The 72,089-nt window shown below is 41.4% G+C and overlaps 1 protein-coding gene across 1 annotated transcript; it reads left to right on the forward strand.

The window, feature by feature from the left end:
* Nucleotides 1-10,218: 10,218 nt before the first annotated feature.
* CNRIP1 (cannabinoid receptor interacting protein 1) lies at nucleotides 10,219-34,715 on the forward strand. Its single transcript, XM_047781904.1, has 3 exons — nucleotides 10,219-10,941; nucleotides 13,776-13,926; nucleotides 33,750-34,715. The coding sequence occupies exons 1-3, from the start codon at nucleotides 10,763-10,765 to the stop codon at nucleotides 33,912-33,914; spliced, it is 495 nt and encodes a 164-aa protein (XP_047637860.1). The 5' UTR covers nucleotides 10,219-10,762; the 3' UTR covers nucleotides 33,915-34,715.
* The last annotated feature ends 37,374 nt before the right edge of the window (nucleotides 34,716-72,089 follow it).

A 72,089-nucleotide genomic window follows, 5' to 3' on the forward strand; every position in this document is an offset into this window, starting at 1 on the left:
GCCTGGGAACTTCCATATGCTGTAGGTGCGGCAGCTATTAAAAAAAAAAAATTATTACTCTGAGTTAGGAATCTGGTGGTGTTATCACTGCAGGGGCCTGGGTTGCTGACCTGGTATGGGTTGGACCCCTGACCTGGGAACTTGCATGGGCTGCAGGCACAGCCAAAAAAAAGAAATTATTTGTATATGATGTGAGTCTGTTCTATACCCTTAACCACGAGATGGAAAAGGCAATATCCTCAGATGTGTATCTAACTCAGTATTTCTCAATACTTATGGGAACATTCATTTATAGAATACCAGAGCCCTCGATGATATTAATATTAATTTGGGGGAAAGAGTTTTGGCAGTCAAACTACTTTGGGGAAACATTGCATACTATCTTATATTTTTGAATATGCAAAATGCACTGTATCAAACTAGAAACTCTAGGAAATTCTACAACTTCTTTGCTCACTCTCTCTAATATATAAATATATACACTAAAATATATGGTGATTATATTCCATGAGGTAAGTGGAACTTTAGACATTTTTCCTTTGTCCTGCTTTTCCTTATATTCTGCTTTTGATATTATCTTCCAATATAGATATTATCTTCTGATTAGGTATTGTCTATCACTGCTAAATATAATCTATAAATATTATATTTCTAAAAATATATATTTAAAAAGTTAGCAATGTATGCAAAATAGATTATAATTCAGATTAAATATATGTTAAATACAGCAAAGAAAATTCATTCTTGTCAAAGACCAAAATTGTTTGATAATGTCTTCCATTATCTACTTAATTACACCATATGTCCATTAAATATCTGAATTGGACACATGCCAAAGAAACATAGCAATGTCAGAATGTCTATAAGATTGAACATAATAGTCCTGTATCATTAAACAAATATTAACCCCTAAGACATACATTATTATCCATTTTAAAAGTTCTTCAGGATGGATCTGGCATTGTCACTTCAGGGGCTGTGTCACTGCTGAAGTGCAGGTTCAATTCCTGGCCCAGAAATTTTGCATACCGCAGGCACAGCCAAAAAAAAATCTTCGTGTTCTTTTACCATTATGAATCAGAAGAATATTACCTTAATTGTACCTTTTTTTTTTTTTTCCCCGCTTCTTTAGGGCCACATTTGAGGCATATGGAAGTTCCCAGGGTAGGGGTTGAATCAGAACCGCAGCTGCCAGCCTACACCATAGACACAGCAATGCCAGACCAAGCCGTGTCTGTGACCTACACCACAGCTCACAGCAATGCCGGGTCCTTTACCCACTGAGTGAGGCCATGGATCAAACCCACATCCTCTTGGACATTAATCAGGCCCATTACTGCTGAGCCACAATGGGAACTTCCTTAAATGTACTTCTAATCCGGGGGTTGATGAGATTTTTATTTAAAGAGTCAGAGAGTAAAACTTTTAGCATTTGCAAGCCACACAGTATTGGTCATGACTACGCCAACTCTGCTATTTCAGTGTGAGAGCAGTGGTAGACAATACCTAAACAGATGAGCATGGCTGCACGCCAATAAGTCTATTTATGGGCAGTAAAATTTGAATCATGTCATTTTCACATCATTAAACAGAATAATTCTCAGAGTTCCAGTTGTAGATCAGTGGTTAACGAATCCGACTAGGAACCATGAGGTTGCGGGTTTGATCCCTGGCCTTGCTCAGTGGGTTAAGGATCCGGCGTTGCCGTGAACTGTGCTGTAGATTGCAGATGCGGCTCGGATCCCGAGTTGCTGTGGCTGTGGCATAGGCCAGCAGCCACAGCTCTGATTCGATCCCTAGCCTGGGAGCCTCCACATGCCACAGGATCGGCCCTAGAAAAGGCAAAAAGACCAAAAAGAAAAAAAAGAAAAGTAAAGAAAAAATGGAATAATCCTCTTCATTTTTTTTCCCAACCATTTAAAAGCGTAAATTTCTTCCCAGCTTATGGGCTAGTACCTGGGTCCTCCCACTTCACAAATAGGATATGGGAGAAGGGATGTTATATCATTCCTAGGGTGAGGTTAGAAACACTGCACCCTCTGTGTTGGAGGCATTCTCTCTCTCTCTCTCTCTCTCTCTCTCTCTCTCTCTCTCTCTCTCTCTCTCTCTCTCTCTCCCTGCCCCCACTCTCTCAGATCTCTACCATGTTGTGTGGTGGGGCCCACATGACAAGGAACTGAAGCCTCCAGCCAACAGTCAGAGAGGAAGCTCGGCCTCCTGACAACACTGTGGGAGTCAGCTTGAAAGCAGACCCTCCACGCCCATTTGAGCCTTCAGATGACCCCAGCCTCAGCTAAGAGCTCACTTGCAACCTCATGGGAAACGCTGCAAACATATTCACCCTCTACTCTCCTAGGCACCTAACCCCAGAGAAACCGTAAAACAATCAGTGTGTATGTTTTTAGCTGCTAAGTTTGAGGGTACTTTTTTACACACACACAGATAATTAATACAGCACCCATGTTAGCTCAAGGCTCCCAACACCAACCACTCACATATTGTACCCTTTAAACCCCTCTGCCCCGACGTAAAACTCAACTCCTTATGCGGGTGCCAGTCTGGACCCTGCTGGATTCAGACACTCCCTGAAACCGAGACCTAACTCCAGTCTTGGGAATGTCTGTGTGTCACATATGGAACTAGTAAAAGAAGAGGGGGAAATTTTCCCTGCACTTTATTTTCCATAAAACACTGGTCAGGTTTCCCAAATCTTACAGTTTAGGAGCATCTTTTCCTCTCAAGAAAAAAAAAAAGTTTATTCACTGTTTCTAATCTGCTCTCCTCAATCATCCTTTTCAGTATCTTTCCAGATAGGATGCCTTCAGTGGCAATTTTGTCAGTGAGAATTGTGCTTTGTTTTTCAATCAGTCATCTGATTTTCCTTCATAACACACAATCTATTCCACTGTTTATTGCTTCAGTATGAAAAGTCCTGTGAGTGTCCAAGATGACATTTTGTAAAACATAAGGCTGGAAAAGCATGAAAATAATAGTCTTTCTGCCAAGCCAATCACATGATCCTCACAGAAGCTTGGACCTAGGCCAGTCATCGTTAGCAGGAAATCATCATTTCATTGGATTTTGTGATGTTAAGGCATTGGAATTTTTTTTTCTTGTTTCTTTCTTTTTTTTCTTTCTTTCTTTTTTTTTTTTTTTTTTTTTGGTCTTTTTAGGGCCATACCCAAGGCACATGGAGGTTCCTGGGGTTGAATCAGAGCTGTAGCTGCTGACCTAGTCACAGCCACAGCAATGCCAGATCCAAGCCACGTCTGTGACCTACACCACAGCTCACAGCAACGCCAGATCCTTAACTCACTGAGTGAGGCTGGGGAGTGTCGAACCTGTGTTCCCATGGATCCTAGTCAGATTTGTTTCTGCTGAGACATGATGGGAACTCCAAGCATTGGGACTTCTTAATGTTAAAAACACCTTCTAGGAGTTCCCATCATGTCTCAGTGGTTAACGAATCCAACTAGGAACCATGAGGTTGTGGGTTTGATATCCCTGGCCTCACTCAGTGGGTTAAGGATCCAGCGTTGCTGTGAGCTGCTGTGGTGTAGGTCACAGTTGAGGCTCAGATCTGGCATTGCTGTGGCTCTGGCATAGGCCAGCAGCTGCAGCTCCAATTAAACCCCTAGCCTGGGAACCTCCATATGCCATGGGCGCAGCCCTAGAAAAGACTAACTAACTAAATAAATAAAAACACCTTCTAGGGATTTCCCATTGTGGTGTAGTGGAAATGAATCCAACTAGTATCCATGAGGACGTGGGTTCAATCCCTGGCCTCACTCAGTGGGTTAAGGATCCATGTTGCCATGAGCTGTGGTATTGGTCATAGACACGGTTCAGATCCCACATTGCTGTGGTGTAGGCTACAGCTGCAGCTCCAATTCAGCCTCTAGCTGGGAACTTCCATATGGCTCGGGTGAAGCCCTAAAAAGCAAAAAACAAAAAAACAAAACAAACAAAAAAACCCACCTTCCATACCTGCAGAGAATGATGGGGACTGTGCTTCTGTCTCCATGGGAAGGGGTTTCAGGCACCTGAGCATGTGGGTATGTGCCCATGAGGAAAAAAGAAGTGGGAGGTGAGAAGTGGAAAATACCCTTATTCATCTTGTTTCTCAATTCATCAGAAATCTAAATGCAAAATAAACTTCAAGAGGTCATTAAAAAATCCCATCGGGTCTTTGAACTCCATAACTATGTTTTCTACAAAGTTAGGGTCAAAGGAGCTGAATTTGACTAACTCACCAAGGGCTAATAGTGATCAACGGGGTTGCCATGTGTTGTGCTCCGAGTTCAGGCACTGGACTTGGACCATTTCAGCTCAAATACCCTCCATCATTTATTTTTGTTCTGAATTTTTCTTTTGCCTGCCCAGCATCTTCACTGGTCCTTCTTTGGGAAACAGCATTATTTATTTAGGGGAAATTATTCTCTCTCTCCAAGCATTTGTTTCTCAGAATTCTAGTTCCAGTAATTCCTGAGGTCCAGCTGAGCCTTTCCTTCTGCTGTGTATTGTTTCATCCACTCTTCCTTGTGTTACCTAGTATACCCAGATAGTCTTTCCCCTAAATTGGCTAGAATTGAGTTACTTTACTTGCAACCATTTACAAATGAATCCCAACAAATTCACCTGTGCTGGGTGTTGTGGAGTAAATAAGAGAATAGGAAGGAGCACAGGGAACTATGCTCAATATCTTGTAATAACCTATAATGGAAAAGGATCTGAAAAAGAATGTGTATATGTATATGCACAACTCATCACTTTGCTGTACACCGGAAACTAACACTGTAAAGCAACTATATTACAATAATTTCTCTAAATAATAGGCATGTGAAAAAGAAAAAAAGTAGATAATTAGGGGAGTTCCTTGATGGCCTAGAGATGAAGGATTCAGCGTCATCACTGCTATGGCACTGGTTCCATCCCTGGCCTGTAAACTTCTGCATGACAAAAAAAAAAAAAAAGCAGACAATTATGTAAGAGTATACAGATACAGTTTTTATAGTAATCAATTATCCAGTACTGCATTATATGGTTTTCAGCTAAAGTGTGTTTAAAGAACAATATTGCATTTGTGGAAAAAGTTACTAAAATTGCCACAACACCTGCATGTTAAAAGACATCTATTAGTTATTACTGTACACCTAGCATTAGACACATCACCTATCAGATCCAACCTGTAGGACTGGTTTACAGCCAGACATTCTGCCACTGTTCCGTGCATTCACAGAAAGTTTGAACTGGGGAAGATAGAAGTATTCCGGAGATGGATGTTGGTGATGGTTTCATGACAATGAACACACTTAATGCCACAGAGTCATTTTCTCCAAAACAGTTAAAATGGTTGATGTGATGTCATGCATATTTTAGCCACAGTTTTAAAAAATTTTTATTTAATGAAAGTATCAGAAAAGGTAGAAAGCCCATTTCTAAGGAATCTAGTTTTAATGGAATATTTATTTATATTCGTAGGGGAAAAGTGACTACTCTTGGCCTGGTTGTTCACACATAACATCCATAGCAGGAAATGGCAAGAGTTGGGTGGGTTTTTTTTTCATTTTTTAAAAATTTTATGGCCACACTCAAGGCCAGGGGTTGAATCCTACGCATTGTGCCACAGCAGGAACTCCTAGGAGTTTATTTGGATGTAAATCTCAGTGCTAAATTGGTCTAGAACAAATGCCAGCAAGAAGTGGAGTGAGGATTGCCACTACTGAGCCAGAGTCTGGACTGTGACTATGTGAGGAGTAACCACACTCCCCCTAGAGACTTGCAGACAAACAGGTTTATGGCTCATCACCAAGGCTACAAAATCCTTTGGGCGAAACGAACGTAGGACCTGGATTCTTCAGAAGTGGTCTGGGAAGATGGCTTTGCCTTCAAGCCCAGCAAATGAAGCTAGGAGAGGAAGTCAATATAAGTTAATAGAGGTCTCTGATGCTAAGGCATCCTGAGGCAGGAGAAGGGCAGGAGTCTGGCACATTGAAACTAGTTTTTAAAAAAAAGAAAGAAAGAGGCGTTCCTGCTGTGGCTCAGCAGGTTAAGGACCCAACATAATATACGTGAGGATGCAGGTTCAATCCCTGGTCTCACACAGAGCTATGTCCAGTGCCATAATGCTGATTGTTTCGAAGTGTACAATATGAATTCAGCACAGGGACTGGGACAGTGAGCATGAACTGTTGTTGTTAGCCCAAGTCCTCTGCCAAACCCACCATTTACTTGGGCTTAATTTACCAGTTTCTGAAAGAATGGTAATTTTAGTTGCTCTGTTGATAGACAATGTTTAAGGTAAGTTGGAGGTAATATTGCTATACATCTTAAAAGTATAGTAATGTATTTTCAGATAAACAAAAATAGCTACAAGAAATGGAGTGTCTACATGGGACTTACAGTCTTGTGTGTTTAATATAATCTCTTTTGATTCTACGAACATCATATTATGTTACCATTATCATTGAACAAATGAAAAAACTAGGGCTCTGAGAGGCCAAGTAGATTGGTTTGTTCAAGGGTAGCCAGCTTGTAATCAGCAGAACTGGGATACGAACACATCCTTCAGATTCCATGTCCGTATTCTTTGCACATTTCTATGGATGATGAGAAATTTTTCAGTTGCTTTGACATTTATTGATTCCATTTTAAGACGTTGCAGTTGCATTTTATCTTCTGAAAATGTTATTCCCAATGCAAGTTGCCCAGCACTTATAACACCTCATATTTGAAAAGTAATTTATTTTTGCAAATGCCTTCCATTTTCTCATGTAATTCTCACAACATTGGGAAGAGAGTGTCTTCATTCCAATTTTACAAATAATGAAAATAATAATGAAATGCCAAGATGTAATTGCCTTGAATAACGAAACCAATTAGTAGCTGGGTGAGGATTCAAACTGAGATCACCTTACTCCACGTCCAACCTGCTCTTGAATACACCAGTGGCAGTCAGCTAGAGACTGTGGGATTGTCAAACAAAAAGTTGAGAAAAAGAAGTTAAATTTCCAAAAAGACTTTATTTTTACTATTATTTTCTCACTTTTTAATGTTTTATTGAAATATAATTGGTTTACAATGTTGTGACAGTTCCAGCTGTACAACAAAGTGATTCAGTTGTATGTATACACACATCCATCCTTCTTCAGATTCTTTTCCCATATAGATTGTTCCAAAAGAGTATCATCTTATTTCCACCCACCAGCCACCAGAGTAATTATTAAGTTTGCCGTATACTCTCTAATTCTTTTAAAAGTGCTAATAAAAGCATATGTAGGGAGTTCCCATTGTGACTCAGCAGGCTACAAACCTGACTAGCATCCATGAGGATGTGGGTTTGATCCCTGGCCTCATTCAGGGGCTTAAGGATCTGGTGTTTCCCTGAGCTGTAGTGTAGTTCAAAAGCATGGCTTGAATCCCACCTTCGCTGTGGCCGTAGTGTGGGCCTGCATCTGTAGCTCCGATTTGACTCCTAGCCCATGGCTTCCATGTGTCACAGGTGTGGCTCTAAAAACAAACAAACAAAAAAAACCAGGGACCTAAAAAAGCATATATAAATGTATTTGGTTTTAAATTTTTAATGTTTTAAGGTACAATCATACTACAGATATTATTTGTAATTAGATTTTTTAATCTTTAGATTTATTTCATAGAAATCACATGGATCTAATTACTTTCCAAGACCTGGGGAACAACCACATAAAAACATGTTTACAAGAAGGACAGAAATTCATTTCAACAAATATTTATGGAGCACTTACTGTGTGCGATACACTGGTCTGCAGCAATGAAAGACACAGGCAAAAATGCCTGCCCTCAGGCTTCCATGCTTTGCCACAGTGTAACCATCCCACTTTCACTAAGAGCAGTTTTAAACATGTTTACCAATATAGCATATAACTTACTATTTTAATAGTGACTTAAATTCTGTGGTATGAGTATATTAGAATTTTTTTCAATCTTTTTGTATTGGTTAACATTCAATTTATGCTTGGTTTTGATTTTTCATTATCAATGCTGAAGTAACACCCATATTACAATTATATATATCCCATTATATACAATGTAATGATGCTTTTATTTCTTCCAAAGGATGGTGTCCTAAAAGTAGGACTTATGTCTCAATATATAGATATATGATTTAATTTAATTTTAATAAATTCATCAGGTAACTCCTAACAACACTGATTTCCTTACATCTTTACCAACACCGAATTTTTTTTTTTTTTTTCCAGGCCAGAGGCATGCAGAAGTTCCAAGTTCCCAGGCCAGGGATCAAACCTGAGCCACAACAATGACAATGATGAGTTCTTTTTTTTTGGTCTTTTTGCTATTTCTTGGGCCGCACCCGTGGCATATGGAGGTTCCCAGGCTAGGGGTCGAATCAGAGCTGTAGCCACCAGCCTACGCCAGAGCCACAGCAACACAGGATCCGAGCCGCGTCTGCAACCTACACCCCAGCTCACGGCAACGCCGGATCGTTAACCCACTGAGCAAGGGCAGGGACCGAACCGGCAACCTCATGGTTCCTAGTCGGATTCGTTAACCACTGCGCCACCACAGGAACTCCAATGATGAGTTCTTAACCACTAGGGCAGCAGGGAACTCCATCACTGAATTTTAAGTCTTAAAAATTTTTCCATGCTAATAGGCCAAATAATTTTATATACAGATTTAATTTGCATTCCTCTCTGGCTCTTCCACTAGAGATGGTGAGCATCCTTACATGTGCTTATTAACCATTTGCATTTCCACCTAATAATAATTGCTAATATTAGAGTCAGGTACTAGGACATGCATCATCTCATTAGATCCTCACAATAACCCTATGAAAGAGATAACATCCAATCCCCCACCCACCCATGTTATAGATAAGAAAACCATTTCCAAGAGGTTATGCAACTTATCCAAGTTTACACAACTGGCAAAGTGGTAGGGTGGGGATTTTAACCTGTCTGATTGTAGAGCTTCTAGGCTTACTCACTGCACAAACTGCTTCTGCTACCAGCAACATTTGTCATTTTCTCCAGCCTTACTCCCGCCCTTCTAGTGAAGTCTAAACAACTTGATTAAATTAGCAGAAACCTGAAGACTCCCTTTGCATAAGACACTATGGTGGACATTGTTGGGTGATCTGAAGAAATAAAGCTCCTGCCCCAAAATCTCAGGGGATTAAAATATATTATATGTAAGCAATATATGTATAATACACAATATTTTATATATATTCAGTATTTTATATGTATTCAATATGATATACATCAGTATTTTTAGGAATACAATTTAATGTTAGTAACTATGATGTGGTGGGCAAATCTATCTAATGTTAGAGAAGCAAATGACCATATACAATTCTGCAGCCTTGCAGAATTTAGTACCCTTCAAAGAGTAATGTAGGTAAAATCACAAATAACTGAAATGAGAGTTAAAGCTGATTTATTTTTGTAGAATGTAGGAAACAAATCACGTTCGAGATGATGCTATTTCTCAAGAAAAGCAAAAACCACCAAATAGATCCATCCCTACCCATTTGTCCTCACCAACCTGGTTCTCTACTTCCCAGGTGTGCTCACCGGCCCTGGTACTATCCACCGAGGTGGTGCTGAAGCAGGTGCTCACTCTCCGCTATCTGAAGCCATTCCCAGGGGAACCATAACACCCTTGGTCTCCCCCTGCCTCTAAAACCGCGAGGTGTTAGCTGACTTCTGCCATAAAGACTTTCTAGTCACCCTTAATTTGCAAATCCAAGCTCTGCGGTGTCGCATCGGGTGCCCTGTCAATCATCTTTTGACCAATCCCCCCCTCTTGGCCACTGTCACCACCTATGCCTTAGACAGACCCATGCCGGTTGCCTTTTACAGGGTTAATAGCTCATCCTACAAGATCTGTGTAAATATATGTGATTCATTACACGGTGTCACTCTTGAGAGAATATCCATAATGGAAATACACACACACACACACACGAAGATATAGCATCTTAATATATATATGCTATTTTTCTTTTTCTTGAGCACATTCCTAATCCAGTACGGTTTGCAGTCCACATTCGATGGAACTGCCCCTTCCTTCAGCCATTTCCCCTAAGCTTTGGAAAGTCTTAGATTAAATCACTGGCTAACGGTTTCCTGCCCGGCTTCCCGGTTTCCGGGCTTTCTGTCTCCCCTTTGCCTCTCAGCCTCCTCCTGCCTGGCTGGGGCTCGATCCGAGAGCAAGGGTGTCCGCAGCCCTTAGCTGACCCAGGCAGCGTCCAGATTCGGAGGTCTCGCTCTGGGTGTAAGGCCGCTTAAACCCAGGACCTACCCCTGCCTCCCAATCCACTCCCTGCCCTCCCCGCGGCTCTAGGAGGAGCCTAAATGCCCTCTTCCCTAGCTGAAGGGGATTGTGGTGCGTAAACAGGATTAACTCTCTCGCCGCCAGCCGCGCTGATCTGCGGCCTGCGGGAGGGAGCGAGCCCGCTGGTGCGCAGAGGGCGCGGCACGGGAAGCGGGGGATGGGGAAGCTGGGGACCTCCGGTGCTGTCCCTGGGGCGCGCTTCCTCTCTCCAAGAGGGGCGGGGGACCGCAGCCTCCGGAGCTGCTCCTCGGAAGCCTCGGCTGACCGCCGCGACGGCACGGACTCCTAGCGGCAGCCTCCGCTCTACCACCTCCCTCTCCCTCCCCGCGCTTCCTCTCCGCCCACCGCGCTCCAGCCGCCCGGTCGTACCCCGCGCTGTCCTCCGCCCCCCGGAGCCGCCGCGCCTGCCCGCCCGCGCCCAGCCATGGGGGACCTGCCGGGCCTCGTGCGCCTCTCCATCGCGCTGCGCATCCAACCCAACGACGGCCCTGTCTTCTACAAGGTAGACGGGCAGCGCTTCGGCCAAAATCGCACCATCAAGCTGCTCACCGGCTCCTCCTACAAGGTGGAAGTGAAGATCAAGCCTACCACGCTGCAGGTCGAGTGAGTGCGGGCGCGCGCCGCGGCTGACTGGCCCGGCTAGGGGTACGCGGGGTGGACCGAGGTCCCCGGGACAGCCGGAGCCTCTCCCGGGCACCTCTTGTCTAGCGCCGCGCCTTGCGGGCCCAAGGGGAGGAGGGGGGAAATAAGGTCAGCCCCCTGCTCCTCTACCTATGCCTCTCTCTTCTCCCCACCAAGCGCGAGGTGGGCTGTTCAAAACAGCAACAGGAAGCCGGGGGCTGAGGGCTTTTTCTTTTCTTTATAAATTTCTTGGCCCCTATGTCCAGCCATCGGCGGGGACCCCCAAGTAGCGGGGGCGCGGCTGAGGGGAGAAGCTGGCCACCGGGTTCAGGTACCGCAATCCTGGTGATTCACTGCCGGGTTCTGCGAGGGAGAAAGGCTGAGGAATGAAGTGTAAAGATGGGGGTGGGGTGACTCTTGGGACTGCCTGAGGGATGCTCCCCACTCATCCGCACCCTCTTGTGAGACTGGAACCCTGGAGCTGAAAGAACGAGACTGAGGGCAGTCTACTCTGCCTAGGCCTAGTTCCCCGGTTTTCCTTGCCTGATGTTTTTCTCCTGAGTTCTCTGTTCTCTGATGGTTTTCTTTTCGTTTTTAATTAGTTGCAGGGATTAGCTCTTCTCTGCTGCCACTGACGCACCCCAGTAGACCTCTGGCTGGACAGTCAGTGTGGGAGGGTGCGGTAGGTAGCTTATGGGGAAGTGAAGTCCTTTATCTTTTATATACAAATATATAAATATTCCTTTATATATTGTACCTACTATTTGCTGAACTTGGAAAGTGAGGTGGAGAGGGCTTTGACCCAGCAGATATTTTCATGGCTTAAATGTCTGCCAGTAGTCATTCATTCAATACTTCATTCAGTCATTCAGTCATTCATTCAACCAACCTGGTTGGTTCTGGTGCTCCTGGTCCATTTACTTGTCGACATGATGACAGCTCCATGTGCCCAGTACCGTCATATTTTCCAGTGTTCTGTGCATCTGGATATTATCTAGACTTTTCCTTTCCCTTCTTTCCTGGCAACCCCCTCTTCCCGAATTATCTGCTCTATTTTCTACAGGATAGTTCTCTATTTTTCAAGCTAATCTGGGGCGGGGGGCGATGGGGGAAGAGGTGGTTTTTTCCATGCCTGTGACATTTAGAAGTTCCTGGGCCAACTCAAGCCACAGCAATGAGAAATGCTGAATCTTTAAACCCTGGGCCACTAGGGAACTCCCTTAAGCTAATCTAAAAACAAATTTGTGTTAATGATAAAACTATTTTTTCTTGTATTTTATCGAGGTTTTTCAATGCCCTAACCCAGTTGTTCTTAAACTTGAGTGTACATCTGGGAGTTCCTGTTGTGGTGCGGTAGGAACGAATCTGACTAGTATCCTTGAGGATGCGGGTTTGATCCCTGGCCTCGCTCAGTGGGTTAAGGATCTGGTGTTGCCTTGAGCTGTGCTGTAGGCCGCAGATCCTGCTTGGATCCCATGTTGCTGTGGCTGTGGTATAGGCCTGCAGCTGGAGCTCTGATTAGACCCCTAGCCTGGGAACTTTCATATGCCACTTCCATAGGCCCTAAAAAGCAAACAAACAAACAAACAAACAAAAAACCTACTTGAGTGTACATCAGAATCATCTAGAGGGTTCCTTAAAACACAAATGGCTGGGAGTTCCCATTGTGGCTCAGCGGTAATGAACCCAACTAGGATCCATGAGGATTTGGGTTCAACCCCAGGCCTCGCTCTGTGGGTTGAGGATCTGGCGTTGCCATTGCTGTGAACTGTGGTGTAGGTCACAGGTGTGGCTTGGATCCTGCGTTGCTGTGGCTGTGGCATAGGCCCGCAGCTGTAGCTCTAATTCAGCCCCTAGCGTGCAAATTTCCATATGCCACAGGGGAAGCCCTAAAAAGCAAAAAGCCAAAAGCCAAAAAAAAAAAAAGCCGCAAGTGGCTGAGTCCCATCCTTGAGTTTTAGCTTACTGTCTAGAGTGTAGCATAAGAACTTGCTTTCTAATAGGTTGGCAAGAGATATTAATACTGCTGGTCCAGTGATGACACTTTGAGAACAATTACCCTAACACAAAGAAATGATGCCAGTGAGAATTTTTGATGTGTGGCTGGCTTGAGGAAGAGTACCCCAAATCATGGGATCCCTGATTGTCAGAAATGAAAAAATCATTAAAGAACTAGTTCAGTGGTTCTCAGGCCTGCTGGAATCACCAATTAACCTTAAAACAAATTTACTAGTGCCCAAACCATACCCTAGACAATTGAGTCCTGATCTCTGGGGTTCGAGATGGGTTGGGAATGAGTAGGTTTTGTTTTTTGTTTTCTTTTTTAGCTTCCCCAAGGCATATGGAGTTCCTGGGTCAGGGATCAGATCCAAGCTGCAGTCACAACCTACCCCTACCCCACAGCTGCAGCAACACCAGATCCTTTAACCCAGTGTGCCAGGCCAGGGTCTGAACCTACACCCTGGCGCTGCAGAGAAGCCACTGATCCCATTACACCACAGCAGGAATTTAATACCGCCACAGAGGAGAAACTGAGGAAGACCACTGACAGTGTCTGACTCGGCCTTGTACTAGGACTCTGAATGAGAATACTGATGTCAGCTCAGAGAGACTGAAGTTGGTCTAGGGTCACATAACTGGTTAGTTGGGGAAGTCAAGCCCTCTAAACTTTTCAAACTCTCTTCCATACCAAAACGTCTCCATTAACCACACCCTGTATTGTTTCTGCCTAAGGTTGTTGTCCAGATAAGGACAGGGTGCCTAAGCTAATTCCTACTATATATGGTCAAGTCCCACTATATATGGTTCCATTGCAGGAACATTTCCATTGGTGGTGTGGTGGTCCCACTGGAGCTGAAGTCTAAAGAGCCTGATGGGGACAGAATCGTATATACGGGCACATATGACACAGAAGGTGTGGCCCCAACCAAGAGTGGCGAACGGCAACCCATCCAGATCACCATGCCGGTAAGGCCTACTTGGGAGTGTTGGGGTGTGGTGCCAAGGTAAATGGAAAATATGGAAAAGAAAATAATCGCTATCTCCCCTAAAAAAGGTATGGAATGAAATATTATGAAATTATGAAACATTATTTCAATTCATGGTTTTATGTTAGAATATATTTCTTCACAGTGCCCCAATATAATGAATTAAATAATCCATGCTTCTCTGTGCTTCTTTCCATTTCATAGTAAATCCAGGCTTCTTTCAGTTTCACAGTAAATTCTTTTTCTTTTTTTTTTTAGGGGTGCACATGTGGCATATGAAAGTTCCTGGGCCAGAGGTTGAATTGGAGCTGCAGCCAGCTTACGCCACAGCCAGATGCTTAACTCACTGAATGAGGCCAGGGGTCAAACCTGCTTCCTCTTGGATTCTAGTCAGCTTCTTGACCCGCTGAGCCACAAAGAGAATTCTAGTTTCATAGTAAATTCTTACATGGCAAAAATTTAAGTCTCTCCCTACACTTTTGTAATGTATTTCATTGATCTGTTTATTTTTATGCCATCCTATATTGTCTTAAATAGATTGCTTTTACAATATGTGTTCATGTATTTTGTAATTGGCCACCTTACAGAACTTGCTTACTAAAATTTTTCTTCCAATGATCTTGAGTTTTTAAGATAGACAGTCATAATCTGCATATAATTGTGCTATTTTCTGATTTTTTTTTTCTGTCCTTATTGCCTTGGCTAATGTTTCTAGAATAATGTTGCCTACTAATAGTTGTAATCCTTGTCTCCAGTGTTTCACTGTTAGGTACAATATTTCAAATATTTACCAGGTTAAAGCATCCTTTTTCTAACTCACTAAGAGGTACTTTTTAATTGGGAGATGTGTTGGATTTCATTTAATTCCTTTTCCCGTATATGGAGGTAATTTACCTCCTTTGATATGGAATAACCATATAATATACTTTGAAATACTAAATTTCCCTTTATTTCTTAAAATAAACCCTACTTAATGCCATTTTATTATTTTTTAATATTCAGTATGCTACATTCAACATGCTAATATTTTATTTAGGGTTTTTTTTTTTTTTTGCGTTTTGGGGTCGCATCCAGGGCATATGGAGGTTCCCAGGCTCGGGGTCTAATCAGAGCTACAGCTGCTGGCCTACACCACAGCCACAGCAACACCAGATCCGAGCCGCATCTCCGACCTACACTACAGCTCACGGCAACGCCGGATCCTTAACCCACTGAGCGAGGCCAGGGATCGAACCCGAAACCTCATGGTTCCTAGTCTGATTCATTTCCACTGTGCCACAATGGGAACTCCTCGTTCGGGGTTTTTAACTTTTAATTTTATTACTTTCTTATTTGCTTGATTTATCAGCAAATATAGAAAGATTTCCTGTATATCAGGCACTAAGAGAAGAGTGGTGAACAAAATAAAGATCCCTGGGGCTTCATGGGGCTCTCAATCTAGAGGAGGAAAACAGACTTTATGCATGATTATCAATAATAAAGTAAATAGTAATTATTATACAAAAATGTACTGAAAAAGTAGTGGTGCCCTTGGGGCATATACAGAGTTCTTAGTCTAGTCTAAGATTTAGGGGATGGCTTTCTTGAGAAAGAACTAAAGAATAAATAAGAGTTGAGGGGCGAGGGACCACTGGAGGAAAGAGAGCTACAAAGGTCAAAAGTGGAGGGTGAGCATAATGTGTTTCAAAGAATGACTGAAGCCCAGTATGGCTGGAGCAGAAAATGAAGCAGAGACTGGCTGAAGGTTAAGCTAGAGAGGTAAGTAGGGACTAGAGCTTACAGGACCTTCTTTCCTTATTGAATTTATCCCAGTGCCCATAGGAATTCATTGAAGGTTTATGAATCAACTGTGATTTTCCATTTGCATACAAATTGTATGTAAATACATAAATGCACCACTTTAAAGTATACGGGTGCACAGGTTGTGACCACTTTATAATCACCACCCCAATGACAATACAGACATTTCTGTTACCTTGAAAAATTCTCTCATGCCCATTTCTAATTGGTGCCCCCAGAACTAGCTCAGTCTGAACTTTCTGTCCAATAACTTAGCTTTAACTGTTCCAGAATTTCCTGTAAATAGAATCCTACCATTGTGCCTGACTTCTTTCACTTAGCATAATAGTCTTGTATAATGTTGCAGCACAATGCTCTTGTGTAAGTAGTTGGTTCCTTTTATCACTGAGTAATACCCCATTGTAGGAAATCCTGCAGTTCATTTATCCTTTCATCAATAAATGAACACCCAGGCTGTTTTCAGCTTTTGATGTTATGAATAAAGTTGCTATGAATATTTGAGTATGAGTCAGTGTCAACATGTTTTCATTTCTCTTGAGTAATACCTAAGAGGAGATCTGACAAGTCACATGGTAAGTATATGTTTAACCATATAAGAAATATCTAGACTGTTGTACCATTTCCTAATTCTACCAGCAGTGTGTGAGAATTCTAGTTACTTCATACTATAATTATATATCAATCTTTTAAATTTGGTAGAGCCAAAACCATTTTGTTTCATTATCTATAGTTTAGCCTTTAAGTCAGAGAGCCTCAATCTTCCAGTTTTGTTTATTCAAAGTTATTTTGGCTATTCTAGGCCTGTTGAATTGGTTTATAGGTTTTAGAATGAGCTTATCAGTTTTTCCAAAAATTGGGATATTAATTGTTTTTGCATTAAATCTATAGGTCAGTTTGGAACGATTAGACATTTTAATATTGAACCTTCTGATACATGAATATGATATATCTCCCTATTTAGGTCTTCTTTAATTTCTCTCTATATTACAGTGTTCCTTCTATAGACATATTTCATTAAATTTACCACTGAGCATTTAATATTTGACTCCATAAATGGTAGTTATTGCTAGTATATGGAAATAAAATTGATTTTTTTCTATATTTGTCTTGAATTCTGAGGCCTTGTAATCTCACTTATCAGTCCTAATGGGTTTTTTGGTAGAATCCCTGAGATTTTCTATGGTTGACACATTGTCATCTACAAATAAAATGTTATTCTTCTTCCTTTCCAACCCACATTCCTTTTATTTCTGTCCTGATGGCAGTGGCTAGGACCTCCAGTTTGATGCTAAATAGAAGTGATGAAAGCAAGACTCAGACTCAGCAAGAAAACATCCAGTTTTTCGACACTAAGTATGATGTTAGCTGTATGGTTTTTTGGTAAATGCCTTTCATCAGGTCAAGGGAGTTCTCTTCTATCACTAGTTTACTGAGTTTACTGAGAGTTCTTAAAAAATATAAATGTTTTCAAGTATTTTTTCTTTATCTACTGAGATGATCATGTGATGTCTTCTTTATTCTTTTCTATAGTAGATTGTTTATTCAATGTTAAAACGACCTTAAATTATTGGGATAAATACCAGTTGGTCATCATATATTTCTCTAAATATACATATATGTCTATATTTGATTCATTGACATTTTATTGAGGATTTTACATCTATCTTCCTGAGGAATATTGGTCTGTGGTTTTTCTTTTCTTGTATTGTCTTGTCTAGTTTGGATATCACAGCAATAATACTGACAGCTGTGTAAAATGATTTGGAAAGTTCTTCACTTTTTCTGGAGGAGTCTGTACAGAATTACTATTATTCTCATTTAATTTTGGATAGAATTCACCCATAAAGGCAGGCATTTTACTTTGCTTAAAGGTTTTTAGTTACAGATTCAATTTCCTTAATTGATATTGGGTTGTGCAGGTTTTATTTCTAGAATTAATTTTTATTATAATTTGACTGATATCATTCATTTATTTTAATTAGATTGTCAAATTTGTTGGCACAAAGTTGTTGGTAATAATCCTCCACAATCCTTTGATGTCTTTGGGTCTCTAATGAGGCCCACCCTTTTGTTCTTGATATTCATAATTTGCCTCCCCCTTCCCAGCCAATCTAACTAGAGATTTGTCAATTTTATTGGCTTTTTCAAAAACCCAGCTTTGTTTTCACAACGCTTCGCTGATCTCTTTTTCTGTTTCATTGATTTCTGGTCCTATCTTAATTCTTTCCTTCTTTGGTTTGCATTAGGATATTTTAATTGAAGTTATATACATACACACAGAGTAAAATGATCCTTTTGCACATTGTACACTTTGTCTGTGTGCACCTAAGTGTGCATTTCTTTGAATCGTTTCTGCTTGGAGCTCATTGAATTTCTTGAATCTATAAGTGAATGTTCTACCAATTTTGCGTTATTTTTAACCATTATTTTGTTTCAAATTTCACTTCAACTTTATTCTCTCCTCTTCTTGTAGTACTTCTATTACATATACGTTGGACGGCTTGGTGTTATCCCACAGTCTTTAAGGTCCTGTTCAGTTTTCTTTTATGTTTCTTCAAATTAGATAATTTCTTTTTTTTTTTGTCTTTTTGTTGTTGTTGTTGTTGTTGTTGTTATTGTTGTTGTTGTTGTTGTTGCTATTTCTTGGGCCGCTCCCGCGGCATATGGAGGTTCCTAGGCTAGGGGTTGAATCGGAGCTGTAGCCACCAGCCTACGCCAGAGCCACAGCAACGCGGGATCTGAGCCACGTCTGCAACCTACACCACAGCTCACGGCAACGCCAGATCGTTAACCCACTGAGCAAGGGCAGGGACCGAACCCGCAACCTCATGGTTCCTAGTCGGATTCGTTAACCACTGCGCCACGACGGGAACTCCCAGATAATTTCTTTTGATGTTTATTCAAGTTCTTGATTTTTTTTTCTTCTCAGTTTTCAGTTTACCCTCACATTTATACTCTATGATTATATTTTTCAGCTCAAGAATTTTTATTTATATTTTCTATAGGTTCCCATTCCTCAAGATTCTCTGTTTCCTCACTGAGACCATGTGCCCCTTTATTTCTTTGTGCATATTTATAATTGCTGGTTTGAAATATTTGTTTGGCTAATCCAATATCTGGCCCCATTTCACTTTTTTCCTGAATGTGGTCATGCTTTCCCATTTTGTTACATGTTTGATAATATATGATTAGAAACCAAATATCACAGATAATGTATTCTTGATTCAAGTTTCTTTTATTCTCCTGAGGATTATTCTCTTTTTATTTTATTTATTTATTTATTTATTTTTTGTCTTTTTAGGGAGGCACCCCTGGCATATGGAGGTTCCCAGGCTCGGGGTCCAATCCGAGCTATAGCTGCTGGTCTACACCACAGCCACAGCAATGTGGGATCCGAGCTGCATCTGTGACCTATGCCACAACTCATGGCAACACCGGATCCTTAACCCACTGAGAGAGGCCAGGGATCAAACCTGCCACCTCATGGTTCCTAGTCGGATTCATTTCCACTGCGCCATGACGGGAACTCCGATTGTTCTCTTTTTATTGTCTTTTTGCTATTTCTTGGACCGCTCCCTCGGCATATGGAGGTTCCCAGGCTAGGGGTTGAATCGGAGCTGTAGCCACCGGCCTACACCAAAGCCACAGCAACGCGGGATCCGAGCCGCGTCTGCAACCTACACCACAGCTCACGGCAACGCCGGATCGTTAACCCACTGAGCAAGGGCAGGGACTGAACCCGCAACCTCATGGTTCCCAGTCGGATTCGTCAACCACTGCACCACGACGGGAACTCCTGTTCTCTTTTTAAATTCTAGCATGTATTAACATTCCTGGACTCAGACTACAAATTCTGTCTTCTCAGCAGTGGAGCAGCTGATATCTCTGCTTAATTTTTTTTTTCAACTCCCAGTTGCTGCTTTTCTATCCTGGTCACCTTGTTCCAGTGGAATGCAGCAGTCAGCCAAGAAATTGGACAGTTTATACTAAGATTTTGGGAGCCATCCTCCTTGAGGTTCCTCTAAATTTCCAGCTGTTCTGCCAGTCCTGAGCCCTTTTCTTTGACACTTCAAGCCAGTAAGGCTCCAACTTCTCAAATTTGGAAATGCATTCAATTAAATAATAGTAATAATGAAAACACAGTCAACTTACAAATCTTACTCAGCCTAATTCTTTCTTTCTTTCTTTCCCTCTTTCTTTGATTTCTTTCCTTCTTTTATCTTTTCTCTTTCTTTCTTTCTTGAATAGAGTCTTTACTGGTTTGTCTGCCTTTTCAAGCAAAAAAAGTCCCCTCCCACCAGCCCATACATGCAGTTAGCCAAGACCTATGGCAGAGTTATAGTCAAAGTTTGAGTCTCACCTCTTCTGCGGTTCTCTTACTTCCAGGAGTCTCTCCCTAAATTTCCAGCTGCTCTGCTAGACAGACTTGAACATTGTCTTCTGCCACTTCTAGCAGATAAAGCTGCCGTTTTCTTCTGCCAGAACTGTCAGTAGTTGAGGTCGTTCCAGTGTAACTCTTGGGTTTCTGTTCTGCTTTTAGTTGCATTTTAAAAGTTTTAAGTTGGGAGTTCCCATTGTGGCTCAGTGGTTAATGAATCCAACTAGGAACCATGAAGTTGCGGTCTGATCCCTGGCCTCACTCAGCGTTGAGTGAGGTTAAGGATCCAGCATTGCCATGAGCTGTGGTGTAGGTCACAGATGAGGCTCAGATCCCACGTTGCTGTGGCTGTGGCGCAGGCTGACGGCTTACAGCTCCGATTGGACCCCTAGCCTGGGAACCTCTATGTGCTGCAGGTGTGGCCCTAAAAAGACACACCAAAATAAAATAAAATAAAAGTTTCAAATAGTTTTTTGTTTATATTTTGTTAGAATTTATAATTCTCTATGTAAGATTCACCCAACAATTCTATTCCACCATTACCCGCCCCCCACCTTTTTAAAAACATTTCAGTGAAGTACTTCCAGTTCCTGGTAATGTGATAAGATTTGTTGTTAAAATCAGTCTAACAGTGGAGTTTATCACAGCTCAGCAATAGTGATCCCTGGCCTCACCCAATGGGTTAAGGATCCATTATTGCTGTGGGCTGTGTTGTAGGTTGCAGACACAGCTTGGACCCTGCATTGCTGTGGCTGTGGAGTGAGCCAGCAGCTGCAGCTCCAACTTGACCCCTAGCCTGGGTGGGTGTGGCCCTCAAAAGACAAAAAATAGAAGACAAAAATATAAATAAAATAAAATCAGTCTAGTAGCAATGTGTAGCTTGGAAAGGGAGATGGGCAAAGGGCAATTAGAAGGTCTTCAGAGTCTAAGATGCAGTGTTAGGGTTAATAGCTTTGTATAATAAATTGGGCCCATTTTCATAGTTTATGCTCTGAAACAATTTACATAGCTAGGACCTAGCTGCTACTTGACAGTCTGACAGAACCTCCCCATAAAAGTCAGCATCCAAAATAAAGACGTTTGGAGGGACTATCTCTTAACTTTCAAATTCATCCATAATGTTAGCCCTGGGAAATTCTGAAGATTTTATTGAGTCCATTCTATTTGTTTTTCTGAGGAAACCAGCCATGTGTACAGAAACATTTTAAAATGTATTTTTAGACATCTAGGGAAAAAGCAGAAGATCACATATCAACAAAGGGCTGATTGATCAAAATAAATCTTTTCTATCAAAAAATATCCTTCTACTCTAGTTCTCCAGAATAGCCTGTGTTGGAGTTCCAGTGTGGCTCAGCAGGTTAAGGATCTGGCATTGTCACTACTGCCTCAGGTTCAATCCCAGACTTGACCCAGGAATTTCTGCATGCTGCAGGTGCAGCCAAAAAAATTTAAAAAATAAAAAATAGCCAATGTAATTAGAGTTGAAATTAACTCAAAATTAACTCAAAGCAGAATTGCAAATACTAAAATCATCAGAATCGTAATGAGAGTCCAGAAGCTTAATGAACTAAGTTCATTCTTTCACTGAATTTATAATGAGCACTGGGTCAAGTTCAAAGGTGGCCACTGTAAATGAGACAACACCCTGTCTCCCAAGTGCTCACAGAGTAGGAGAGGAGGCCTCCCCACCTCCCCAGAGCCAGTGTGGGCTGAGGGGACCACAGCCCTATCTTCCTCTGGTCTTAGAAGGGTGGAGTCACACTTCTTTTGCTATCAATGTAAACAGAACCCTAGGGAGGAAGATTAACTCAATTTAGAAAGGACTCAATGACATTCTTCCTAATTGGATCTGTTAAGTGAGAACTTCTACATTATTTTATTTTATTTTATTATAATTTTTTGTCTTTTTAGGGCCTCACCCATGGCATATGGGCTAGGGGTTGAATCAGAGGTACAGCTACTGGCCTACATCACAACCACAGCAATGCCAGATCTGAACCTCGACTGTGACCTACACCACAGCTCACAGCAACACAGGATCTTTAACCCACTGAGCAAGGCCAGGGATTGAACCCACATCCTCATGGATACTAGTCAGATTTGTTAATGCTGAGCCACAATGGGAACTCCTACATTATTTTAAATAAGGCTGAATGAAGCACAGGGTTTTTTGTTTTTGTGTTTATTTTATTTTATTTTATTTTTTGTCTTTTTGCCTTTTCTAGGGCCACTCCCACCCCATATGGAGGTTCCCAGGCTAGGGGTCTAACCAGAGCTGCAGCCACAAGCCTACGCCAGAGTCACAGCAATGCGGGATGCAACCTACACCACAGCTCACGGCAATGCCGGATAACCAACCCACTGAGCAAGGCCAGGGATTGAATCCCCAGCCTCATAGTTCCTAGTCAGATTCATTAACCACTGTGCCACGACAGGAACTCCTGTTTTTGTTTTTAATGTGAGAATGATTTAGACTTAGAAATGAAAAGAAAGATTTTATTACTCATGTCACCTGGGTTGCCTGTCCAGACATCTGCTAAATGGTTGGAGAACCTTTAAGTTACAAGAGGCTTTGGGAATGTATTGCAGAGAAAAAGATCTCTACACTGTAATTCATGAATCCTGAGTCCCAGCAATAAAGCCCAGCTTATTCTACATAGTTTCCACTCTAGAAGAAGCAGGTGACTGATAGGTGATTGTTCCAACAATGATTATACAATATTTGGTTTGCACATTGACCATGCAATGGTATCTTATCTGTCATAGGCTGATTCTAAGGAAAACAATTGAAACCGAAGATTTCCTGATCATGAGAGCAGCTCTGATATTAAAGTCAAATGTTTATTCTAGTGGTGAAGCTTTCAGCTAGCCTTTATCATTATCCTGTGACATTTTAAAGTTACTGTTATTTCAGGAGTGTCTGCTATGGCACAAGGGGATCGATGCATCTCTGGAGCCCTGGGGTGCAGGTTTGATCTCTGGCTCAGCTCGGTGGGTTAAGGATCCTGTGTTTCTGCACCTGTGACGTAGGTTGCAACTGCAGTTCAGATCTGATCCCTGGCCCAGGGACTCCATAGGCTGCAGGGAGGCCCACAAAGTGGGAAAAAAAGACAAAATAAAGTTAACTATTATTTCAAACTTAAGTATTAAAAAGTATACAGGGAATTCCTGTTGTGGCTCAGCAGGTTAAGAACTGGACTAGTATCCATGAGGATGCAGGTTAAAGCCCTGACCTCACTCAGTGGGTTAAGGGTCCAGCTTTGCCGCAAGCTGCAGTGTAAGTCGCAGAAGTGACTTGGATCCAGTGGCTGTGGTGTAGGCCAGCAGCCGCAGCTCCAATTTGACCCCTGGTCTGGGAACTTCCATATGTCTCATGTACCTCCCTGAAAAAAAAAATCCATTTTTTTTTTAAAGTATAGAGGAGGTCCCTGGGGCCTCGGCAGGTTAAAGATCTGACATTGTCACTGCTGTGATGCAGGTTCAATCCCTGGCCCAGGAACTTTGCCAAGAGCATGGCCAAAAAAAACGGTATAGACAGACCACACTCACAGACAACACTGAAACCTTGACATCCAGGTAGATAGAGTCAATTAAGCAGAAAGTTTCTGGATTATTAAATTTACATACTCCATCATGGGAAACATCAGTGTCATGGGTGCCTGCAGGCACATCAGGAATGTCAGAACTCATTTTGGAAGTTAGGAGGATACTGGGACATCATCTACCTCTGTAATTAAGTGTGATTCCAGACAAAACTTAAGTCAATGAGCCTGTTTCTTCAATGCAAGCATGTGGATTTCACTCTTCTGCGTTGCACTATCCGACCACTAAGACCACGTTCAGCTCTAATATAGGATGAAAATTACAAACTTACCCTTGGAGTGTGATACTAGTTATCTGCTCAAGAAAGTCAGATTCTCAAATACTGTCATTCAGGATCCCACCAAATAGGACTTAAGGCCAACAAATCCATGTAGGATTCTTTTTTTTTTTTTTTTGGCTGGGCACTGACATAGAGAGGATGGTAGGAATATAGTTTTTCAGATTTTTAAGTGAAAAAAATCATTCTGACTGAATAATGCTAGAATAGATGGCAATTTGGGGGACAACATCGCTGTTATTCTTTCCTCGTGTCATCCTTCAAAAAAGATTTCAGATGGATCACGGGGATCTCTGTAAAAAGTCAACTGTGTAAAAAAAATCAAAACGAAAAACATCTAAACCCAAAGGAAATGGAAGATATCCAAAGGTAAAAAATGGAAAACTTTGATTAGATACAATGTAAAATTCCTGTTAAGCATCAGAAAACAAAGTTGATTTTTCCTTAGAAAGCAACTTAGATTAAAAGGCAAATGACAATTGAGGAAAAACTTCCTTGTAACACGGAGTTGTGTGTTGTCTCGATTTGCCACTGTCAGTGCAGACATTGCTACTACCTTAGGACCTTCCCACAGCCCTTTACTCCCCACTGAAGCCCAACTCAGGGGAAAGTCAAATGCCATCTGACATAGATGAGTGGCAGTGATCTCTTTATTCAGATAATTCCAAGAGTTAGTAAGCAATTCCCAGATTCCCAGCTCTCAAAACTCTCCACCCTACCTCAAAGAGCAGTGCTAACCTTTTTTTTTTCTTTTTTTTTAGGGCCACACCCATGGCATATGGAAGTTCCCAGGCTAGGGGTATATACACCACAGCCACAGCAACTCGGGATCCGAGCCCCATCTGCGACCTACACCACAGCTCACGGCAGTGCCAGATCCCCAACCCACTGAGCAAGGCCAAGGATCGAACCTGCAACCTCATGGATACTAGTCGGATTTGTTTCCACTGTGCCACCACGGGAACTCCCGAGCAGTGCTAACTTTAATGTGACTAATTCTCCATGCAGTCCCTCCAAGGAGAGAGCCCAGGTGGGGATTCTGTCTGCATCATGGTGGCCATCATGCCATTCCCCTTTTGGTGGCCCTCTTCAGTGGGAACCTGAGGGACTTTGGAGGAATGAGGCAGGGGGGTGACATGAGCTTGTTGTGAGGCTGTGTGTGCCCAGGGAGGGGGCTTTACCCATATGCCCCTAAATATAAAAAGTGTTCCTCGTGTCAGCTCTTTCTAGTCATTTGCCAAGATCTGTGACCCAATATATAAAGAATTCTTAGAAACCAGGAAGGAAAAGAACCACAGGGTATGGAAAATAGAAAAATAAGCCAACAACATAAAGAGGCAACTCACAGAGGAAATACAAATACTCAATGAATATATTTTAAAATGGCTTAATCTCACTGTTGGTTAAAAGAAAATACAAATAGGGCAATGGCAGCTTTCACCTACAAAATTGGTCAAATATTAAAAATAATACTAATTGTTCATGATAGTGTACTATTTTATGAAATATGATTTTTCTCAATTGATTTTGGATCCTGCAAACTTGCTAAATTCACTTATTAAATTGCTTAGTATTTTCTGCAGTTGTTCATCTGTGAATAGAAAGTTTTACTTCCCTTTTCTTTTCCCCTCTTGCCTTAAGGTACTGGCTGGGACCACTATTACAGTGCTGAACAGGAGTAGTAAGAACTGCTGTCTTTGCCTTATTTTAGTCTCTTACCATTGAGGGTTGTATTAGCTATAGGGTTTTTTTGTTGTTTTTTTTTTTTACTGGTACCCCTTAATCAGATTGAAGAACTTTCCTCCTATTCCTAGTTTGCTGAGAGGTTTTTTTCTTTGTTTTTTTTCTGTTTTGTTTTTGGTCTTTTGTCTTTTTAGGACCACACCTGCAGCATATGGAGGTTCCCAGGCCAGGGGTCTAACAGGAGCTATAGCTGCCGGCCTATGCCAGAGCCATAGCAACTCAGGATCTGAGCTGTGTCTGCAACCTACACAACAGCTCACGGCAACACCGGATCCTTAACCCACTGAGCAAGGCCAGGGATCAAACCCGCAACCTCATGGTTCCTAGTCGGATTCATTACCACCAAGACGGGAACTCCTGCTGAGAGTTTTTATTATGAATGGATGTTGAATTGTCAAATGCTCTTTCTGCATATATTGATGTGATTATTTGGTGTTTCTTTTCTATTTGTTAATACGGTGGATTACAAGAATTTTCAAATATTGAACTATCCTTGAGATCTAAAGGATAAACATCTCTAGACCTGATGTAATATCCTTATTATGCATTGCTGGGTTTGATTTACTAATATTTCAGGCAAATAAAATTATAAACAAATTTTATATAAAAATCCATGAGGAATTTTTGTCTGTAATTTTCCTGTGCTTGTAATATCTTTATCAGGTTTTGGTATTAGGGTAACAATGGCTTCACAACATGAATTGAGAAGTATTTCTTCCTCTATTTTGTAGAATTGGCTTTTTTCCCCTAAATGGGTGAATTTATCAATGAAGCCACTTGGGCCTGAAATCTTCTTTCTAGGAAGACTTTTTTTTTCTTTTTAGGGCCACACCTGAGGCATATGGAAGTTCCAAGGCGAGGAGGTGAATCAGAGCTGTAACTGCTGGCCTACACCACAGCCACAGCAATAGCAACACGGGATCCAAGCCACATTTGCAACCTACATCACAGCTCATGGCAACTCCGGATCTCCAACCCACTGAACGAGGCCAGGGATCAAATCAGCATCCTCATCGATGTTAGTTGGATTCGTTTCTGCTGTGCCACAACAGAAACTCCTCTAGGAATTGTTTTAACTACAAATTAAATTTCTTCAGTATTAGATCCCTAGTAATAGTTTGTGTCTCTCAAAGGACTTGTCCATTGGAAGTTCCTTGGTGGTTCAGCAGGTTAAGGATATGGTGTTGTCACTTCTGTGGCATGGATTTGATCCCTAGCCCTGGAACTTCCACATGATGTGGGTGCAACCAAAAAAAAAAAAAAAAAGACTGTCCATTTCTTTAAATGTATTGATTTTGTCCATTTCTTTAAATATATTGATTTAAGGTAGTTCTTAATCTAAGGAGCCCACATTGTTCCTTATATAGGATCTATAACGATAACATCGCTTTAAATCCCAATATTAATTTTTCTTTTCTTTTTCCTACTCAGTTTTGCTAGGGCTTATAAATTTTAAAGACTTTTTTAAAAAAAGATTTTACTTTCACCAATTTTTTTTTTTACTGTTTTTCCTTTTTCTATTTCTTTGGTTTCTGCTCTTTATTGCATTTCTTTTTCTTACCACTAGACTGGCTAAAATAAAAAGGACTGGCAATCCCAACTTTTGGAAAGGATATAGAACAATGGAAATGCTTATGTTGCTGGTAGAAATGTCAAATGGCATGATCACTTGGGAAAAGTTTGACAGTTTCTTAAACATACTTAGAGGACCCAGAACTTTTAGTCTTATCTATTCAAATTCAGCTAAAAGAAATGGAAAACATGTGTTACTAATAAAACCTCAAACAGTACAGGAATAGAGAGACTTAGAATCCAGTCAGAACTGGTAAGTCACACCAACTAAAAATCACAGGTGCTTATTTATACTGAATTTGTTTACTAATGAAGTAACATCATGTTTCTATCAATATAATGAGTTTGTTCTGCACTTCCAAGTCAGTGGATTTCTGAGGGATCTTATTCCCAGTGAATTTCATATGTCTGTGGTGGAGTTGTGGAATGGGGATTGGAGAGAAGTACTCTGGGGATTCTAAGCCCTCTGGTTGTAAGACCACCATAAAAATGCCTAAAACAAGCTCTTCAGATTCAATATTTCTTACTGAAGACAACAAATGAATCTCCTCTCCTTGAAATCTGAGGGGTTCTCTTTCACATCGGTTGTGAAATAAAAATGTACCAAGGCTTGCAACTCGGGAGACTAATAAGGCAAATAAAATGTCCAGGTATGTGGTAGCATATCAGTTTCAGAATACAATAGACTGGGTGGCTTAAACAACAAATAGCTACTTCTCACAGGTCTGGAAGCTGGATGCCCAAGATCAAGGCACCAGCAGATCGAGAGCACTCTTCCTGGTTCTCAGACAGCTGCCTTCTTGCTGTGTTCTCACATGAAGGAAAGGAGAGCTAGAGAGACATCCCTCCTACGTCTAGGTTATAAGGGCACTAATCCTATCCATGAGGACTCCACCCTCACTCTCTAATTACTTCTACAAGGCCCACTTCCAAATACCATCATATTGGGGATTCAGGCTTCAAAATATGAATTTTGGGAAGATACAAATGCTCAGTCCATAATAGTGTCCTAAAGCATTCTTCACATAACAGTCTATAGATATCCTCACTTAGAGAGAAAAACAGAAAAAATATTCAATACCTCTTAGCTCATTTACTTATATAAATAGTTTGGTACATTGATTTTTTTTTTTTTTTGTCTTTTCTGGGGCCACACCCACAGCATATGGAGGTTCCCAGGCTAGGGGTCTAATCGGAGCTGTAGCTACCAGCCTACACCAAAGCATAGCAACGTGGGATCCGAGCCGCATCTGCAACCTACACCACAGCTCATGGCAATGCCAGATCCTTAACCCACTGAGTGAGGCCAGGGACCGAACCCGCACCCTCATGGTTCCAAGTCATCTTTGTTAACCACTGAGCCATGACAGGATCTACCCGATTTTCATTTCTAATAGGAATTAGAAAACCTATTTGACCTGCTCCTCTCATTAGTTGGTTGCATAGTCTAGACCTAGGGCAACTCACTTAACTTTTCTGATTCTTCTTCCATCCATAAAACAGAGACTTTTTTTTTTTTTTTTTGGCCACACCCATGGCATGTGGACTTTCCCCGGGCCAGGGATCAAACCCTCATAACAGCAGTGACTGGAGCCACTGCAGTGACAATGCCAGGTCCTGAACCCATTAGGCCACCAGGGAATTCCACAAAATGGAGATGTTAAAACCAGTCACAGGACCAATGCAGAATGACATATATGGAAGTAATTGTATTTTAAAAAGAGAGCTAGGAAATGCACAAAACTATACTGTGTATAATTGCATCACCCAGGGAGCCTGCCTGGGTGAATTTTCCTTGGAAGGCACAGATGGGTTGGGAGGGAGTGGAGACCTCTGATCAAGAGGAATGTCAGCTTTGGAGACTCCATCTGTTCTTACCCAGGGGAGAAGAAATCCTAAGCTAGGTAGGGAGACGCCCAGGAAATAGAATTCCAGAAGAAAGAAAAGGAAGAGAGTTAATGGGAAATGAAAACAACTAAGGTGTGGGAGAGAGGAGAATATATGCCTGGTTAGCAGCAGTGAAGTTTACTATAACATGACCTTGGGTCCAACATTAATCAAAGACAAAGTAGAAGCACCCATATCTTTAGCTGCAACTTGCTGTCAGCAGACTTCTATTTTGGTCTCCTGTGTTACTGAGAACTCTTAGGTTGAGACTTTCTCAGTTTTAAGGTTACTCAGATGAAGTGCAGTGCCTTAGGGTTCTTGTATTTGCCTGTGATCCTAATCATCATTTGTTTGTTTGGGTGATCAGCTTTTATTTCTATTTCAAAAAAGCCCTCAGCATTGTTTCCCCCCCCCCACTTATTTAGCCTGATTTCTAGCTTCTCCCTCAAAAGATGAGCTAGTGTTTGTAAAATATTTGTGTAGTAATTTAACTCTGTCGCCCTTAAGATATACCCTGTTCTGTGCTGCTCAAAGACCATAAGAAGTCATCTTAATGATTTGTAAAAGTATTCTTAACACCATTATCCTATTACAAACAAAGTTGTAATGTTTTCATTAGCATATCTGTATCTTTAATAGAATTTATAAAATCACTAGGGTTTGAGGGATTAATTTTTCAGGGATGATAGATCCATTTCCCCATTTAAAATATTCTTTGTGATCATAAAATAACATATTCATTGCAGAAAAATCTAAGTAGAAAAGATGGAAAAACAATTTCTTAGAGGTCCACTATTTTTTTTCATTTGCTTTTCTCTATACATCTTACTTTATATAGTTGAGCTCATAATGTATGTAAACTGTTTTAATCCAGCTTTTTTCTGTTCACATTGTTCTAATCATTTTCTCTCATCATTAAAAGCCTAAATTCCTGTTTAAAGATTATGTAAAATCGTAATACAAACATGCCATTGTTTTAATTATTTATTATTATTATTATTGCCATCAACTACCATTTTCATAATAATTTCCTAATGTTGGATGCTTAAATTGCTTCCGTTATTTGGAAATGTTTGCTGAGTCGATGATAGGTGAGTAATATCTCTGTAAAGTTTATGTTTCTTTAGTTAGTAATAATATTACATTTGAAGATTTTTCGGATGTTAACCAGGTTTTTTGGTTTTTTTTTTTTTCTTTTTCAGCTGCCCCCACAGCATATGGAAGTTCCCCGGGCCAGGGATCAAATCCCAGCCAGAGCTGCAACCTACGCCACAGCTGCAGTAATGCCAGATCCTTAACCCACTGCACAATGGCAAGAACACCAGTTACCCAATTTTTCAATGAACTGTGTTCCAGTTTTATCCAAATGTTCTTAGTAGTTCCTACTAATTAATTCATATAATATTTTACATTAAGAATATTAACTATTTGGTAACACATAAATACAGTTTAGCTGAACATTTTTTCTGATTATGAAAGTAAGATTCAGTGTTCCCTTGTGATGTAGCATGTTAAGGATCCACTGTTGTCCCTGCAGGGGCTTGGGTCACTGCTGTGGCACGGGTTCAATTCCTGGCTCAGGAATTTCCATATGCCACAGGCACAGCCCAAAAAAAGGAAAATTCAATCATTAAGATTTTAAAGTACAAATAAGTACATAGAAGAAAATAAAACTTCTTCCATCAGCATTAACATGTATAATTTTAATGAAATCAATACTAGACAGTCTTGTTGGTCCTCTGTTGTTCAGGTAACAATATAGAATAACAGAAAAATTTTACATTTAGAATTGCTACATATTATTCCATTATACAGCTATACCATAATTAATTAATTTAATTAATTATGGAAATTTAGTGTTTGGTTTTTCACTATTCTAAACACTGTGATGTTCTTAAGATAAACGGTGAAACTGCTGAACCCAAGTATATTCACTCCTTTCACTTGATACAAATTATCCTCCCAAAAGGCAAATTCAGCTCCCATTCTTTAGAATAACTGTTTCTTTGTAACTCATTAAAAATCAATGTTTCTAATTCTTAACCAACTTGGCGGTATAGTTTGCATTTACTACATGTACCCATTTAAACATACTAATCAAAGAGTTTTGACAAACATATGCTTATCCTCTTATAACCACTATTGCCAGCAAAATGTAAAATATTTTCATCACCCCAAAAAGTTCCCTCTTGCACATTTTCATCAATTATCAATCCCCTCCTCCCACACTAGTTCTTAGGTAACCACAGATGTTTCCTGTGAGCATAGATTCTATTCTATCACTGTAAGACACACACACACACACGTTTTATATAAATGGAATCATTATGTATATATTCTTTGGGGTCTAGATTCTTTAATTCAGCATGTCTTTGAGATCCATCGTTGTTGCTGACTAAATCAGTATGTCCTATTTTATTGTTGAGTAAAAAGGCATTTTATAGATATACCAAAACGTGTCTCTCACCTGGTGGATGATGAAACATTTGGGTGGATTCCAGTCTGGGGCTTTTGTGAATAATCTGTGTATACGTTTACAGGTCTTTATGCCATGACTCTCTAAAAAGAGGTACTTCATTTTCTTCCCTGGAAGAAAATTTGTAGAGGGTCCATCACCCACTGTTTTCAGTCAAGCAGATTTCCAAAAGGAAAGGCAAACCCTGTTTTGGAATCCGATTAGCAGGATGAGGCAATGGTGCAGGATATAATTTTGAGAGCATCTTGGAAAGCTGTCTGGGAAGCACCTGACCGTCCTCCTTCTGTAGCAGCCGCAAGCCTAAGGCTCCTATTGCTCACTGCCCTTCCCCCACCCCCACCCCCCATGTCTTCTGGCCCCTGACAAGTCTAAGAACCCTGCTAAGTCAGTCCCTGTCCCCTCCCATGACAGGGCAGGGTCAGAGGAGAAAATAACGACAGGCATCATGCTGTTTAATGCCAGATCCCCTAAATAGCTCCAGGAGACAGTGGCAGGGTCAGGCTATCCCGCAGGCCACTTGAGCGTCTGCCCAGTGGCCTCTAGGGTATTCTGTGCTTTCTTCTTAGCTACAGGAGAAATGTGTGCCCATGGCTCTGGAGAATTCTCTGCAGTGTTTGCAGGGCCTGCCTTCTGGAAGTAGAATGCAGACGTCTCGAGAGCAAAGACCGTGCCTTATACAAATTTTCCTGTGTGCAAAGCACCCAGGAGGTACGCAAATGTGCTTTGGGATAATGTGTCATCGAAGCCTGAGACATGAGTGTGGCTTAATAAACACTCACTAGTATTTGAAAGTTAAAGTAGGGTCTTTAACAATGCAGTGCTTCGGAGTTCCCGTCGTGGCTCAGTGGTTAACGAATCTGACTAGGAACCATGAGGTCTCGGGTTTGATCCCTGGCCTCGCTCAGTGGGTTAAGGATCTGGTGTTGCTGTGAGCTGTGGTGTAGGTTGCAGACACGGCCGGCAGCTGCAGCTCCGATTCCACCCCTAGCCTGGGAACCTCCATATGCCACAGGAAGCGGCCCTAGAAAAGGCAAAAAAACAAAAGAAAACCAAAAAAACAATGCAGTGCTTCCTCCAAAAATAGTTTTGTCTGAAATTGAAATGAATGATGGAAGGGCCATTGTAGCTTATGTTTAGTCAGGTTATACATGCAGTATTTTGTACAGCTGTTTTCCATAATAGAAAAAAAAAGGCAATCGTTAAATACCATTCCTTCTCCTCTTTTCCCAATCTCCCTTCTGTGGCAGCTCAGAGATTCTTTTTTTTTTTTTTTGTAATTTTATTGAAGTATAGTTGATTTACAATGTCGAGTTATTTTCTGCTCTACAGCAAAGTGATTCAGATATATAGATATATATATTCTTTTTTCATATTTTCTTCCATTATGACTTACCTTATGAACCATGATATTGAATATAGTTCTCTGTGCTATACAGCAGGATCTTGCTTATGAAATTCTGAGATTCTAAGAGTAGTTTCCAGAAATTAAATTTGGGAAGCAGATAAACTTGGGGAGCTACTTTTATTAAAGACAATATGATAGCAAATGTCATGTGTATGATGGGAATAAGTTTTTCTAGAGAAAAAAAAAAAGTTTCCAGGAGTTCCCCTAGTGGTTTAGTGGAAACAAATCTGACTAGCATCCATGAGGACGCAGATTTGATCTCTGGCCTCGCTCAATGGGTTAAGGATCTGGTGTTGCCATGAGCTGTGGTGTAAGTCACAGATGCGGCTCGGATCTGGCGTTGCTGTGGCTGTGGCATAGGCCAGCGGCTGTAGCTCCAGGTCAACCCCTAGCCTGGGAACCTCCATATGCTGTGGGTGCGGCCCTAAAAAGACAACAACAACAACAAGAGTTTGCAGATAGCGCTTCAGGAAAATCTCTCAAGGAAAATAGCTCATTAGCGTAAAGGCCCAAGTGTTCAGAACACAAGAGCCTGGAGTGATTACACCAGTCACATGAGATCACACGGGACCTCATTCACCAACCTCAGCTCTTGTCTATCGTTCTTGTCCATTGCTCATGGCAGAATGAGGTTTTGATGGGGTGCGTTTCTCTTCCCACAGTTCACTGACATTGGAACCTTCGAGACAATGTGGCAGGTCAAGTTCTACAATTACCATAAGCGGGATCACTGCCAGTGGGGAAGCCCCTTCTCTGTCATCGAGTACGAATGCAAGCCCAACGAGACCCGCAGTCTCATGTGGGTGAACAAGGAGTCCTTCCTCTGAAGCTGGCTCTGTGATGCTGCTGGACAATCTCTTGAGAAATCCACTTTTAGATAACCCGGCACAAGCCGTCACCGAGGCGCCCCAATTATTTTGAAAGTGTCATTCCCCTCCGAGGCAATGTCCCTGACATAAAAGATCATGATGTACCCTGCCCGAGAGGCTCCCTCGCTGTGTTTTGTGTTGGTGTTCCTGCCTCCAGTTGTTCTTGATCATGCCGTGACCCCTTGTGAAGAGCTCTGTGGAGCCCACGGGCCGTGTCCTGCACTTAACATCTCTGCTGAGTGACTGTGCTGTTGTGCTTTCAAGTTGAGTGATTCCCTCTTTGTTTTGGTTAAATGTTAAATAAAAAATAACAAATTGCGTGGGTTCCACCCTAAGTGTGCTATGGTAACAGGTTAACATGGGGTGTTTTCCAGCCCTCAGAACAGGCTTTGTGAAAATGTGATGCAAACAGCCATCAGTGGGGCTCAAGTGTTGTGTTCTCTATAAACAACTGGACTTTTTCAGGGAAGGATTAATGACAAGAAAAGGACAAAGATTTAAGAAGCAGTTATAATGTATTTAAACCCATGTATCGTAAGGCATTGGGCTGTGGCCTAGTGGAAGTGGGAAAGAGCCTGGTGTGGCCCTCTGCTAAATGAAGTGACCAAAGTGACAGGGTTACCTCTTTGGCAAGTGACTGTGGTGTCCAGAAAGGCACAGGGATGACCTCCCTACATTCCCCTTCACTTGAACTTTGTAAAACTGTGTGTGGAACTGTCATCAACTTTTGATATTTCTTAATAAAGTTAATGAAAATCATCCCTGAGCTGCCTTCTTAATTTGGGCAATATCTGCCCAGAGGTGTATCTCTGCTCCAGGCCAGATCCACGAAGAAAATTGTTACTGAGTCCAAGCTCATCCTTGCTCACTGCACAACAAGCTAATAAATCAAGAGATGAGCTGCTGGGACAAGGAATAGCGACTTTATTCAGAAAGCCAGCAGACTGAGAAGATGGTAGACTCGTGTCCCTAAGAACCATCTTACCTGAGTTAGAAATCAGGCTTCTTTTTATACTAAAAGGGAAAGGGTTGTGGCTGGTTGTTTCCAACTTCTTGGTGTGGGAATCCTTTGTTCTTGCAGCTGTCCAAGTTGGTTTGGTCACAATGGTCCCGTAAACCTCCAACAAGACAAATGTTATTCTCTGTTCTGCCACTTTTTATCTCTATATGAATGGAAAAGCGTTCTTCCTGGAAAGATCAGAGCCTTGAGAATGGGCTGTCCTGTATAATTCAAGCTACAGGTTACATTCTTTTACAAAAGTGCAGAGCCAGCATGATTAAGCACAGGCAACAGAGCACAAGGGTTAGAGATAAAGGAATAGATTCAACATGGAGTCAGGTGTGCTTTTCTCTGTTACAAGATCTCCATCCATGTTGCAGGGTGAGGGGATATACCTGGAGTAGAGTTAGCACACTTACTCATAGATCAACTCTGTGGCGTTAAACAGCTAGTACTCTAGCTGTCTCCAACATAGCTAGCATGGATCCGAGCCCTTGGTGGACAATCTGAAAAGACTTGTCCCTGTCCTCTCTCCATTCCTCCTTCCAGGGTGACCATCCTCCTGTCAGCCAGCTACCTCGCTGAGCAGCTTGAAGATGTGGTGCTCTAATACTGCATGTCCACCAAGGTGAACACCTCCTAGCCTCCTAGCCTGATCCCAGGCACTGCAAGTTACCTGGCACAAAGCCCGAACTCTATGTAGTTTGAGGATGAATTCCCCAAGAAGGAAAGAAACATTCCCTTGAAAAGTAACTCACCACTTTGCAACAATACTGTAATTTTTTACTTGGGAAGCACTAATCCTAGCGGGTTGGAAAAAGTTGGGGATTTGTTTTTTCCTCCCTGTAAACCCTCCATGTATCCTGCTGTGGAGCAGTGGGTTAAATCCGCCTGCAGCGGGTGGGGTCGCTGCAGAGGTGTGGGTTCAATCCCTGGCCTGGTGCAGTAGGTTAAAATATCCCACATTGCTACAGCTGCAGCGTAGGTCACAGCTGTGGTTCAGATTTAGTCCCTGGCCCACGAAGTTCCAGATGCCACAAGTGTGACCATATAATGAAAAAAAAAATTTAAAAATATGCAAGGTTGGGTGTGGGGGGGGATGTGCTTGGGCTGTGGGATGGAAATCCTGTGAAATCAGGTTTTACGATCATTATACAACTACAGATGTGATAAATTCATCTGAGTAATAAAAAAATAAAAAATAAAAATAATAATAATAAATATAAAAATATGCAAGGTTAATGGGACTACTGCAAAAAATTTATTGTAGAAATGATTTCGAAAGACTGGCACCAAACCTGCACCCTGTTATTTACCTGCAATGAGGCTGTGCTGCCAGCAGGGAACAGCAACACCTTGGATTTGGGCTAATCATCAGCGGTGTTAAAAGAGAGGTATGCTTCTCCTTTTGCTTGTTTTTCAAAAATAATGGTATCGGTTACAACTGCTGCTAAATATAAGCATTAATCCATTACATATTTTAAAAGCCAACATTCGATTACTTAAACATTGAGATTTTTAAAGCAATGGATTTACTGTGGACAGAGGCCTATGTTTTCTTCCAGAATATCCATTGGAACTGTAGAGTTTATTAGAAGGTGAGAAAATGAGAAAACTATATATTTTAGTCTATTGAAACATTTGGTGAGTAAATACTTGCATTTGGGGAAAAAGGAGCTCTCAAGGAGTTCCCATTGTGATTCATCGGGTTAAGAGCCCTACTAGTATCCATGAGGATGCAGGTTTGATCCCTGGCCTTGCTCAGTGGATTAAGGATCCAGCATTGCCGCAAGCTGCAGTGTAGTTTGCAAATTGGGCTCGGATATAGCATTGCTGTTCCCATCGTGGCTCAGTGGTTAATGAATCCAACTAGGAACCATGAGGTTTTGGGTTCAATCCCTGGCCTCACTCAGTGGGTTAAGGACCCGGCATTGCCGTGCACTGTGATGTAGGTCACAGATGCGGCTCAAATCCCATGTTGCTGTGACTGTGGTGCAGACCTGTGGCTACAGCTCTCCGATTCAACCCCTAGCCTGGGAACCTCCATGTGCCGCGAGTGCAGCCCTAAAAAAGACCAAAAAAAAGAGCTTTCAAGCTAGTGATTCATCCGTCAGAGCTTTAGTATTTGTTTTGAGGGATGGAAGCAATATCATGACTTCTGCCATTTTCTATAGTTTATTTCTTTATTTTACTAGAGGCTTCCATTTTTGAGTTTGGAATGACTCAAGGCAGGGCGGGTGGGACTATGGCCATGTCACTGGATACACCCTCACACAGAAGAACAGGAAGATGAGCCCTGGCCCAGAAGCTGGAGCAACCCGGTCCCAAAGATGTGCTGGGTGAGTCCAAGGGCTTCCCACCATTCTGCTTGTATCTAAGATGAGTTCAACCAGTGGAATTCTAAAGCACATTAAGAATTACGGTTTGGGAGTTCCTGTTGTGGCGCAGTGGTTAACGAATCCGACTAGGAACCATGAGGTTGCGGGTTCGATCCCTGGCCTTCCTCAGTGGGTTGAGGATCTGGCGTTGCCCTGAGCTGTGATGTAGGTCACAGACATGGCTCGGATCCCGCGTTGCTGTGGCTGTGGTGTAGGCTGGTGGCTACAGCTCCGATTTGACCCCTAGCCTGGGAACCTCCATATGCGGTGAGAGCCGCCCAAGAAATGGCAAAAAGACAAAAAAAAAAAAAAGAATTACGGTTTGTACCTCTACTTTATGCTCCTTTTGTTTAAAATCTGTGTGTGTGTGTGTGTGTGTGTGTGTGTGTGCTCCTTGGGGCCAAGAGGTAAGATTGAATCAAGGGAGGTGGGGAGGAGACGGAGATGAAGTAAACAGGAAATCTTAACAGCTAATCTGCCACATTAAGTGATCTCTCCTGGCATCTACTCTTCTACTTAGGATTGGACTCAAGCCCGGTCTCTCTGGCTATTTCTCGGCATAGCTCTCCTCCTACTCCCAAATTCGAGTACTCAGCTATATCAAGCTGCTGAGTTGTAACTTTGCCCCTTAGCCATCTGGAAGGGCTATTTTTATGCAAGTTATAGCCATGTCTCCCCACGTCTAAGCATCAGATGGCTACCCAGAAGCTCGAGGAACTAGGCCATCCTTCTAATTATGATGATGACTGAAACACTTTGGAACAGGTGGAAGAGGAGAAATGCCTTGAATTTATATTTTGTGACACCATGCTTCTTGAGAAGTCACTTATCCAGCCATCTAAACTACCTGGATCCCAGTTGAAACAGAAAACATGTCAAAAGGGGAATGTCAGAGACCACTCACTAGAGGCTTGGGTCTTCTCTTAAGGCCTCATGACTCACGTTTTATTTTATTTTATTATAATAACAATAATTATTATTATTATTTTGTTTTTTTAGGGCTATACCCATGGCATATGGAAGTTCCCAGGCAAGGGGTTGAATTGGAGCTATAGCTGCCAGCCTATGTCAGAGCCACAGCAATGTCAGATCCTCAGCCTATGTCAGAGCCACAGCAACACTGGATCCTCAACCCACTGAGCAAGGCCAGGGATCAAACCCACCTCCTCGTGGATACTAGGCGGATTCATAACCTCTGAGCCACAGGAATTCCATGACTTGTATTTTAGAAGCAGTTCTAACTTATAGGGTGATCTGGCTCTTAGGAAACTGGAAGCAGAATAATTAGAGGAAAGAAGCCAGTTTGTAGAGGTAGATATATTGAAAATATTTTTTTTTTCCACAGAGAGAGGACAAAGGAAAAAAATGTTGAAAGAATATAAAATAAGTCAAAAGGTATTATGCTTAGGGACACGATCCTGAACTAAACCACAGTAATTTCTGTGGTTATCAAGTAAAAACAAAAAATGATATACATAATCATGGCCCCGATTTATTTAAGATGATCTGTTATCTTCAGAAAAGTTTCATCATGACCTAGTGTTTAAGAGTTCACATTCTGGAGCCAAGATGCCTCAATTCAAATCCTGTTTCAACCACTTTTTAACTGTGTAACCTTAGGCAAGTCACTTAATATCTCTTTCCTTCAACTTTCTCATTTGGAAAATGGAGATGATAGCAGTATTTCCCTTAAAGACTGGGTGTGAGGATGACCTAAGTTAATGTATATAAAATTAACTCTGGCACATAACATTATTATGCGGTATATTTTGTTTAAAAAGACACAAAGGGTTGGAGTTCCGTTTTGGCTCAGCGGGTTGAGAACACAACATAGTATCCAAGAGGATGTGAGTTCAATCGCTGGCCTCACTCAGTGTGTAAAGGATTTGGTGTTGCTGCAAGCTGCAGTGTAGGTCACAGATGTGGCTTGGACCAGTAGGCTTCAGCTGCAGCTCCGATTGGATCCCTATCCCAGGAACTTCCATATGCTGTAGGTGTGATCATAAGAAGGAAAAAAAGAAAAAAAAGAAGAAAAGAAAAAGAAAAAAGACACAGAGGGCAAAATGCATTTTGAAACAAAGCCATTCAAAAATGCAAGGAGAAAAACGGAAGGTGTTTAAAAGGATATTCTATGCACAGACTTGAAATAACAGCTAAAATCTGTGCTCTAGTTTTATTTTTTTTTTTTTTATTTTATTTTTGGCCACACTGCAGCATGTAGAAGTTCCTGGGCCAAGGATGGAATCCACGCCACAGCAGCAACCCAAGCCACTGCAGTGACCTTGCCAGATCTTTAACCCATTGTGCCACAGTAGGACTCCTGTGGTGTTTAAACAGCTAATTTTATTTTATTTTTTATTTATTTATTTATTTATTTATTTATTTATTTTTTGGTCTTTTTGCTATTTCGTGGGCCGCTCTCGCGGCATATGAAGGTTCCCAGGCTAGGGGTCGAATCGGAGCTATAGCTGCCAGCCTATGCCAGAGCCACAGCAACGTAGGATCCGAGCCGCGTCTGCCACCTACACCACAGCTCACAGCAACGCCGGATCGTTAACCCACTGAGCAAGGGCAGGTACCGAACCCGCAACCTCATGGTTCCTAGTCCGATTCGTTAACCACTGCGCCACGACGGGAACTCCCTCTAAACAGCTAATTTTATAAGAATCTACTTTATTCGATCCTCAGTTTTCTCGTGTGTGGAATGGTGACAGACAATACCATCCGCTCGCAAAGTGTGTTAGGATTAAGTCATAGGCACATGCAAGACACCTTCCTTCTCACCACTTTCTTCAGGACACATTTTATTTAAAGTGACTTCATCATGTGCCCACACTCCTGCAGTGTTTATTTTTTCAAACTTGTGGGTTTGCCTTCATTTGTTTGTAGTCTAGTAGATCAAATGCTTTTCCCACAGAAAATTTCTGTGGATATATATATTATATATATATACATATATATGACTTCAAATTATTGTCAATAGATGGAAGTATTCCATTTCTGGAGACTCGGTATTCAGCTTGAAACGTGTAGCACTCTACAGAGCAAATTACTTGAAAGGGATCTTTTCTTTCTTTCTTTCTTTCTTTCTTTCTTTCTTTCTTTCTTTCTTTCTTTCTTTCTTTTTTCTTTTCTTTTCTTTTTTTTTAATTTTTTTTGCTTTTTAGGGCCACACTCATGGCATATGGAGGTTCCCAGGCTAGGGGTCAAATCAGAGCTGTAGTCACCGGCCTATACCACAGCCACAGCAAGGCAGGATCCAAGCTGTGTCTGCGACCTACACACAGCTCATGGCAATGCCAGATCCTTAACCCACTGAGCAAGGCCAGGGATTGAACCCACAACCTCATGGTTAGTAGTTGGATGCGTTTCCACTGCGCCACAATGGGAATTCCAAACCTTTTCTTTTTGAAGTCATAAACTATGGTTAGGGCATTAGTTCAGACTAATTTAATGTCTTTCTTAATAAGTATGGTGTTCCATGAAGTAATGCCATTTGCAGCAACACGGATGGACCTAGAGATGATCATACGAAGTGAAGTAAGTCTGTCAAAAGGCAAATCTCATATGATATCACTTACATGCAGAATCTAAAAAAAAGGATTCGGGAGTTCCTGTTACAGCTCAGGGGTAACGAACCTGACTAGTATCCATGAGGACGCAGGTTTGATCTCTGACCCCACTCAGTGGGTTAAGAATCTGGCATTGCTGTGAGCTGTGGTGTAGCAGCAGACATGGCTCAGATCTGGTGTTGCTGTGGCTGTGGAGTAGGCCAGCAGCTGCAGCTCTGATTCGATCCCTAGCCTGGGAAATTCCATATGCTGCGGGTACGGCCCTAAAAAAATTTTTTTTAAATGAAAGAATTTTAAAATGATACAAATGAATTTATTTGCATAACAGAAATAGACTCACAAAGAAAGGAAACAAACATGGTTAGCAAAGGGGAAGAGCAGGGGAGAGAGAAAGTTAGAGTTCAGTTCAGTTAGAGTTCAACACACTGCTATACGCAAAATAGAAATCCAAAAAGATCCTACTGTATAGCACAGGGAATGTATTCAATATCTTGAATATCTACATTCAATGTCTTATAACAACCTATAATGAAAAGTATATATATATATATAGACACACACACACTTTTGGACCCTTAGCGTAAGGGTCCAAATATATATATAACTGAATCACTTTACTGTAACCTAAAACTAAGGCAACATTGTAAATCAACTATACCTCAATAAAAATGTTAAAAAATTAAAATAAAAGTTTACCCAAAAAAATAAACCAAATAAGTATGGTATTCCATTCCCCATTTGCTGAAAAATGAAAAACACAGCAATATTTGCTGGCCCCATCCTCATGCTTGAACAGTAATCCTGACAGGCCCTCTAGCTCTGGTCACAGTGGATTTCTAATTCTCCTTCAGATATTCAGAACAGGGATAGTTTCCTCGCCACTGCACGGCCTGTTCTGTCTGCTTGGCATGCCCTGCTCCATTTTCTACCTAGTAAAGGGCTTCGAGTGCCAACTTAAATGTCACCTCAGCTATGAAGTCTTTCCTGACTCCTCTAAAATGTGGACTCGAGAATAATTTTGAAATTGTGTTTATTCAAATATTTTCTTTCATGACCCCATTTCAGAAAAGCACCACCAGCCTCCATCTAACTTCTGCTTTTCTTAAGTCCTCTGGATGGTTTCCACGTACTCTGACTGACTCAGTGAAAATGAGCTGACTCAATAAAACACTGATGAGATTCTAGAAAGAGCTAGCTGGCTAGCTGACAGGCTGACAAAAACAAAACAAAACAAAACAAAAAGCCAGCAAGATGTTTGGAATATAGTAGCCTTTAATGGGTTAGATTTACTCCCCTTAAAGGAGACTGAAAGAAGGCAAGTGGATGAGAAAGAAAAAGCATAGGAGTTTTCTCTCTGATGATTCGTGAAGTAGAGATGCATTGTATTGTCCGTATTATTCATGATAACAGTGTTAAGGTGTGCAGGCCTTTTTGAGGAGACTTTTTATGTCCTGGTAATCATTTTGTGCTGCCCACCCAATGTTTCCAGCCCTCACCTGTCTAGGCATGTGACAGGATGGCACTTTCATGACTGGGGTAGGGCCACATGAGAGTAGTCCCAGACACAAGGGACATGTGTCGCTTCCAGGGTGAAAGAGCCAACTCTCGGTGCAATCCTTAGCAGAGTACAGGCTCCCTTTGCCATGGCAACCAGCCACTTTCTAGATGATCCATCACCCTGCATCCCAAAGTGAGAAGACATGGAGCAGAACCCTAGCCAACTTTTATTGGACTCTTGGCATCAGTAAGAAATAAACTTTTCTCCCTAAACTTTCATCATGAAAAATGTTGAAATATACACAGAAAAGTTGAAAGAACTGTACAACATAAATCCACATATCCATCGCCAGAATTTCACAATTAACATTTTACTGCGATTGCATGATCATTTATCTTTTCATCCATCCATGTTTCTATGCTGTATCAATCCATCTTTTTTTTTTTTTTATGGCCGCACCTGCAGCGTATGGACGTTCCCAGGCTAGGGGTCAAATCAGAGCTTCAGCTGCCAGCCTACATCACAGCCACAGCAACTCGAGATCCAAGCCACATCTTCAACCCACACTGCAGCTTGCAGCAATGCTGGGTCCTTAACACAGTGAACGAGGCCAGGGATTGAACCCATATCCTCATGGATACTATTTGGGTTCTTAACCCACTGAACCACAACAGGAACTCTGTCAATACATGCTTTTGGAGGGGGAAGAATGAGAAACTACTGCAAAACACTGCTGAGGTTTGGAGTTGTGTATTGCTACAATATAATCCAGACTTTCCTTGTCCACAACATCGGGGGAGCCCCAGCCTGCTACTCTCCTTTCCTGCTGACAATGCTATAGTGAAAATACTCCAAAAAGGAAAATTGTCTTAGGTTGGTTTTAGTTGTTTTAAGTTAGTCCTGAAAATCATTTCCTGCCAGAGAATGTTACAAGTCCTGGGATGAGTTAAGAGAAAGATTAAACAAGCTTTTTTCTTTCATGGGCTTAAAAACTCTGACTGATAAATTCTGACTGACCTAGTTTGGAGAGTGTTCTGTTTAGAGGCAGAAGGATGGATTAAATGGGGAAAAGAAAAGCAAAAATCACCTTCACTGAACACCTGTTGTGTAGCAGATATTCTATGTACAAGATCTTGTTATTTCCTTCAAATCACCCCATAAAATATACACGATTTATTTCCCTTGTTAATATGACGGTATTAATCTCAGAGAGGTTGGGCTGCCTGCTCAAAGTCACACAGCTGCTGTGAGTGGAAGAGGCAGAATGAAAATCCAAATGATTCCCACACACTTATTCTCCTCTAGAAGCCTACAAACCCTTGATCTCTGACAGCCCCCAAGGTGACATTTCCCTCCTTGAAAAGGGTGTCCACAAGAGGCACAGCCCATGAGCTAACACTTGTGTTAGTGGCAACCTCCCTCCTTGAATGAAGCAGAATTTCAACTGTTAAAATTATTTGACAAGAATATTGTCTGATTGTTCAGAAAAGTTCAACAAACCCATGAAACATAGGAGCATTGTGAATTTCTTAAAGCTAAAACAGCTCATTTTTCTCTTTGGCTTTATCAGTTGCTTTCTCTGCCCAAACCCCCCACCCCACCCCACCCCATATATTCTAAAATATAAATATTTTTTTCATTTTTTAACTCAAAGTACACTTGGAGTGTTGGTATTTCTTGCAGTTTATTCTTTATACGTGTATTTTGTTGTGAAGTAATTGTGTGTGTGTGTGTGTGTGTGTGTGCATGTGTGCTCTGGGTACTTATTCTGCAACCCCAGATAATTACAGCTTGAAGTTTAATGAATATGACCACACTGACAGTGCACTTTCAGAAAACTCATAGCTATAGCCTCATGATTTCAGATTCCTATGAGTTATACTCAAAAAAAGGGGTGTGATGGATGTAACTTTAAGTCATCAAGTTCCTACTGAAGACAAGGATGTTTTTCCTGAGCTCCGTAGCTCTTGGTGTCTGAGGAGGAGGGAAGGGCTCAGCCAGCTTGCCTGGGAAGACAGCCTAAGACCTCACTTAGAACTTGGGATCATGACAGACTTCCTGTTGTTGCTCAGCAGGTTAAGAACACAACTGGAATTCATGAGGATGGGGGTTCGATCCCTGGCTTTGCTCAGTGTGTTAAGGATCAGACGTGGCTGCAAGCCGTGGCATAGGTCACATGTGACCCCTAGAGTGGGGACTTCAATATGCTGCAGGTGCAGTCATAATAAGGAAGAAAAAAAAAAAAGAAAAAGAACTTGGGATCATGAGAACTTGTCCTCATTCTGAAGAAGCAATAAAGTCCTGAATGACAGTTTCCTTCAAATATTGAATACAGGTTATCATTCTGAATTTTTCTATAGACCTTAATTTTCCCTACCGATTTTTATGAGTTTAAGGCCTTAAAACAAAAACTGGATACTCAAAGGACAGCATAAGGAAGTTCCCTGGGTGATGGAACTGTTCTGTATCCTGGTAGTGGTGGCATTTGCATGAATCTACAAAGGTGTTAAAACTCATTGAATTATTAGCAACACACACACACACACACACACAGTTAATTTTGTTGTATGTTTACTTCCATATGGCATATGGAAGTTCCCAGGCCAGTGGTCTAATCAGAACTGTAGCTGCTGGCCTATACCACAGCCACAGCAACTTGGGATCCAAGCCGCGTCTGTGGCCAACAGCACAGCTCATGGCAATGCCGGATCCTTAACCCACTAAGCAAGGCCAAGGATCGAACCTAAGTCCTCACGGATATTAGTCGGATTTTTTACTGCTGAGGCACAGCAGGAACTCCTGGATATTTACTTCTTAAAAGATCTAAAGACATTAATGCACAGGGTCCCATTAAGCTAGAAATGAAGCTGTCAAGGTCAAGCCATCGTAGCAAAGCATCAGGAAATTAAATTCCAGAGGGCAGACCACTGATCAGACTTCCAAGGGGTAGCAGCCAATGCAGTCCCCTCCTCTTTCCTTCAGATAGAAAAATTCTTCCCTGAAACGGACAAGTCAACTGTTGCTCATAAACCATCAGAGAAGAATTCAATGTTTCCCACAGGTGGTCTGCTGAGCCTCTGTGTGTCTTCACGGGAAGGTGGGGGTGGGGGGCAGTGCCTGAGGCTGAAGACTGGGCATGCCAAGGAGGCCATGACCAAGAAGGCAGAACCTAGCCAGGGTGGGTCGGAGAAGTACCTAACTCCAAAATGGGTTCATTCAACTGGGTTAACGTCAGTGAATCTGTAGAGCTGAGATAGGGTCCACTGGAAGGAAAATTCAGGAGTGAGGAGTCAGGGCAAGACCATGCACATCCACCGGGTTGAGGTTGGAAGGGCTGAACTCTGGGAGAATGGGTGCTCTGCCCTCTCCCACCCCATGGACATCTGCTGCCTCCCATCTTGCCTCTGCACAAAAGCCTAACCTCTGTCTCTGCCAGAGCCCATCAGTTAGTGGCCTGGAGCCCTCACCTTGGCCCATGTGGTCCTTTGCAGCCCCACATTGTCTAGAACCTGTGAATCTTTTCAGAGCTCCTTTCTCTTGGGAGGGAAATTGCTTGAGCAGACTTGAAGCAGGGGTGGGAGCCACCTGCTGAAGACACCAGGGAGCATTTGGCAGGGTGGGTGGGGAGGAGACGGAACAGAGGGGAGGGGGCTGGGAGTCATCCCACCCTCTCCCTCCCGCCGGCATCTGGTGCCCCAGGAGCTGCTCTTGAGCAATGCCTCGCTAAAGAGTTGGCGTGAACTTGTTCTTGTTCCTGCCTCAGGGAGGGAGAGAAGACAGGCTTAAAGCTGCTAAATGGCCTGGAGAACATCCAAAGAGAAGCTTGTCACAAATGCAACATATTAATGAAAACAGCTTGGGCCTGGCTAAATAGTGACTCTTCGAACAAAACAAACAGATGGGAGCTGACGACAATTGTTCTGAAAAAGAAACAGTCCAGCCCTTGTACTTGGAGCCTGATGCTTCTTCAGTCTTCATGGAATTCACCACATTGTCATTTTCTCCAGCTTAGGCTGGGGTCTATTTACTCTCAGGACCACCACCACCCACCACCTGAAGAGATGTCTTATGGGCATAAGTTCATTCTCCAGTATATGCCATATCCAAGAACAAAGGTTCTTCGCCTTTTTTTTTTAATTGAATTATTGGCTTCTCATTCTGAGGGAGGGCCTCTCACATCAGAATGATCTGAGATGCTTATTAAAATGTAGATTCCTGAGCTCAACATTTTCATATCTGCCAAATGAAGTAGACTTCCTGAGAGTAAACTTAAAGCATCTGCATTTTTTTTTTAATTTATAACTATACCCACAGCATATGGAAGTTCCCTAGCCAGGGATTGAACCCATGACTCTACAGTGTTGCAAGCTGCTGCAGTAGGATTCTCTCTCTCTCTCTCTCTCTCTCTTTTTTTTTTTTTCCCCACTTTTTAGGGCCGCACTCGCAGCATATTGAAGTTCCCAGGCTCTGTGTTGAATCCGAGCTACAGCTGTTGGCCTACACCACAGCTCACAGCTCACAGCAACACCGGATCCTTAACCCACTGAGCGAGGCCAGGGATCAAACCCGCATCCTCATGGATACTAGTCAGATTCATTTCCAGGGCACCACAACAGGAACTCCTGCAGTAGGATTCTTAGCCCACTGTGCCACAGCAAAAACTCCCTTAACACATCTGCATTTTAACATGCACCTTCACAATCCCTATTGTAGTAAAGTTTAGAAAACACTACCCTAAGGGATATTTGCTTTTGTCCTCTTTAATGTCCTTTCAATCGTCCCACAAACATTCATGTGCCAGCTACTTAGGGGACAGGAAGTGGTGAGACCTCCGATAACTATTTGAGTTGCTCACTGCCAAATAATTACAATTAAATGTGGTAAACGCTGTGCTAGAACGGGTTAGAAAATACCAGAAAGGATAGCGAATGGAGCCTGCAGGAGTTGAAGGCAGCTTCCTAGATGCTGTTTGAGCTATATCTTGACAAGTGAGGAGAATATTCTTCAGGAGGAGGTGAGAAAGCCCATGTGGTGCACAGAGAAGGTGTGACAGCATGTGAAGGTGTGCGATCCGCCCTGGAAGAGGGGATTCTGGGTGGCTGGAGCGCCAGGAACAGCGGAGGAGGAAAGAGGCGTGGACCTGACGAGGGGGAGCTGTGCAGAGATGCTGAGCAGTTTGGGCTTCGCTCTCTAGAAAATCGGAGCTGGAGGCATAGTTGAAGCCTCAAATGACAGGATGATATGGGTGCTATAGAGTGATCTCCCTGTTGGGGAGCAGGGAGAGGAGTCGAGAGTCCTCTACAATGGTGAGGGGTGAGGAGGCTGCAGCCAGACAAAGTGCACATGGGGGCAGGACCGTCCGCGTGGAAGCCGGACGGGTCTCTGAGAGGGGGGTAAGGGGCAGTGGGAATCGTGGAGGCAGCCTAGGCACAGGATGGAGAGGTAGAGGGACTATAGCTCAGGACCCGCAAAGAGGCAGGTAGAGATTCAGCAGGCGACGTGATAACAGCCAGTCTGAGTCAAGAACCTCATCCAAGGGAAGGCTCTTTCAATGTCCACATCATTCTTCCAGCTCAGAATGTGAAAGCCAACCTGCCATTTCAGCTGGTGAGCAAACTCCCATGTCTGGGCGCATTGGTGATTCCAGCTGTGGTAGAGAATAGGATTAAAGAGATCCTGCAAGTGAAAAAAAAAAAAACAAAAACAAAATCACCCCCCGCATTTGTAGTTTATTTCCATTTCTGTTTTGAAAAACTAAGGACAGGGAGTAGACAGGCTGGGAGAGGGACATAGTGAATGAGAAGGAGAAGTTGGGACTTGAGGAAATACATAGCAAAGGCAGGTTACCTTTTTTTTTTTTTTTTTTTGGTCTTTTTAGGACCGCACCCGCAGCATATGGATGCTCCCAGGCTGGGGGTCCAATCCGAGCTGTAGGCGCCAGTCTACGCTACAGCCACAGCAACTTGGGGTTCGAGCAGCGTCTGCGACCTGCACCACAGCTCATGCAACTCCGATTCCTTAATCCACTGAGCAAGCCAGGGGTGGAACCCGAATCCTCATGGATGCTAGTCGGGTTCTCTAACCGCTGAGCCACGATGGGAACTCCGAAGGTTACTATTAATAAGGAAGAGGAGGGAGAGGGGAGAGGGACCTATGCCAATTTACTCTGAATTCTTGTGCATTTTTAAATTATCTTTAAAAAAATTAAAATTTAAAAATAAATTTTAAAAAATAAAAAGGGTAGGAGTTCCTGTCATGGCTCATAGGTTAAGAACCTGACTAGCATCCATGAGGGTGCGGGTTTGATCCCTGGCCTCTCTCAGTGGGTTAAGGATTCAGCATTGCCACGAGCTGCCGTGTAGGTCGAAGAAGTGGCTAGGATCCAGCGTTACTGTGGCTATGGTGTAGGCTGGCAGTTGCATCTCCGATTTGACCCCTAGCCTGGGAATTTCCATATGCCTCAGGTGCGCCCTAAAAAGAAAAATAGATAAATAAATAAATATAAAAAGGGGTGTGTGTGTATACAAATGTGTGTATACCTGAGTATATGAATGACTGGGTCATTTGCTGTACAGCAGAAATTGGCACAACATTTTAAATCAACTATACATAATAAAAGTTTTTAAAATTAAAAAAATTAAATTGTTCTTAATGAGTTCTATCGATGTATGCTTTTGTAATTTTTTACAGCAATTTTTAAAGGATGCTTACACATCTTCTTGGCTGCCACTAGGTGGTACTAGTGTCGGAACAGATTGGATGGCCTTTAAACTTGGGCTTGTCCATAATACCTGCACGTGGGTCTAACTTCCTAATCTCAGAGCCAAACAAATTAATTCACCAACTATTATAGCTCAGGGCTCCAAGCTCCCAGATTTCCCTTTTATACCTCTTTATTTGTGTGAGAGAAGATTTTTCTATTTAATTGGTTTCGAAATATTTTCAAGTTTAAAAAAATGTTCTTTCTGTATCAATCTAAGCTGTATTTGGGTCACATATATTCTGTTCATCTCAAGATCGCCACCTTGCAGTGATACCCCCAAGTCAAATTTTAATGGGATGCAGAAAAATAATCCAACTCTTCTCTATAACGGCACCCTTCCCCCTGAGGTTCCCTAATTCCAAGTCCAGGCTTTTCTTTCCATCCACTTATCCTTAATTCTCTTGGGCAGTCACATCCTCCATCACCTCAGTTGATGTGGGCAGGAGACAAGAATTTCTACTTATCTTCTTTCTCCATCCCATGATAATGTAGTATTTGTGATTTTAACTTTAGAGGCTTTCCCCCTTTTCATTGGGCTTATCGCCTCTCCTCTCCTGGAATGGTCTCAACTATCGAATGTGTTGTTCTTTCTTCTAAAACAGTATTTTATCCAAAACCATGTGCCTGAGATTCCCAACCCCTGAGAGAGCATAGCCTAGCAGGATGCAGTGAAAATACTCATGTGCTCTCTTAGGGTCATCAGTGAAGCCAGCCTAGCACATAGAAGCTACTCAGTCCTAAAGTTGTCTGCAGTGGCTCTGGCTTGGCCAAGCCATGCTCTAGGTCGTAATTGTCACCAGACAGGCACGATTCTTCACCATCTTAACCTCAACTCCCGCCCCATCCCTCCAGCTGAGGCCTTGGCCTGAGTTGGTCTCTGGATCAAATCCAAGCAGAAGGGCCCCAAGTTTACTGAGTTGTATTTGACATGCCCTAAGTGGCCAGTTGAGCCACTGATAAACACCAGAGGGGAGAGTCAGGAATATTCCATGTAGAAGACACTAGATATTAAGTGGATATTAGCCACTACCCAGCTTCAGTAATAAAGACTCGTATTTGTTTGAGCTCTTATCATTTGCCAAACCCTGTTTTAAGTATTTTATACATTTCATCTTATTTGATTTCCTCAGCCAACCCTGTAAAGGAGCATTATTGCTCCATTTCACTGTTATGGAAATGGAGACTTGGGAAGTTCCGAGTGACAGGTTCAGGTTTATATATTTTCAAAGCTTGTCTTTTTAACCTTTATCCTGTTCTGAAAATAGTGAAGGTCTCTGATCGTTGAGAGATTTGTTTATACCCCATTTGACAGTCTACCGAGGATTGTGACTCTTCCTCCTCCACCCTGTAGTTCTCCTACCTTTCAAAGGGGAGAGAAAAGGTCAAGGCAAGAAAGAGAATGTAAACATCCACTTGTACTTCTTTTTTTTTTGCTTTTTAGGGCCACTCCCATGGCATATGGAAGTTCCCAGGCTAGGGGTCAAATTAGAGCTGCAGCTGCTGGCCACAGCCCCAGCCACAGCAATGCAGGATCTGAACCATGTCTGCAACCTACACTACAGCTCAGGGCAATGCTGGATCCTTAACCCACTGATCGAGTCAGGGATCGAATCCACATCCTCATGGATCCTAGTCGGGTTCCTTACCGCTGAGTCAGGACAGGAACTCCAGGACTGACTTTTGGATTCCATTACACACTTTTTTTTTTTTTATAAATGGGTTTTCCTTTTTATTTTTATTTATTTATTTTTTTTGTCTTTTTTTTTTGGTTTTTGTTGTTGTTGTTGTTGTTGCTATTTCTTGGGCTGCTCCCACGGCATATGGAGGTTCCCAGGCTAGGGGTTGAATCGGAGCTGTAGCCACCGGCCTACGCCAGAGCCACAGCAACGCGGGATACGAGCCGTGTCTGCAACCTACACCACAGCTCACGGCAATGCCGGATCCTTAACCCACTGAGCAAGGGCAGGGACCGAACCCGCAACCTCATGGTTCCTAGTCGGATTCGTTAACCACTGCGCCACGACGGGAACTCCCCATTACACACTTTTTAAAGGTAAGAACTATGCTTTTTGGTTACTTCGTCCCTCTGCACTTCTTAAGACGCTCCACCCACAAGAGTTTCCCAAAACTGTGTTGCTTCAGTGACTGGCTGGCCTCTTGCTCACATCTGAGGTCAAAAAGGTTAGTGATGGGATATAACCCAAGATTTGTGATTTTTCTGTGGATCAAGATTATTTTTACCATCTGTTTCCCCTTACCATGAATCCTTGAAAATGAAATGTCAGTTGGTTTCCAAATGGAAATATTTCTTAATTTTGCAAAGAGGCATCTAATTTGATTATTTTATGGAAAAACTAATCAAGTGGGTTTGGTTGAAAGGAGTAAACAAGAATAAAATCTACCACCACTGACTCTTCAGGAACTTAGAGCTGGAGCTTGTTTTCATGATATAATTAGGCAGAGACTTCTGTGACTTAATTTAAAGCTTGGATTATAATCACTTTTTTTTTTTCCAAGACTGTTTTCTTCTCTACTACCCCTGGATGAACCTGGCGCTGCTTTTCCAAATTCAGTGATGTCAGGTCAGCAGGGAGCACATTCGAAACCGTGTAATCCCCATCGGCTATTAGCTGGGGAGATGCTGCCATCCCCAAGGTCTAAGTTCAGTCCTAAAGGGCATATTTTCTCTTCAACAAACATGGTTATCCCGATTAACTTAATGGGTGTTATGGGTGAACATGCAGAAGACTCTGTAGCCCTGAGATTTTCCCAAGTGTGAATTTCGTGGGGCCAAATTAAACACAGTTTGGCTCTTTGGCTCCATCCTTCTGTGTTCAGATAAATGTTGATACTTAAATAAGACTCTAAGTGGGGAAATGCCAACACATGTGGCTTCTGCATCTGTCATCCAAAGGATGTGCCTTTAAAAACGGATTCCTTTCTTCTCTGTTTAATTCTTGGCCTGGCACCCCATTGTAACCCTGCGAGGGAAGCCAGGAGACACTTCCCAACAGGTTTTTTCTGCCCCATCATCAAACAGCTTGTGCCAGTCAGTGAGAGAAACCCTGCACTGCCTGAACATGCTATTCTGAAATGCTTGCATCCTAGGCTACCTTCATGGATCTGATCAGTACCCAATACGCTGATGTCATGAAGTGAAAAACAGGCATGAAAAAAAAAAGAGAGAGAGAGAGAGAGACTAAAATATGAATAACAAACTGTTCAAGAGGAGACAGCCAGTTCCACTCGCCTAGAGGTGTGTGCTAACGCCAAATAAGCCGAAATAAGAGGCAGCCTTGTTTGTGTGGTGTTTAATAGGCCCCAGAGGGGAAAGGGATAGCTCGGTAAAACAATCTTGCCTATTTATTTTCTTTAGGTTCTTTACTCTCTTTCATGTAACTCATGATTTAGAAATTTCTCAGAAAAATGTGATGGTTGTAAGAACCTCAACTTGCCAAGTGTTAAAATGTATGGTAGCAAGCTTTGGTCTTATTTCCTATAAAGCTATCTATAGCAGCAGTAGCTTTTAACATGTATTTAAACACACTAATTTCAGCATAGGAAGGCCTTTACTGACATTTATAAACTCTTTACCAGAAAAAAAAAAAAGTGGGAAAAAATGCAATTAATAGTAAAGTGATGACTTTCATTTCTTCCGAAATTATTTTTAAGGATATAAACAACTCACCCCCTTCTTTGCTGGTATTAACCTACAAAACACAGAAAGTCAACTTGTGGTTATTTTTTCATGACTGTTGGCCTCAATTCCTGGCTCAGGAGATAATATAAAGCAGTTCAACAGGTTTTGTCTTGTTTAAGAAACTAAAATTAAAATCTCAGGAGTTATTTATTTTAACCCACAAACAGGAAAGAAAGTGGTCTGTCAGAAGAAGTCTGTAAAGACCATTTTCTAAATGTGTGGACCTTTTTAACTTAGTACCAATCTAAAATAAAATGTGTTTTTTAAAAATATTTTTAATGTGGTTTTTTATGGCTTTCTCTAGTTCCAACTGGACACTCTAAGTTTTATTTTCATCTTTCAGCTACTAGCATGTCATAATCTACTCGAAGGAATGATTGCCTAAATTACTATATCCATAAATATTCTAGTGGAAAACATTCGCAAGGCTTATTTTCAGAAGTCTACTGTAGTACGTTGAAGTTCAGTCCTAGCTCATAAGACCAAATTCGATTCTATTTTTCTATATTATAGTCAACAATTTCTAGCTGTTATTTTAAACATGGCAACTCCAAAAGTATGGCAGAAAAGTTATATGGATGCTACATAAAGCAAGATTGCATTTTATGATGGACAAAAAACAAAAACTACCCAGAGATGGTGACTTCCATCTCCCATACCACCCAACCCTGATGGTCAAGCACTCTCTAGTACTTACACTTAGCTAGGATAAGTGATTTTTTTGGAAAATAAAGTTTGGACAAATGTATCTTATGCTGACTCTCGACACATTCAATCTTTCTGTTTTGTTTTTGTTTTTGTTTTTGTTTTTTAGGACTCCACCTGTGGCATATGGAGGTTCCCAGGCTAGGGATCAAATCAGAGCTGTAGATGCTGGCCTACAGCACAGCTCACGGCAATACCAGATCTTTAACCCATTGAGTGAGGCCAGGGATCAAACCTGCATCCTCGTGGAAGCTAGTCACATTTGTTTCCACTGAGCCACGACGGGAACTTCTTTCTAAAAATCATAAATCAGACCCTAGTTGTCAACGTTTTAACTTTTGAAGAAGAAATAGCACTAAGTGGAGTTCCCGTCGTGGCGCAGTGGTTAACGAATCCGACTAGGAACCATGAGGTTGCGGGTTCGGTCCCTGCCCTTGCTCAGTGGGTTAAGGATCCAGCGTTGCCGTGAGCTGTGGTGTAGGTTGCAGACTCGGCTCGTATCCCGCGTTGCTGTGGCTCTGGCGTAGGCTGGTGGCTACAGCTCCGATTCAACCCGTAGCCTGGGAACCTCCATATGCCGCGGGAGCGGCCCAAGAAATAGCAACAACAACAACAATAACAACAACAACAAAAGACAAAAAAAAAAAAAGAAATAGCACTAAGTGTTTACTTACCAAAGTTAACTGAGTTGAAGTCAGAACAGCTAATTCTGGCTTATTCCAGGGACTCTGCTAATCACACATTACTTGGTTAAACTAGTAAATATGCTTCATTAAGTGACTGCTTGAATAAGTAGTGTGTATTCATCATGTTATCAATTATAAAACATTCTATACTAGTCACTGGTTGATCTACAACTGGGAGGGGTGTCTGTGTTTCAGTCAATACGTCTTTAACGAGTGTCATTTGAAACACTCAGAAGAGGAGATTATAAAATAATCTGTGGATTGCCGTACAAGTTATAACATTGAGACAAAAATGGAAACGTAAAACCACAATAAACAAGTAAATCATTTATCTGCTTAAGGAGAAAAATCTTGTATTTCACTTGCCGCTTTTGATTGTCATTGTTTCTATTATATGCCTTTTTTTTAATGCATTCACAGGAACACTTTGAAACTAAATAAATTTAGATCTCAAAGTGTGAAGTGTTAGTACTACCAACAAATAAATGACTTGTGATTGTAGGCCCTGGAAACAAAGAAAGTCTCAGTAGGACACACAAACCACTCTCCCTCAACTGTATCCATCTAAAGAGAAGCAGAGGAGTTCCCACTGTAGCTCAGCGGTAATGAATCCAACTAATATCGATGAAGATGTGGGTTCGATTCCTGGCCCTGCTCAGTGGGTTAAGGGTCTGGCATTGTCATAAGCTGTGGTGTAGGTCGCAGACAAGGCTCAGATTTAGCATTGCCGTGGCTATGGTTTAGGCCAGCAGCTGCAGCTCCAATTAGACCCCTAGCCTGGAAACTTCCACATGCCTCGGGTTTGGCCCTAAAAAGCAAAATAAATAAAATAAAGAGAAGCAGAAATGTTTTTATGTGTGAGGAATGAGTCCTTCTTAAGTTACAAACACATAGGTCTCTGATTCCTGGGTTCCCTTTTCTGGTTGGGCAACTTCTTCCGCACATCCCCAGGGTAAAGAGCTTGGTCTCGAGGAAACTTCATCTCCCTGCCTGTTAAAAGGGGCAGTGGGGTAAAAATGCTTTTACCACAAGGGTGTTGGTCAATACTAATTACTATTTATAACGTGTTCCATGAATGTCCTCAGGTAATTCATAACTCAGAATGTATGTGGCACTCGATTGCTGCTGAAAGTTTTTACAAGAGTCCTTGGTTTTTCAACTCAGGCAAAAATATATATATATATATATATTTATATATATATATAACAAATTTATATATATATATATAGCAAATATAACAAATTTGTTATATATATATATAACAAATCTTTAGACTTCAAACAGTAGGATTAAGCGTAGGAACATTTGGCTTTCCTAGGAACAATTATTTTCCTGAGGTGAAAATATTAGCACGTTACAAAAGCTTATTTCCTCAGCTTTAGACTATGAATAGAGTAGCTTTCATTTATAGTTGATCAAAGCCAAAGGAAGGTTTTTTAAAAAATAAATAAATAAAACCCATTTTTATAGCTTATTCTGCCGTCTTTGGTGATGTTGTCACTATTGAAGGGGGATTGGTTCATCTACTTTACAATGATTTAATTCTAGCGCTTAAAGGAGACCCCAGGGGTCATTTGCTTGATGTCTCCTGCTTGCAGTCATGGGATTGAGCACCTACTCTGCAAAGCCACATTCTCACTTTACAGATGAGGAAACCCAGGCTCAGCCAGAACTTAAGTAACAGAGCAGAGATTTATTTACTAATTTTTTTGGTTGGGGGCACACTCACGGCATATGGATGTTCCTGGGCTAGGGTTCTAATCAGAGCTGCAGCTGCTGGCCTACACCACAGCCACAGCAATGCCAGATCTGAGCCACATCTTTGACCTACACCACAGCTCACGGCAACACCGGATCCTTAACCCACTGAGCGAGGCCAGGGATCGAACCTGCAACCTCATAGTTCCTAGTCAGATTCGTTTCCACTGCGCCATGATAGGAACTCCCAGAGCAGAGATTTAAACCCACACCACTGGACCTCACAGTCCAGGCTCTTTCCACCACTCCAAACAGCCCCCTCCAAGAGGTTATACTACTAGCTCCCCTCTTTGTACAGACATGCATTTCTCCTCTTCTTTGCTCCCATCCTCTTTCAGAACTTGAAAATTAAACTAAGATATTCTAATGGAACTTCAGTCCCATCCCCAGAGAGCCTAAGAACACACCAAGTCACTTGCTAGTTATTTTGAGGGATAGGCAGTTTAAAATCATTTTTAAAAGACACTTTTATAAGTTTTTATTGAAGGGGAAAAAAACCAAATATATCCTTCTTTGAGAATTGACTTAGTTCACTCAGTCTTAGTAACTTATAACAAATAAAAATGCATATTATCAAAGCTTTTAAATTTTGCATGAAAGTATAATATACTATAGAAATGAAGTATAGTTAAGTTCTGAAATGTCTAAAATCCATTCCATCTTTACCTTGTAACAAGATAAGATGCCATTTCGCAGAGCAATGTACATAAGTAATAATGAGCTCTAATGCATAAATTAGCTCATATACCTAAGAGTGCTTTGAAATGTTGAGCTCATTATTTAAATTAAGGCATGATTGCTATGGTATTATTATAATTGTGATTACTATTTACATGATAATATATTTTCTTATGCCTTCGGAGAGCAAGCAAGACAAGATAAAAGATAATTTTAAAACTGTAGGCCCTCTGCACACTATAAACAGTGACTAATAACTAAGACAATGCATGAATATGTATAAAATTTACTTCCACATAAATTGCATAAATCATCTTCACTTCCAGTTAGTGGAATGATAGGGCCTAAAGTCTAAAAGGACCTAAGGACTTGAATAGTAATTGAGAGAAGTCATTAAGTAGATATTCACCTCTGTCTTTTCTTTTTTTTCTCTTTCTTCCTCCCTTTACTTTCGTTCTTTCTTTCCTTCCTTCCTTCCTTTTTTTCTTTCATTCCTTTTTTCTTTTTAATGTAGATTCTGCTGGTGCCTCTCTGGGCTGATAAGGGTCTAACAGGATTAATCTTGTGATTAACTTCTGTCTTGAGGTAGAAAGGGGAGGGGGAAACACTCCTACAAATTTATGTTTCTCCAGAGACACCACCAATCCTGTTGTGCCACAGGGGGGGCTCTGAGCATAGATCTTTTATTGCAGTTGGTTGCATTCTTATCTCCAGACAATGAATCAGCTCAGCCCTCCCTACCTTCAACTTAGGTAGGAAGACATTGGCCACCAGATAGTATGACCTATGCTGAGACTCACATGAAAAAAAACAAAGTACCCATTCCCCATATACATTAAAAGATTGGTTTGGACTTAATCCCTATGGTCAGTGTCTACTGTGGCAGGTACCAGAGCTGAGTGGTCCTCTGGGTCCCAGGTCCCAGCTGTGTGGCTCCCTCTTGGTCATGGGGCACTGGTACCATTAGCAGAAAACACCTCAAGAAGCTCCCCTGAGGGCCTGAATTCAGCTTTTGTCTGCCTAATAAAAAGCATAATTCTTCTCCAACAACTCCCCTAGGATTTTCCCCAGGGAGGCACATAGAACACTAAACTGACCTAGTTCGAAGAACAAGTTAGCTGGGTAAGAAGGAAAACACTGTTCCCTAGACTTACTGACTGAAACCTCAGTAGTTTGAGTTTAACCTGCTATCAGAAGCTGATAAATATATACTCAGAACTAAATGCTGGCTGTAAGACCTCAGGAAAAAAATCATATTTTTGGAGCATATTAAATGTAAATGCAGGTATTTAAAAGATCATAAAAACTATTTATGTAAGAACATGTTGCACGTAGCTTATTTATGAAATTTAGAGTCCAATATAATGAATAACATTTAAATCATTTGGTCTTCTAAACTCTTTTATTTAGAGCCGAAATTTTACAGTTTCAAAAAAAATTTTATTGACATAGAAATAGGTTTAAAGGTCTTCATTTTATAAACATTATATGGTCCCATATAATTTTAAATAAAAAATAAAACAAATAACCAATATAAAAAAGAAGTTACAGGGTGAGGGATGGATAGGAGTTAGAACCAACCCATTGGTCATATAATACATCCTCCAGCTAACTCAGACAGAGGAATTCTAGGTTAGCAGTTAAAAAGCTATTTCAGGAGTTCGACGTTCTCGTCGTGGCGCAGCGGAAACAAATCCAACTAGGAACCATGAGGTTTTGGGTTCAATCCCCAGCCTTGATCAGTGGGTTGGGGATCTGGTGTTGCCATGAGCTGTGGTGTAGGCCAGCAGCTGTAGCTCCAATTTGACCCTTAGCCTGGGAACATCCATATGCTGTGGGTGCGCCCCTAAAAAGCAAAAAAAAAAAAAAAAAAAAAAAAAGCTATTCCAGGAGTTCCTGTTGTGGTGCAGTGGAAATGAATCTGAGTACTATCCATGAGGATGCAGGTTCGATTCCTGGCCTTGCTCAGTGGGTCAGGGATCCGGCCTTGCCATGAGCTGGGGTGTATGTCGCAGATGTGGCTTGGATCTGGCGTTACTGTGGCTGTGCTGTAGGCTGGCAGCCGTAGCTCCAATTCGACCCCCAGCCTGGGAACTTCCATATGTCGCAGATAGAGCCCTAAAAAAAAAAAAAAAAAAAAATTTTTTTTAAAAAAAGCTATTTCAATTTCCCTTATAAATGCATGCTGATACTTTAAAAACTCTCAGGGTGAGAAAGTGCTTTCAAGTATCCAAAATTAATGAGAAAGAATGAGGGGTCATTATCTGCATAGAAACACTGGACTTTGGGCACCATCAACTCAAAAATGAAATTCATAAGGTAACTAAAAATAAACAAGAAAGTGTGTATGAATCAATTTCTGAGACTAATTCAGAAAGCATCGGCCTTCTGTCCCCTTCCAGCACTTCCTTGAGTCCCTCAACTTACCTAGTTATATAACTGATTCTGTGACGTGTAAACAAACAGCCCCATTTCTTGACTATTCTGGATCTGTGGGTTTGTACCACTGTTTCCCTGTGGAGGTAGAGAGCTGAATAATGATTTATTCTTTCCCCGCCCCTGCCCTTTTTTTTTTTTCTATTTTGCTCCCCCCACCTTTTTTTTTTTTTTTTTTTTAATCAAAGTAGGTTAAAAAAAAAAAAAAATCCAAGGGAACTAAGTGTGAAAACAAACCCTGGTGCTGTGGGATTAAGGCCACCAATTTAAATGTTCTAAGCACAAGAAATGCGAATGTGAGGGTCTCATACTCATGTGAGCTACCCGGAGAAGACCACTAATAGGTGGTATTTTTTCAGCATTCCCTTGACTCCTAACCATATGCTTTTGCATAAGGCAGCTTTCATTCCCCTGATTGATTTCCCACACATGAAACTCTCACAGCTTCCGAGAGAGCTCTGCATGCAAAAGATATATGGGGGTGTTGTTCAGGAGGAGAATGGGGCTAGCAGGCAGAATGTGGGTGAATTAAAGTCTGTGCTTTAATTCTGGTGCTACCTTTCACTGGTGTGCCCCAGTTATAACATGGACTTCTGGCAAATTAGGAACTTTCTATTTTGGTAATTAGGCCTAATCAATTACCTGGCCTGAAAACACACCTAATTCACCATAGAGAAGTTGGATTTCATATTGGTTCTTTGGTTTCGGACTTGATTTATCTTCCATTGTGTAGGTTAGGTACAGTTTATACTATGGTGTGTGCGCCGTGCATGCACGGGCACTTGGTGTCGCTGATGGAAATTTCAGGAAACATTTCCATTGCATAATAATTTAATGTAGGCAAAATAAGTACAGAATAAATTAAGTATGTGGGGGCTTCAAAAATCTAGAAATTTATGATGGCTTAAGTGAAGGAAGACACCAGAGCCTTTAAATACCTTAAGCGATTACATGAAATTTTAACTAATTCTCCTTTTGTGTATGCTATTTTAGGAGACCTTTGTTTCTAAACATTTTCAAACCGTATTCTCCCATTTATCACCTATTTTTCTAGCAATTGGGGCATTGTAAATTATTTCCACGCCAAAGAATCTCTTGGAACATTAGAGTCTAATCTAAACTTTCTTCTTTAAAAAAGCCCCTGGGGGTTCCTATCCTGGCTCATCAGAAACGAGTCTGACTAGCATCCCTGGGGACGGAGGTTTGATCCCTGGCCTCACTCAGTGGGTTAAGGATCTGGCGTTGCTGTGAGCTGTGGTGTGGGTTGCAGACACAGCTTAGATCTGGCATTGCTGTGGGCTGTGGTGTAGGCCAGCAGCTACAGCTCTGATTTGACCCCTAGTCTGGGAACCTCTATATGCTGTGGGTGCAGCCCTAAAAAGACAAAAACAAACAAACAAACAACAAACAAACAAACAAAAAACTGGAAGTATTTTATTAGCTCTATGAGGGCAGAAATAAAGATCTATTAAAATTACAAAAGGCTGCTTCAAATGCTATCTTTGTAGCTTTGGTCTTATCTTCATGAATGTAAGTAATCTGTGGTTAAGAGATATTTGATGAGCTCTTCATTTATTTACTATACTTAAATTTATTTTTATTCTTTTTTTTGGCCGCACTTTTGGCATATGGATGTTCTCAGGTCAGGGGTTGATTCCAAGCTGCAGCTGCAACGTGGGCCACAGTTGAGGCAATGACAGAACCTTAACCCACTGCTCTGGGCCGGGATTGAACCCTAGCCTCAGCAACGGGCAGAGCCATCACAGAGACAATGCCGGAACCTTAACCTGCTGCACCACAGCAGGAACTCCTACTTTTATTCTTTCATTTGTAATTGTATACAAAATTTTAAAGTTACCTTCATTTGATGATCTCTTTATGAGAAATTTACCTCTTCTTCATTTTGCCATGGGAACATTTTTTTTTTAAATATTTGTCTGATCCCTAGCTTTAGTTCTTAAATATATTTTCATGTGTGGCTCCTGATAAGAATGCTCTATTCTCTCTGACCTTGATCTATTTGATCCTGGTTGATATGAAAGTGGCAGGCCCCAGTTCTGCAGCCAACAGACTAAAATGAGATTCTGAGGTACAATAGCTGCTGAGTCCAAGAAATGAAGAAGAGCCTCTTTGTTTTTCTGAGGCTGCAGGTGGAGCTTGCTGGGTTTTGTTCCAGCAGGTTCACAAGGTCTGTCAAAAACAGTGGAAATCATAGACCTTTAGAGCTGTAAGGAATGATACTTAGTCCTCAGCTATTCTAAATCCTTCATGTTAGAGATGCAGAAATGCATCCTGGACAGGGATTGTGATCTTGAGAGGCACATTTTCTTTTTTTTTTTCTTCTTTTTTTGTCTTTTGTCTTTTTTACGGCTGCACCCACAGCATATGGAGGTTCCCAGGCTAGGGGTCCAATCGGAGCTGTTGCTGCCAGCCTACGCCAGAGCTACTGCAATACCAGATCCAAGCCGCGTCTGCAACCTACACCACAGCTCACGGCAATGCCAGATCCTTAACCCACTGAGCGAGGCCAGGGATCAAACCTGCAACCTCATGGTTCCTAGTCAGATTCGTTTCTGCTGCACCACAACGGGAACTCCAAGAGGCACATTTTCTATTTCTATTTTTCTTTTTGCTTTTTATGGCTGCACATGTGGCATATGGAGATTCCCAGGCTAGGGGTCAAATCAGAGCTGCAGCTGCCGGCCTACACTACAGCCACAGCAAAGCAGGATCCAAGCTGCATCTGCAACCTACACCACAGCTCGAGTCAACACTGAATCCTTAACCCACTGAGGGACGCCAGGGATTGAACCTGCATCCTCATGGATACTAGTTGGGTTTGTTATCACTGAGCCACAAGGGGAACCCTAATTTCTATTTTTCTAAAGATAATTTTTTTTTGGCTGTGCCTGTAGCATATGGAAATTCCTGGGCCAAGGATCAAACCTGTGTCACAGTAGCAATTTGAGCCACAGCAGTGACAATACTGGATACTTAACCCACTGAGCCACAAGGGAACTCCTCTAAAGCCATTTTTTAAATTCAAGTTCGCTTTAACAATATTTATACCCTACTAATGCACAGGGACCCCAAAATTTCTTGTGAGTACTCTGTTTACCTGGTGGAGAAACTGGAGGGGAGGACAATTTTGCTCCTGTGAAAAACACTGAGAAAATGCAGAGCAAAACACTGGATAAAATGTGAGGACATAGATCTGCTTCACCAACCTCCATAAGAGCAAAACACATTCTCTGATTTACTCTATATAATCACAAACTCCAAGCATGAAATATAATAACAAAACAGTATTATGGAGGACTATGTGTTTATGCAAGGGAACCATAACTGGGTTTAGAAAAAAGATAGTTTAAAATTCACTTTCTTACCATATGTGCTGCCTGTGTATCTTAGAAACACATTTATTTACTGTATAAACAATGCCGTATTTTTTTAAAGTTTACTGTTACATATTATTATCTAATAAGTAGAAACACTAGTGGAGATTATATTTCTCTTATTTCTACACAATAATCCAAAACATTTCACATGAGAAAAAGTTGGTGAGTTTGTGGTTGTGAATGTTCCCAAATGTCACCATGATTTGACTGTTTTTACAAAGTCAGAGAAATTGGACCATTATTTTCCCCCTTGTCTCAACTTCCAGGCTTGCTATCTGACAGATCAATGGCCCAAGTCACTTTAGTATGGCCTTCTGGGATGATTCTTTTATTTTTACTTATTTATTTATTTTTATTTTTTAGGGCCACACCTGCAGCATGTGGAAGTTCCTGGGACTAGAGATCAAACTGGAGGAGCTGCAGCTGTCAGCCTACGTTACAGCCACAGCAACATGGGATCCCAGCTGCATCTTTGACCTACATCATAGCTCATGGCAACGCTGGATCCTTAACCCATTGAGTGATGAACACAAGAGTTGGTGAGGGAGGGAGTTCCCTGGTGGCTTAGTGGTAAAGGATCTGATGTCTCTGCTATGGTTCGAGTCACTGCTGTGGTGTGGGTTTGATCCCTGACCTGGGAATTACCACATGTCATGGGCTTGCCCCCATCCCCCCAAAAAAAGTGTTGGTGAGGGGAAGATTTACAAAACAGGATGATCCTATTCTTATGCTTAAAAGAAAATCAATCATATATGTGTGTGTGTGTGTATATACACACACACACACACACACACACCATTGTTATGTACCAAAGAGCAGCATAACATAGTGGTGAGGAGTTCCTGTTGTGTCTCAGTGGTAATGAACCCGACTAGCATCCATGAGGACAAGTGTTCGATCCTGGCCTTGCTCAGTGGGTTAAGGATCTGGTGTTGCCCCGAGCTGTGCTGTAGGTCACAGATGAGGCTTGAATCCTGTGTGGCTGTGGCTATGGTATAGTCTGGCAGCTGCAGCTCCAATTCGACCCCTAACCTGGGAATTTCCATATGCCACTGGTGCGCCCCTAAAAAGCAAAAGAACAAAAACAAAAAACAAAAAACGAAAACACGTTGAGCAAAAGTAGTCAGACATCATAATGCACACTATATGAGTCCATTTATATGACGATCTGGAACTGAAATAAATTAATGTATAATACAGTAAAATAAAGATGGCCCAGTTCTTAAAAAAAAAAATCAACAACAACGAGGACAACCCCCGCCCCCCCTGAAAAAACCCACAGTGGTGAAAGACTTGAGTTTTGGAGTCACAGACCTGATTTCTACTTCCAGGCCCAGCACTTACTTCTTAGACCAACAAAATTATTTTCAGTCTACTGAAAAGATTTAAAATATGGTACAAGTTTCTAAGTGTTTAAAATTGTGTCTTTATGAATTATTCATATTCATTCCCAATGCTCTTCCAGCAATACCTGTGTTTCTTTCTGCCCTGCTAACCAGCCAAGCTCAGATCTCTCAATGCTTCCCCCACACTGGCTACTAGAACACTCTATTGGAGTTTAAAGTTCTTAACCTCAGTGTTCGCAGTGCCTAATCCTTCTACCTACTACTACCTACTACTATCTTGCAGCCGCTGCCTGTCCAATTCCTATTTACTCTGTCATAAGAACATGTGAATTTCAACCACTAGTTGATGTGAGTGGTGGTGATGCGCTCCTGATCTCAACCCCATAGCCTAAGTCCTTCCTCTTAACCGCACACACTCTGAGCATCAGGACCACTTTGTCTTGGGCCTTCAAAGACCAGTCTTTTTCTCAAAGCATCTGCTAAAGGCAGATGATTGAATTTCAATATCTCCAGTGTCCAAATTAATGAATTAATCAATGAATTAATTATTCAGTATGGTGTCCACATTAATGAAGTGTTATTCTACACTGAATATATCCATTAATAATTATACCTTGAACATGTACATAGTTAGTTACCTTAAAATGATTACTATTATGTGAAGAGTTTTCATTTTATGAAAACTCTCCATATCCTATATTGTTTTAACAATTTTATTTTTTTTACTTTGTTTGTCTTTTGTCCTTTTTAGGGCCACACCCGCCGCATATGGATGTTTCCAGGCTAGGGGTCGAATCAGAACAGTGGCTGCTGGCCTACGCCACGTCCAAGCCACGTCTGTGACCTACATCTCAGCTCTCAGCAACGCTGGATCCTTAATCCACTGAGCAAGGCCGGGGATCCAACCCGAAACCTCGTGGTTCTTAGACTCATTTCCGCTGCACCACAATGGGAACTCATTATTTTTATTTTTTTGTCTTTTGTCTTTTTAGGGCCACACCCATGGCATATGGAGGTTCCCAGGCTAGGGGTTGAATCGGAGCTGCAGCCACTGGCCTACACCACAACCACAGCAATGTGGGATCCGAGTCACGTCTGTGACCTACATATCAGCTCACAGCAACCCTGGATCCTAAACCCACTGAGCAAGGCCAGGGATCGAACCCAAAACCTCATGGTTCCTAGTTGGATTTATTAACCACTGAGCCACGACAGGAACTCCTCTATATCCTATATCATTAAGAAGAGTTTCTTACTTTAATAAAAAATAAGAAAAAAAAAAGGAAGAAAAAAGGAAGACTTTCTTGTATCGCTGCATAACTTAGAAAAGGTGAAAATAAAAGATACAGTCACAGTATAAAAAGACCACAGGGGGAGTTCTCATCGTGGCACAGCGGAAATAAATCCAACTAGGAACCATGAGGTTGGGGGTTCAATCCCTGGCCTCGCTCAGTGGCTTAAGGATCCCGCGTTGCTTTGGCTGTGATGTAGGCTGGCAGCTGTAGCTCCAATTCAACCCCTAACCTGGGAAGATCCATATGCCACAGGGGAGGCCCTAAAAAGCAAAAAAAAAAAAAAAAAAAGGGTTCCAGACTTCTCTATTAGAACAAAGTCTTTCTTTATAATATTAAGATTGTTTTGTAGTGAACAGCAGATTAAAATGTGTTATGGTGGGTTGTGCTCTTCCTTTGCAATTTATTCAACTGCATGACAGAAGGAGGTTCTGTTCTGTCATAGCCAAGTATTTACACAGCATTGTAGACACTACGATCAATTTTAAAGTACTTTCTGTAACCTGCTTTATGCCAATAAAACCATCCTCTGGCTCTTGGGTGGATCCATTCTAATTGCTAATTTTAGTGTTTTATAGAACCCCATAAAAGGAAGGAAATAAGGGGACCCAGGGACCCAGCAAGGGTCAGAAGAGAATGTAGGGTGAGGGTTTCAAAACTCAGGGCTTGAGATTAGTGTAAGGACAAGAAAGGAGGGGTGATGATCATAAAGAGGAGGACTTCCCTGGTGGCCTAGTGGATAAGGATCTGGTGTTGTCACTATTGTGACTCGGGTCACTTCTGTGACACAGGTTCAATCCCTGGTTCAGGAATTTCTGCAAACCTCAAGCACAGCCGAAAAAAAAAAAAAAAGTTAGAATATGGACTTCTGGGTACACTTGGATGCAGTTGTTATGCTGGACTATGGGTTCTACTGTTTCCTCATCTTGTCACTTTTCATTTTTCCCTGTTGCTATTTTTTTTTAGGACCACACCCGCAGCATACGGAGGTTCCTAGGCTAGGGGTCGAATCTGAGCTACAGCTGCCAGCCTACACCACAGCCACAGCAACTTGGGATCTGAGCCACGTCTGCGACCTACACCACAGCTCATGGCAATGCTGGATTTTAACCCACTGAGTGAGGCCAGGGATGGAAACTGCAACTTCATGGTTCCTAGTCAGATTCATTTCGGAGCCACGACGGGAACTCCTCCCTGTTGCTTTTTGAAAGTCCTTTTGTTTCTTGACAAACTGTGCTCCTAAGGCTACTGATGTTGAAATTGGGAAAGGACACAGGTCCCGGTAACTGTAAATGCTTTGATGGTGAATGAGAGTCTTCTTTGCTTAGAAGTAATTAATGATAATAGTGGTGTCTTGGAACTAATATGAGCAGCTATTTAGGAAAAACAATGGAGAAGTTGGCCAGTTAGCTCGGTTGGTTAGAGCGTGGTGCTAATAACAGGAAAAACAATGGGAGTAACTAATTGAAACTAAGCACAATCATTATTGACAAAATTTCCATCTGAGGTGGAATGGGCCCTGACACTCAATTGCTTCTGGGCAAAGGTGATCTGCCTGTGTGTCAACACCTCTCTTCCTTTACATTCGTCACTCAGACTGGTTAAGAGAATGCTCTCTGATTTTGTGATAATCTGAAAATGCTCTTTGAAGTCACAGAACCCTTAGAATTCATGGAAGAAAACTTATTTACCAAACTTTTCACCCTTACTCAAAAATATGCAACTTTTTAATTAAAACATTTTATGAGAAATTAAAAAAAAGAATATTCGGTAAGTGAGCCATGCCTCCTGCTTATTCAGGGTTCAGCAATACAGCTAAAATTGAGTATGCATTTTTTGTTTGTTTGTTTGTTTGTTTTTTAAGGGCTGCACCTGCAGCACATGGAAGTTACTGGGCCAGGCGTTGAATTGGAGCTGCAGCTGAGGCCTATACCACAGCAACACCAGATCTGAGCCACATCTGCAAACTACACTGCAGCTTACAAAAATGCTGGATCCTTAACCTACTGAGAGAGGCCAGGGATCAAACCCCCATCCTCTCAGAGACAACATCAGGTCCTTAACCTGCTGAGCCATAACAGCATCTCCTGAATATTCTTAATTTACAATATTACATTGTATGTTTTTATTTCCACAAGTACATTTCTTTAAAATATGCTTTTTTGGGAGTTCCCTTGTGACAAAGCAGGTTAAGAACCTGCCATTGTCACTGCAGTGGCTCAGGCTGCTGCTTTGGCTCTGTTTGGATCCCTGGCCTGTGGGTGTGGCCAAAAAAAAAATGCCTTTTTGGTTTTTTATTTTCTGGAAGAATAGCATTATAGAGAATATGCTAGTGAAAAATCATTCAGGAAAATTTGGTTGCAACATATTTGCCCTGAAAAAAAGAAAAGATTTGTCCAATAATTTAAATCATTACAAAAACACTGATATAACCAGTCAATTCTCTCTCTCTCTCTCTTTTTTTTTTTTTTTGGTCTTTTGACTTTTTAGGACCACACCTGTGGCATATGGAGGTTCCCAGGCTAGGAGTCGAACTGGAGCTGTATCTGCTTGCCTATGCCACAGCCACAGCAACACAGGATCCAAGCTGCATCTGTAACTTACACCAGAGCTCACTGAAACGCCAGATCCTTAACCCACTGAGTGAGGCCAGGGATCAAACCCATGTCCTCTTGGATGCTAGTTGGGTTTGTTAACCACTGAGCCACGACGGGAACTCCAGTCAATTCTTTTCTTTTTTTTTAAAGACATTTCTAATTTAGAATATTGCGTAAGGAAAAACCCATTCCAGCATAAAAGCAGAATGAGAGTTAACTACCCAGAATGGATTTCAGGCTTGTAACTATATTTAGTTGTGATGATACTTTTGTTGAGGCAAATTGTTTTCACATATTCATAGAATGTAATTGTAGAAAAAGTGTTGCCATTACCTTGGGTACACATAATAGACTGGTTTAATTTTCTGTCATTTACCTTACTTAGGATACCATGGAGAGAAAGAAAAATATGACATATATTTTTGTGTAATTTTTTGAGTTTTTAATTGAGAAAAAACAAAGCAATGTGTATCACACAGATTATTTTATAAACACATACACTGTACAGGTTATTGTGCAACTGATATACAATTATAGCAAAATGAAACACACAGCTGACCCTAGATCATGACATTTTCAAAAGATATCTTCAACTATATTCAATCTCTGAAGATTTCATTTTTTAGTTGCATGTGTGGTTCACTATGTGGCTTTGATGTAATAATTTTTTTCTTTCTTTTCTGACCTCCCTGCATATGGAGTTCCTGGGCAAGGGATCAGATCTGAGTCACAGCTGCACCCAAGCTGCAGTTGCAGCAATGCTGGAGCCTTAGCCCACTGTGCCAGGCTTAGGATTGAACCTGCATCCCAGCGCTCCCAAGATGCCACAGATCCCACCGTGCCACCAAAGGAACTCCTGATATGTTATTTTCCTCTTCACTGAAAAATATTATTGACTGGTCAATTTTGTTTATCTTTAAGGTCCAGTGAAGTTTCTAATGAATCAAATTCACTATTCAACAGAAAATAAAGTAGCCCCTGTCAAGTCAGACTTATTTAACCTATACACTGTAAATAAAAAGTGGTTGGTAATTTACTAGATATTCTACCTTCTAATCTAATCATTGAATATATATTCTATACTGTTCCTCATAGGAGAGATGGATTAATAATATGAACAAATAGTTCTTAATAGAAGGATATACATAATATATATTAACATGTGAACATATTCATATATAACACACATTAAAGATACATATTTATATATTTATATTATATATACATAATTTTTTCTGTATACATATACATAAGAGATTGGATACATACCCAGATATAAACAACTATTATTTTTTGCGGACCTGAGTATAGATGATTTTCCTTTTTTCTAATTTTCTGTGTGTAAAACATTTTCCATAATAGCCATGTTCCCAAGCCAATGGTTTTCCCCCAAGGGCCCTTTAGAATTAAGCTCTTCCATTTATGTCACTAAACAATTACCCAGTGTCCACAGTCAGGTAAAAGAGAGAACAGGTTTGCTCAAAAGTGGAACGTTCAGAGTAGTTCCCTCTGGTGGAAACAATGCAGGCAGAGGGCAGGTTACTAATGCCTGATACTGAGCATCAGTGTTCCCCACTCTCCACACACCTATCTAGAAAACGCCATCCCAGGTTATGTCCCAGTTAGAGTTTACCATACCATAAGGCTATGGTTTACCCTCAGTGGCACCATAATGGCATTGCATTGCCTGCCCACTCCCAGGAAAAGTCTGGAGATGGGGGTGAGGGGGTGTATTTCTGAGATTGGCCATTCAAAAACAATTAATCCCTAGTACATGTGGATTGTAATCTGCAAAACAGTGTTCCCTTTTCTAGGGCTCAGCCTGATCCTGGTATGCATACCTTTTTATCTATTAGATGAGTCAAGTCAGTGAATGGATGTTCCATGCCAAACCAATCTTCTTTTGCCAGTTCATTCGCTTCCTTTTCTTTGGAAGTCAAGACCTACTTGAAAGTTCCCTGACAAAAACTCTGATGATTGAAAGAAGTGGATTCAGTATGTCGCAGGCTCAAAGTCCTGATTCAGCACTAAGGAATGTTATTTTTAGATGGAATATAAAACTGAAACCTTGATCCCCTATTTAAGGATCTCCTAGGGATCTTCGTGAGATGACAACTTTAATACTTTATCACTTATACATTCTCTTTGCATTTAAAAATTTATCTACAGTGTGCTGATTGCTACTTGAAATCTATATAATGCTATACATAAAATATGGACACCAGATTATAGTTAAAAACTATAAATCCTTAATGAAAACAAAGTAAATTAACTATTAATGCTATGCAGTTGCTAAAAGTGTTTTTACAAATTTAAAATTTTCTATGTTTGTTGCAGCATAGTTAAACGGTGAAAAAACTACATTAAATATTTTGATATAGAATATATGCATTTTTTGAGTAAAAGTACTGAAAATAAATCTACTCTTTACATTTTTTATTTTCAGTCTCTCTCTCTTCGCAATATATTCACATATGCATTTTTTCCCTGACATTAGCACGTTTTTATTTGTTCAAATATACTTTTTCTGTGTTTGTTTTTGTTTTGAGTGTCTGTCTATTACATGTTTGTTCAGATGCCGAGGGCACCTGAGCTAGTTTCAATTAACTTGTTATATTTGAAATTTGCTTACCCTCATAATAAACAAACATTATGTTGGTGGTTAGTGATGAACACTTTCAGCTAAAGGACTTGGATGAATGCTGTTTAGCAGAATTTTTGTGATGGCCATTATGGTACTCACTAGGTATCCAGCTATCAAGCACTTGAAATGTAGCGAATGAGACATTGAATTTTAATTATATTCAATTTTAATTAATTTAAATGTAAACAGCCATAAGTGGCTCGAGGCCACCATATTATGCAGCACGTACTTAGATTTAAATAACTACCCCAAATCATACAGAAATGAGCAGAGGGGGGATTAGAACTAGGGTCTCATTTGAGTTACACACTCTCTTGTGTGCACCACCTGCAGATATTGTGTCTAAGTATATATGAGAGTTAACAAGTATGACAAACAGGTCTTCTCTAGAGTTACATCTGTTTTACATTTAAATCATATTTTATGGTGAGGTAAATACTGTTCAGGTAAATGCTTTAAGGTAAATACTTTAAATAAACTAGTAAAATGGAAATACTATCAAAGTTCAAAATAAATGGCTTTTTCTTGGTTCTCACTTTTATGTGCAAGAGACCAAAGAAAAGAGAATTCTACTTTTTTTTTTTTTTTGTCTTTTTGCTATTTCTTTGGGCCACTCCCGTGGCATATGGAGGTTCCCAGGCTAGGGGTCGAATTGGAGCTGTAGCCACTGGCCTATGCCAGAGCCACAGCAACGTGGGATCCGAGCCATGTCTGCAACCTACACCACAGCTCAACCGGGTAGTTAACCCACTGAGCAAGGGCAGGGATCAAACCCGCAACCTCATGGTTCCTAGTCAGATTCGTTAACCACTAAGCCATGACGGGAACTCCAGAAAAGAGAATTCTAATTCAGGACAACTATTTCAAGACATACTCTAGGACATCTCAATGGATATACATATATATATGTATATATATATAAATGTAAACCAATTGCCTGCACTACTCCATCTGTCTTGGCTCTTTTTTTGTTTGTTTTCTAGGGCCACATCCTCGGCATAAGGAAGTTCCCAGGCTAGGGGTCACATCGGAGCTACAGTTGCCAGCCTACGCCACAGCCATAGCAATGCCAGATCTGTGACCTACGCCACAGCTAACAGCAACGCTGGATCGGGATTGCTGAGGGAGACCAGGGAACCCTCATCCTCATGGATACTAGCTGGATCCATTTCTGCTGCACTATAATGGGAACTCCCATGTCTTATCCCCTTTGACCACACTAGTGGGACCACTCCTTTCATCCCAAACTTCTCTCTCTCCTTCAGCTTCCCGAGCATCCTTGTTGGGTCTCCTGCTCCTCTGCCTTGTCTGTTTTCTTTTCTATCACTTCTTTCTCTTTCAGTCACTTAAATGTAGATGTTACCTTTGGTTCTTTCCCTGGTCAGGCCCTATTGCATCTATGCTCTCTGATTTCTCTTCTCTATTTCATGGTTCAACTGTCATCTTTATGCAACTGTAATGCTCTTATCATATGGAAAAATAATTGGTACAGAAATATAATAAAGCTCCTTATGTAAAGAGTGTAACATAATTGCTTTTTAAAACACTGTGGGTTTTTCCTTCAACACATGGAATTAGTCGCATACATTCTACAATTTAAAAAGTAGTTATGCTTAAAAAAAAACAAAAAATCAACAAATCCATCCGTGCCTGGTATACATTTTCCCCAAACTCATTAATTC

Source organism: Phacochoerus africanus, chromosome 5 (assembly GCF_016906955.1).
Source record: "Phacochoerus africanus isolate WHEZ1 chromosome 5, ROS_Pafr_v1, whole genome shotgun sequence".
Lineage (NCBI taxonomy): Eukaryota > Metazoa > Chordata > Mammalia > Artiodactyla > Suidae > Phacochoerus > Phacochoerus africanus.

Bases quoted from the DNA above. Each gene is read 5' to 3' on its own strand.
- CNRIP1 (XM_047781904.1), top strand. From the start codon at position 10,763: ATGGGGGACCTGCCGGGCCTCGTGCGCCTCTCCATCGCGCTGCGCATC. The intron at 10,942-13,775 runs GTGAGTGCGGGC...GTTCCATTGCAG, and splicing joins CCTACCACGCTGCAGGTCGA to GAACATTTCCATTGGTGGTG. The intron at 13,927-33,749 runs GTAAGGCCTACT...CTCTTCCCACAG, and splicing joins CCATCCAGATCACCATGCCG to TTCACTGACATTGGAACCTT.